Raw genomic sequence first — 72089 nt, 5'->3', positions numbered from 1 at the left:
CGAGGGTGACGCTGGGTGGAGAATGACATAGCGAGGGTGACGTTGGGTGGAGAATGACATAGGAGGGTGACGCTGGGTGGAGAATGACATAGCGAGGGTGACGTTGGGTGGAGAATGACATGACGAGGGTGACGTTGGGTGGAGAATGACATAGGAGGGTGACGTTGGGTGGAGAATGACATAGGAGGGTGACGTTGGGTGGAGAATGACATAGGAGGGTGACGTTGGGTGGAGAATGACATAGCGAGGGTGACGTTGGGTGGAGAATGACATAGCGAGGGTGGCGTTGGGTGGAGAATGACATGGGAGGGTGACGCTGGATGGAGAATGACATGGGAGGGTGACGCTGGATGGAGAATGACATGGCGAGGGTGACGCTGGGTGGAGAATGACATAGGAGGGTGACGCTGGGTGGAGAATGACATAGCGAGGGTGACGCTGGGTGGAGAATGACATAGGAGGGTGACGTTGGGTGGAGAATGACATAGCGAGGGTGACGTTGGGTGGAGAATGACATGACGAGGGTGACGTTGGGTGGAGAATGACATAGGAGGGTGACGTTGGGTGGAGAATGACATAGGAGGGTGACGTTGGGTGGAGAATGACATAGCGAGGGTGACGTTGGGTGGAGAATGACATAGGAGGGTGACGTTGGGTGGAGAATGACATAGCGAGGGTGGCGTTGGGTGGAGAATGACATAGGAGGGTGACGCTGGATGGAGAATGACATGGCGAGGGTGACGCTGGGTGGAGAATGACATAGGAGGGTGACGCTGGGTGGAGAATGACATAGCGAGGGTGACGCTGGGTGGAGAATGACATAGGAGGGTGACGCTGGGTGGAGAATGACATAGCGAGGGTGACGCTGGGTGGAGAATGACATAGCGAGGGTGATGCTGGGTGGAGAGTGACATGGCAAGGGTGACGCTGGGTGGAGAATGACATGGCGAGGGTGACGCTGGGTGGAGAATGACATAGCGAGGGTGACGTTGGGTGGAGAATGACATAGGAGGGTGACGCTGGGTGGAGAATGACATAGTGAGGGTGACGCTGGGTGGAGAATGACATGGCGAGGGTGACGTTGGGTGGACAGTGGCATAGGAGGGTGACGTTGGGTGGAGAATGACATAGGAGGGTGACGCTGGGTGGAGAATGACATAGCGAGGGTGACGCTGGGTGGAGAATGACATAACAAGGGTGACGTTGGGTGGAGAATGACATAGGAGGGTGACGCTGGGTGGAGAATGACATAGCGAGGGTGACGCTGGGTGGAGAATGACATAGGAGGGTGACGCTGGGTGGAGAATGACATAGCGAGGGTGACGCTGGGTGGAGAATGACATAGCGAGGGTGATGCTGGGTGGAGAGTGACATGGCGAGGGTGACGCTGGGTGGAGAATGACATGGCGAGGGTGACGCTGGGTGGAGAATGACATAGCGAGGGTGACGCTGGGTGGAGAATGACATAGGAGGGTGACACTGGGTGGAGAATGACATGGCGAGGGTGACGTTGGGTGGACAGTGGCATAGGAGGGTGACGTTGGGTGGAGAATGACATGATGATGGTGACGTTGGGTGGAGAATGACATAGGAGGGTGACGTTGGGTGGAGAATGACATGGCGAGGGTGACGTTGAGTGGAGAATGACATAGCGAGGGTGACGTTGGCTGGAGAATGACATAGCGAGGGTGACGTTGGGTGGAGAATGACATAGGAGGGTGACGCTGGGTGGAGAATGACATAGCGAGGGTGACGCTGGGTGGAGAATGACATAGTGAGGGTGACGTTGGGTGGAGAATGACATGACGAGGGTGACGTTGGGTGGAGAATGACATGACGAGGGTGACGTTGGGTGGAGAATGACATAGGAGGGTGACGTTGGGTGGAGAATGACATAGCGAGGGTGGCGTTGGGTGGAGAATGACATAGGAGGGTGACGCTGGGTGGAGAATGACATAGTGAGGGTGACGTTGGGTGGAGAATGACATGACGAGGGTGACGTTGGGTGGAGAATGACATAGGAGGGTGACGTTGGGTGGAGAATGACATAGCGAGGGTGGCGTTGGGTGGAGAATGACATAGGAGGGTGACGCTGGGTGGAGAATGACATGGCGAGGGTGACGCTGGGTGGAGAATGACATAGGAGGGTGACGCTGGGTGGAGAATGACATAGGAGGGTGACGCTGGGTGGAGAATGACATGGCGAGGGTGACGCTGGGTGGAGAGTGACATGGCGAGGGTGACGCTGGGTGGAGAATGACATGGCGAGGGTGACGCTGGGTGGAGAATGACATAGCGAGGGTGACGTTGGGTGGAGAATGACATAGGAGGGTGACGCTGGGTGGAGAATGACATAGTGAGGGTGACGCTGGGTGGAGAATGACATGGCGAGGGTGACGTTGGGTGGACAGTGGCATAGGAGGGTGACGTTGGGTGGAGAATGACATAGGAGGGTGACGTTGGGTGGAGAATGACATGGCAGGGTGACGTTGGGTGGAGAATGACATGGCGAGGGTGACGTTGAGTGGAGAATTACATAGCGAGGGTGACGTTGGGTGGAGAATGACATAGGAGGGTGACGCTGGGTGGAGAATGACATGGCGAGGGTGACGCTGGGTGGAGAATGACATAGGAGGGTGACGGTGGAGAATGACATGGCGAGGTTGCTGCTGGGTGGAGAATGACATAGTAGGGTGATGCTGGGTGGAGAGTGACATGGCGAGGGTGACATGGCGAGGGTGACGCTGGGTGGAGAGTGACATGGCGAGGGTGACGCTGGGTGGAGAATGACATGGCGAGGGTGACGCTGGGTGGAGAATGACATAGCGAGGGTGACGTTGAGTGGAGAATAACATAGGAGGGTGACGCTGGGTGGAGAGTGACATAGCGAGGGTGACGCTGGGTAGAGAATGACATGGCGAGGGTGATGCTGGGTGGAGAGTGACATGGCGAGGGTGACGCTGGGTGGAGAATGACATGGCGAGGGTGACGCTGGGTGGAGAATGACATAGCGAGGGTGACGTTGGGTGGAGAATGACATAGGAGGGTGACGCTGGGTGGAGAATGACATAGGAGGGTGACGTTGGGTGGAGAATGACATGGCGAGGGTGACGTTGGGTGGAGAATGACATAGCGAGGGTGACGTTGGGTGGAGAATGACATAGGAGGGTGACGCTGGGTGGAGAATGACATAGGAGGGTGACGCTGGGTGGAGAATGACATAGCGAGGGTGATGCTGGGTGGAGAATGACATAGCAAGAATGACATAGCGAGGGTGACGCTGGGTGGAGAATGACATGGCGAGGGTGACGCTGGGTGGAGAATGACATGGCGAGGGTGACGTTGGGTGGAGAATGACATAGGAGGGTGACGCTGGGTGGAGAATGACATAGGAGGGTGACGCTGGGTGGAGAATGACATAGGAGGGTGACGCTGGGTGGAGAATGACATAGGAGGGTGACGCTGGGTGGAGAATGACATAGGAGGGTGACGCTGGGTGGAGAATGACATAGGAGGGTGACGCTGGGTGGAGAATGACATGGCGAGGTTGCTGCTGGGCGGAGAATGACATAGGAGGGTGACGCTGGGTGGAGAATGACATAGGAGGGTGACGCTGGGTGGAGAATGACATAGGAGGGTGACGCTGGGTGGAGAATGACATAGGAGGGTGACGCTGGGTGGAGAATGACATAGGAGGGTGACGCTGGGTGGAGAATGACATGGCGATGGTGACGCTGGGTGGAGAATGACATGGCGAGGGTGACGCTGGGTGGAGAATGACATGACGAGGGTGACGTTGGGTGGAGAATGACATAGCGAGGGTGACGCTGGGTGGAGAATGACATAGGAGGGTGACGCTGGGTGGAGAGTGACATAGCGAGGGTGACGCTGGGTGGAGAATGACATAGGAGGGTGACGCTGGGTGGACAATGACATAGGAGGGTGACATAGCGAGGGTGATGCTGGGTGGAGAATGACATGGCGAGGGTGACGCTGGGTGGAGAATGACATAGCGAGGGTGACGCTGGGTGGAGAATGACATAGCGAGGGTGACGCTGGGTGGAGAATGACATAGCGAGGGTGACGCTGGGTGGAGAATGACATGGCGAGGGTGACGCTGGGTGGAGAATGACATGGCGAGGGTGACGCTGGGTGGAGAGTGACATGGCGAGGGTGACGCTGGGTGGAGAGTGACATGGCGAGGGTGACGTTGGGTGGAGAATGACATAGCGAGGGTGACGTTGGGTGGAGAATGACATAGGAGGGTGACGTTGGGTGAAGAAGGACATAGGGGGGTGACGTTGGGTGGAGAATGACATAGGAGGGTGACGTTGGGTGGAGAATGACATAGGAGGGTGACAGGTGGAGAATGACATAGCGAGGGTGACGTTGGGTGGAGATTGACATAGCGAGGGTGACGCTGGGTGGAGAATGACATAGCGAGGGTGACGTTAGGTGGGTGGAGAATGACATAGCGAGGGTGACGTTAGGTGGGTGGAGAATGACATAGAAGGGTGACGCTGGGTGGAGAATGACATAGGAGGGTGACGTTGGGTGGAGAATGACATAGCGAGGGTGACGTTGGGTGGATAGTGACATAGCGAGGGTGACGCTGGGTGGAGAATGACATAGGAGGGTGACGCTGGGTGGAGAATGACATAGGAGGGTGACGCTGGGTGGAGAATGACATAGCGAGGGTGACGCTGGGTGGAGAATGACATAGCGAGGGTGACGTTGGGTGGAGAATGACATAGCGAGGGTGACGCTGGGTGGAGAATGACATAGCGAGGGTGACGTTAGGTGGGTGGAGAATGTCATAGCGAGGGTGACCTTAGGTGGGTGGAGAATGACATAGGAGGGTGACGTTGGGTGGAGAATGACATAGCTAGGGTGACGTTGGGTGGAGAGTGACATAGCGAGGGTGACGCTGGGTGGAGAATGACATAGGAGGGTGACGTTGGGTATAGAGTGACATAGCGAGGGTGACCCTGGGTGGAGAATGACATAGGAGGGTGACGCTGGGTGGGGAATGACATAGTGAGGGTGACGTTGGGTGTAGAATGACATAGGAGGGTGACGCTGGGTGGAGAATGACATGGCGAGGGTGACGTTGGGTGGAGAATGACATAGCGAGGGTGACGTTGGGTGGAGAATGACATAGGAGGGTGACGTTGGGTGGAGAATGACATAGCGAGGGTGACGCTGGGTGGAGAATGACATAGGAGGGTGACGCTGGGTGGAGAATGACATAAGAGGGTGACGTTGGGTGGAGAATGACATGGCGAGGGTGACGTTGGGTGGAGAATGACATGGCGAGGGTGACGCTGGGTGGAGAGTGACATAGCAAGGGTGACGCTGGGTGGAGAATGACATGGCGAGGGTGACGCTGGGTGGAGAATGACATGGCGAGGGTGACGTTGGGTGGAGAATGACATAGGAGGGTGACGCTGGGTGGAGAATGACATGGCGAGGGTGACGCTGGGTGGAGAATGACATGGCGAGGGTGACGCTGGGTGGAGAATGACATGGCGAGGGTGACGTTGGGTGGAGAATGACATAGGAGGGTGATGTCTTGGAAATTCGCTTTAACGAATTTCTCCTTACCGTGAGTACTCGCAGTTGGATGTGCAGAAATCCCCCATAAAGCTGTGCGAATCTCGCTTACCACGACTGCAGCCAAACTACACGATTCCTGCCCATCCAAATACTTTGGTTCTGTTGAATTTGTGGGTGATGGAGCTCCGTTACCCTGGAATGATCACACGACACTCTAAGGCTGGTTGCAACTCACATAAGGGCTGATTTTAGGCTCAGCTCTCTGTTTTATTAAGAATACACACATGCCCCCCACATGAATAAAGTCAATCCCTCCCACCGAACAATACAATGGGGATTGCCTATACAGAGGATGTACATTCCAATTGGAGCATAGCCTTTGCTATTATCTATCACTGGTCCTCCCCCATGAGTCTTCTGAGGTCAGCAGACTTCCTCCCCTTCCCCCCTATGAGCCATCTGAGGTCATATTTCCTGTCCTACTAGCTTCTATTGGTATGTAAAATTCTCTGCACAAGCACTCCCTAAAAATATCAGTCTGTACCTGGATGGGCCCGATACGATCTTTATTAAAACACATCCATCCCAGATACAGTTTCAAGTTGGTAATGGGTTGTAAGATATGCATAAGCCTACACGTGGAGTTCACACCGCTTGCGCATTGCGTTATGAAGCCCACGTGGTACCATGCTGCTGATATGTGGATACAGGCCCACGGTCTACTGACAGCAGCATTCGCATGGAATGCCGTGGTGGTATACACGCCGGTCTATAAGCGCAGATCTGCCATCTCATCCATTACCAAGCCGAGTACTGTAATACATACATTGTACATGCGCATGGCCCAATTGCAGCCTTCAGAGCTTTAATTAAGCCACACGAGAGACATATGAATAACACAAATACATGACACATTTAAAGTTCGACCAACAATACAAAATTTCCATGACATTCCCTCCTGTTTTATCATATTCTCCTCGTGTCCCTTCTTGATCTTCTTCAGCTTGATGGGTGTAGTCTCAAACTTCAAAGAGTTCCTGTAGTTGTCCCTGAGAATAAAGCTCCACGGGGTACCTGAAACAACAAGACCCGACGCAGACTCGACGCAAACAGGCTTGATTGAAGCGATGATCCTCAAGAGCGTTGGAACCTTCACTACAGGAAGGCTCTTGCAAAAACCACAAACAGACTTGTGGTATGAATAAAGCTTGTGATCCCACGGTGGTCTGGGGAGATCCAGCAACAGATTCTCAAATTGCCCCTGCAGACGGGGCCACACAAGGCTGGTCTCGACCCAGACAGTTTTCCAAATCGCAGACACAAACCATGATGAGGCTTGAAGCTTGCTTGAAGGTCTTGGAGAATGTGGTCTTCAGAGAGATAAATTAGAGGGAAGCCAGGACGTAATCTGTAGAGAAGGTGGATGGTTGGTGAGGTCTTCCTCCGATCAGTGGTTGGAGTGGGATCCCAGGAGCGGGCATGGAGATGTGGTCGTCTGCCCGAGCTTGGTTTACACGGTCGATGAGGCAACAGGAACATCTCACCGCGGCATATAAAAGGCAGATGAAAAAGAGAAGCATCAGGATATACACTCCCACTTCCTTCAACCAAGATCCGATGGAGAACAGGAAATCTCCCAATCCTCCCAAACCCTTGAACGGATTCCAACCCTCACTAGCTATAGCTCTAGCTTTTCCCTGTAGTTCACTAACTTTGTCCATATGGGCCTGGACCTTGTCATCGGTGTCTTCTATCCAAGTACAACAATCCTCTCCGATGAACTCACAGAACCCCCCTTTGGCGGCTAAAAGATAATCGAGGGCCATCTTCTCCTGAAGCACTAAAATTCCCATCTGCCGTTGTTCTTGGGCAATTTCTCTGACAGCCTCTACGGTCTCGTTAAACATACTATCCACGATGACAGAAAAATTGTTCAGGCGCTTCATAAGTTCTATTCCCCATCCTGTCCATGAGGGGAACCAAGCCCATGCCTGGTCGCCCTCAGAGAACAGCTCCCTGCGAACTCTCCCTGCCATCCTTACCTTCTTGTGGACCATCAACTCTTCATGGTCCATCACTACATAGGATGCGGGGACTAGCTTTATGAGGGCACACGAACCTTTCGCGTTCTGGGGAAATGTTCTATAGGCTGCCGAACCACACAGAAAATAGTATGGACCTGTCAGAGCAGAGCAGGAGGAGTTCCTCGTTCGGCCTCTGGTACTGAGCAACAGTTGCACAGACTGGGGGATTGCTCCCTCAGTCTGCACATCACATCCGTCCTTCCAACACACGTGGTCTGGTCGGTCAGTGTGGTTACTCAGAAAGGAAGTCTGGTTAGTCAGATTGACAGTTATACCTCCCTCGCAGGTGGTAATCCCAACAAACTTGTTACCTGTGCCAAAGCTGATGTTAAAGCACACCTGAGGGCTGCCTAGCTGCCCAGTTACCCATAATGGACTGGTGAGGGCCCTACAGGAGCTAGAGCTAATATTGGTGCTGAAACTGATGTTACCTGCTAAAAATGTGTCATTAAGTTCTACCGACAAATGTCTACGTGGGGGCTGACCAGGGGTCCCTTGCTTTTTCATGCCGACGCGGATGTCATATAGGGCATGAACAGCGGCCATTGCGGACATGTGATGACTGGGTGGGGGCTTTGAGCATACCCAACAGTTGGTTTTGTTGGCGGTTCTGGCTAAACGCAGGTGCATTTTAAATAAAAGGTTGGGGTATCTGCCGTCTTTTCCTCCGTTCACACACATGTATGACATACAAACAAAAAGAAAAAGGAAAATGACACCCCTCATTCTCTGGTGTAGCTGAAAAGCTTCTTGCAGTGGCTTGCGTGCACCCAGTTGTCTCGTCCCTCGAGTTTGAGTGAGGTAGGTGTCGTCAGCTGGACTTGGTATGGTCCGGTGAACCGTGGCTCGAGTCCGGTTCTTTGATGTTTCTTTAGGACGACCCAATCACCTGGCTCAATAGAAAGAACACCTGTTATTGTATTTGGATCGGGGAGCGATTCGCGAACCCGATGGTGTATCTTCTGCAGCTCCCGTTGCAGAGATTGCACATAACCTGTAAGCTGTGAATGCAAAGACGACAACTGTTGAGGAAAGTACAACCCTGTTTTGGGAGGTCCCCCAAACAACACCTCATAGGGTGACAGCCCATGTGGTTGCCGAGGGGCATTCCGGATGGAATAGGGGGCAATGGGGAGACACTCAGGCCAAGGTTTTTGGGTATTGGAAGACGTTCAACCTTACCGCTACTCTCGGGGTGATATGGGGTGTGTCGCCGCTGACTCCAGTTCCACCAAAGAAATGCAGTCGTGTCCTTTGGAAGAGAGGTTAGTAGTGGACAAAGAAGACATGTTAGCAGAAGAGGTGTTAGTATTGTTAGTCGTGTTGCAAAATTCAGCACTGTCATTGCTGTCCTCCCCCCCCTTCTCATCTTCCAACACAGGAAGAAGAGAAGCTGGGTTAAGAATAGTGCATCGTTTGATAGTGAGGTTAGTAGGGGTTAGGAGGGCTTTCCCCTGAGAGGGGTACCTTGCCTTGGATGTCCTGTTTTCGCAGGACCGTTCTTGCTGCACCGGTGTCAGTGAGGCAAGGGAGGGGATATTTTAATTCCTCTAGAAAAAGATGGATCTGGGCCGACACCGATTTGTCAACTTCCTATGAGAATTCATAGGAGTTACTTACCATGGTGGTCACAGGGGCGGAGGACTCATCAGGAATGAACTGCCACCGACCTTTAGGTAATTGGGGACAGCTCCTCCTCATGTGCCCCGTTTGGTGGCACTGGAAGCACCTGGGTGGGGGCCTATCCTTCCTGTGACCCAGATCCCTTGGTTTTTCGTGTGGGGTCTGGGACATAAGAACTTTGGCCTTGTCTTGTTTTCTTCTATCCATTTCCCTCTCTATTGCCGCAAGAGTGGAAAGGATAGCAGGGATAGACATCTCATTATATTCGGGTCGGGCCAGAACCAGCCTTTCCCGAATTTTAGTATCGATGCCTTCCAAAAATTTGGCCCGCAACAGAATGTGCGTCGCGGTCACCTTTACCCCTTCAGTTGGAGCATCAGGTCCAACTTCCAGATCCGCATCCAGTGCCGTCTGCTTGAGACGGCGCCAGAAGCAGGCGCTTTCCTCATTAGGACCCTGGGTGAGCTTCATCATGTCCGTAGTAGAGGTAGCACCATACATTTCTGGAAGCTTTGCCTTTAGCTGTGTACAGAACTCTTTGCCCCCTGAAGTCATCTCCTCATGCGTGGTTATAGAGCACCCTGCAATCACTGTACTGGCCACTTCCATGCCCACCTTTGCCCGTAGGATCTGTGCACAATCTGACCCGCTCATACCATAGCTGAACTGGTTTTGTCCAAACATTCGAGCAAATCCTCTCGGATTGACTCGATAGTCCGGGAGCTCAGCCAGAATAGTGCGGATCTCTGCCGGGGTGAAGGGGACATGCCAAACTACCCGTTCCCCTAAAGTCCGTTCCCCCCGTGCATTGGGAGGACCTTCAAATTGCTGCACCCTGACTGGATAGGCCTCGGTCCGGGAAGAGTGCAAGGGCTGACCCAGCATCATCGGTGGGCTTAGATTAACCACCTCGCTTACTGCACCTTCAGGTTTGAGGTCCCTCAGATCAGGGTATAGCTGGGGGGCAGGGGTCTGATCAGTGGTTCGTAGCGCATTGATGCAATCCGCCCTGTTTTTTAACCGGGTGTCTATTCCCCTTGATTCACAGATAGTCTGCAAATCGGTTGTTGAGTAGGCTTCATAGTTGGAAACAGAAGGAGCTGGGGTGAAGCAGGGAGAAGGGAGAGGTAGAGGCAGAGGCTGAGGCATAGAGACAGAAGACACAGAAGGTATGTCAAGAGTGACGTCACTAACAGAAGAGACAGGTGCAGTTATACTTATCTCAGCCACTGTTGGTTGTTGGGGAACCCCAGCAGACCCTGATCCTGCCTGCCTTAGTAGAGTCAGCCCTGAAAGAGCTTCCTCCACCTCTGACACCGGATCCTCCTGTTTTATTCCCTCTGGAGGCCAGGTATACATCACCTGGTTCTTCCGGACAGACACCAGTTTATGTATGCCCTGCCTCCCTAATCGGATTGACCTGTGAAGCCATAGCTGTGCGATCTCTAGTTCTGACGCCTGCATCCGTGGTTCAAATTCAGAGATGAATTTTTCCCACCTCCATGCGTCAAATGTACCTTCCCGGGGAATTTCCCATCTGGTACCCTTCGACCATTTATTCCACCTTTTGAGGGGTTCTGTAGACTTCCCCCCCAAACTCACCTTCATCAGTTGTGCAGCTGTCCTTACCCTGAAGAGGGCTGGTTCCCCCTCTCTCTTCATGGACTGACTACTGCCCATCGTGACTAGTCACTGGTATATATCCCGCGTCCGGGTACCTGTTTACCCCCTGGAGCACTCGGTGGGATCCTACCGAGAGGCCTGATTCCACCACTTTCCCAGCACAGCGTAATTTATGTGATACTTATCGATCACCCGAAGCGCATCAAGTGGCGGTCAGACTGAGAGCACACCTCCCACTCCCACAGCGCAATTTGTGTGATCCTGACCACCCGAAGTGTTTGTGGTAACCAGGCTAAGTGTTACTTCCCTGGACCGCCCACTCGCACAGCGTAATTTATGTGGTTCTCATCACCCACTGTGTTTGGCAGGCCACACCGCACAATGATGAAAGTGGCTTTTCTCTCCCTGCACACAGTAGCTAACACAAGTCAAAACAAAAAGAGGGGTTCTTGGATGTTACTTAGGGGTCACTGGTTGGGCAGAAACCTGCTAACTGACCTTTAGGAAATTTGTGTAAAGAAAAAAAACTTTCCTAATACACACAGAAAAACCCTTTTTCAACCTGAAAAACTGTTAAAAAGGACAAAGTGGATCCTTATGAAAAACACGGGACGTTTCACAGTACAACAATTACACCGAGGTAAACCGAAAAACTGCGCCAAAAGTAACCTTGTTGCTGACGCAAAAATCACTCCTATCAGCACCGCTAAACGATCCACGTTATACACGCAATCTTTACTGCAACCACCTAGAACCGTTTACACAAAAAGTCTGCTGGACGTGAAACACGCGACACAGCAGCTTAAAACAAACCCGCTTTACAATAAGGAACTACTTTTAACAGGAAAAACACAAGAAAAACATAATCACTATACAAGAAATCTATGTGCAAAAACCCAGACTTCACCGCGCTCACTAAATGTGGAACACGTGAAGGGAAAACTCGCTTAACACACTTTAAATTGGCTGGCAATACGCAAATTTAAAGCTAAAAGCAAACAAATGAAACTGTAAAAAAATTTGGATTAAAAACACAATATGGGTCAAATGCATATAGGAAACTTCATGCACATTGCATAGAGATTACTGCACATTTGGTAGCCAACAAAATGGCCACCAAACAAAAGGAGTCCATGTGGTTTGTCAAGAAGATGACCCCCCACAGAGGAGCACATGGCAGATACTAGAATGACCCCCCACAGAGGAGCACATGGCAGATACTAGAATGACCCCCCACAGAGGAGCACACGGCAGACTCTAGCCTCAAAATTGCCTCTTACATAAAACAGACTTTTAGACAGAACATACACTGGACAATTACACAACAATATGAAGCACACATACAACACAATTTGGGCACAATCACAGAACGGACATAAAACACCAACATATCACACTAACATGCACATGTAAAAAAAAGGACCCCCTGCTGCATGCTTGCTGGGAGCAGTGGTACCACAAAACATTGTACAGACCACATAACACAGATCTTACAACAGTTAACAATTAACCTAAGCCTTTCAGCACTGTAATAATTACCTCACGTGGAGGGGGGTAAAGCAATCACCACAGTACCTACAACCCGCAAATACTTACCTAACACTATGCAACAACTTTTACCCACTAAAACATATACCCGTTTAATTTTTGGTTGGAAGATTTTTTAAACTTGACCAAATCCAGCCAACCAAAACCCACCCCTCCTGCTGCTCTCAGCAGAGACAAACCCTCGTCTTTTCACCCACAAATCAAGAGTTTAGGACAAAAAACGAGGTCCTTGTTAAGCGGTATTTCTTGTTAGCTAACAGAGAGCGAAATCAGCCACACGAACACGCAAAAAGCGATCCTCTTAATGGCAGAGAGACCTGAAATGTGCCGGCATACTTTTTGCTAGTTCATGATGGCCATTCCCCCCTCGTTCTAGGTTAGCTACGCAAGAATACGCGTTAGTATCCACCAGGCTCGCCAAACTGTCTTGGAAATTCGCTTTAACGAATTTCTCCTTACCGTGAGTACTCGCAGTTGGATGTGCAGAAATCCCCCATAAAGCTGTGCGAATCTCGCTTACCACGACTGCAGCCAAACTACACGATTCCTGCCCATCCAAATACTTTGGTTCTGTTGAATTTGTGGGTGATGGAGCTCCGTTACCCTGGAATGATCACACGACACTCTAAGGCTGGTTGCAACTCACATAAGGGCTGATTTTAGGCTCAGCTCTCTGTTTTATTAAGAATACACACATGCCCCCCACATGAATAAAGTCAATCCCTCCCACCGAACAATACAATGGGGATTGCCTATACAGAGGATGTACATTCCAATTGGAGCATAGCCTTTGCTATTATCTATCACTGGTCCTCCCCCATGAGTCTTCTGAGGTCAGCAGACTTCCTCCCCTTCCCCCCTATGAGCCATCTGAGGTCATATTTCCTGTCCTACTAGCTTCTATTGGTATGTAAAATTCTCTGCACAAGCACTCCCTAAAAATATCAGTCTGTACCTGGATGGGCCCGATACGATCTTTATTAAAACACATCCATCCCAGATACAGTTTCAAGTTGGTAATGGGTTGTAAGATATGCATAAGCCTACACGTGGAGTTCACACCGCTTGCGCATTGCGTTATGAAGCCCACGTGGTACCATGCTGCTGATATGTGGATACAGGCCCACGGTCTACTGACAGCAGCATTCGCATGGAATGCCGTGGTGGTATACACGCCGGTCTATAAGCGCAGATCTGCCATCTCATCCATTACCAAGCTGAGTACTGTAATACATACATTGTACATGCGCATGGCCCAATTGCAGCCTTCAGAGCTTTAATTAAGCCACACGAGAGACATATGAATAACACAAATACATGACACATTTAAAGTTCGACCAACAATACAAAATTTCCATGACAGTGACGCTGGGTGGAGAATGACATAGCGAGGGTGACGTTGGGTGGAGAATGACATAGGAGGGTGACGCTGGGTGGAGAATGACATAGGAGGGTGACACTGGGTGGAGAATGACATAGCGAGGGTGACGTTGGGTGGAGAATGACATAGGAGGGTGACGCTGGGTGGAGAATGACATAGGAGGGTGACACTGGGTGGAGAATGACATAGGAGCGTGATGCTGGGTGGAGAATGATATAGCAAGAATGACATAGCGAGGGTGACGCTGGGTGGAGAATGACATAGGAGGGTGAAGCTGGGTGGACAATGACATAGCGAGGGTGAAGCTGGGTGGAGAATGACATGGCGAGGGTGACGCTGGGTGGAGAATGACATGGCGAGGGTGACGCTGGGTGGAGAATGACATAGCGAGGGTGACGTTGGGTGGAAAATGACATAGCGAGGGTGACGTTGGGTGGAGAATGACATAGGAGGGTGAAGCTGGGTGGACAATGACATAGCGAGGGTGAAGCTGGGTGGAGAATGACATGGCGAGGGTGACGCTGGGTGGAGAATGACATAGGAGGGTGACGCTGGGTGGAGAATGACATGGCGAGGGTGACGCTGGGTGGAGAATGACATAGGAGGGTGACACTGGGTGGAGAATGACATAGGAGGGTGACGTTGGGTGGAGAATGACATGGCGAGGGTGACGCTGGGTGGAGAATGACATAGGAGGGTGACACTGGGTGGAGAATGACATGGCGAGGGTGACGCTGGGTGGAGAATGACATAGGAGGGTGACACTGGGTGGAGAATGACATGGCGAGGTTGCTGCTGGGTGGAGAATGACATAGGAGGGTGACGTTGGGTGGAGAATGACATAGCGAGGGTGACGCTGGGTGGAGAATGACATAGGAGGGTGACGCTGGGTGGAGAATGACATAGGAGGGTGACGCTGGGTGGAGAATGACATAGGAGGGTGACACTGGGTGGAGAATGACATGGCGAGGTTGCTGCTGGGTGGAGAATGACATAGGATGGTGACGCTGGGTGGAGAGTGACATGGCGAGGGTGACGCTGGGTGGAGAGTGACATAGCGAGGGTGGCGCTGGGTGGAAAATGACATGGCGAGGGTGACGTTGGGTGGAGAATGACATAGGAGGGTGACGCTGGGTGGAGAATGACATAGGAGGGTGACGCTGGGTGGAGAATGACATAGGAGGGTGACGTTGGGTGGAGAATGACATAGGAGGGTGACGTTGGGTGGAGAATGACATAGGAGGGTGACGTTGGGTGGAGAATGACATAGGAGGGTGACGTTGGGTGGAGAATGACATAGGAGGGTGATGACTAGAGATGAGCGAATCGAACCAGGCGAACCGGAATTCGAGTCGAATTTCAAGAAATATTCGATTTGCGTCGAATCCGAAATTTTGCCTACTTCTGGTGCGCGAATCGAATATTTCCCGATCAGCCGGCAAAAGTGTCCCTGCAGTGAGCTCCGCTATTTCTGACATTTCTCTGACAGAAGAACACATGTTTAGCGGTTGAAACATTGTATCTCTTAGTTTCCATTTAGGATACAGATGTTTCAACCACTGTACATGTGAAGAAACTGTCAGAGAACTGTCAGAAATAGAGGAACTCTGCACATACACTTTTTGCCGGCTTGGAATTATTCTTATTTTCATCCTACTTCTTCTTCTTCTTCTTCATCCTCATCCTCTTCTTCTTCTTATGAGGATGAGGATGAAGAAGAAGTAGGATGAAAATAAGAATAATTCCAAGCCGGCAAAAAGTGTATCTGCAGCGCTCCTCTAAGTGTATCTGCAGAATGTCATTTATGGAAACAAATAGATACAATGTTTCAACCGCTGTATGGAGTGAATGTCCCAGAACTGTCAGAAATAGACAGAAACTGTCACAGAACTGTCCTTCTTCTCATCCTTCTCCTTCTTCTCATCCTTCTTCTCATCCTTCTCCTTCTTCTCATCCTTCTCCATCTTCTCATCCTTCTCCTTCTTCTCATCCTTCTCCTTCTCCTTCTCTTTCTTCTCATCCTTCTCCTACTTCTCATCCTTCTCCTTCTTCTCATCCTTCTCCTTCTCCTTCTCCTTCTCCTTCTCATCCTTCTCCTTCTTCTCATCCTTCTCCTTCTTCTCATCCTTCTCCTTCTTCTCATCCTTCTCCTTCTCCTTCTTCTCATCCTTCTCCTTCTTCTCATCCTTCTCCTTCTTCTCATCCTTCTTCTCATCCTTTTCCTTCTTCTCATCCTTCTCCTTCTTCTCATCCTTCTCCTTCTTCTCATCCTTCTCCTTCTTCTCATCCTTCTCCTTCTTCTCATCCTTCTCCTTCTCCTTCTCTTTCTTCTCATCCTTCTCCTTCTTCTCATCCTTCTCCTTCTCCTTCTTCTCATCCTTCTCCTTCTTCTCATCCTTCTCCTTCTCCTTCTTCTCATCCTTCTCCTTCTTCTCATCCTTCTCCTTCTTCTCATCCTTCTCCTTCTTCTCATCCTTCTCCTTCTTCTCATCCTTCTCCATCTTCTCATCCTTCTCCTTCTTCTCATCCTTCTCCTTCTCCTTCTCCTTCTCTTTCTTCTCATCCTTCTCCTTCTTCTCATCCTTCTTCTCATCCTTCTCCTTCTTCTCATCCTTCTCCTTCTTCTCCTTCTTCTCATCCTTCTCCTTCTCCTTCTTCTCATCCTTCTCCTTCTCCTTCTTCTCATCCTTCTCCTTCTACTCATCCTTCTCCTTCTTCTCATCCTTCTCCTTCTTCTCATCCTTCTCCTTCTTCTCATCCTTCTCCTTCTTCTCATCCTTCTCCTTCTTCTCATCCTTCTTCTCATCCTTCTCCTTCTTCTCATCCTTCTTCTCATCCTTCTCCTTCTTCTCATCCTTCTCCTTCTTCTCATCCTTCTCCTTCTTCTCATCCTTCTCCTTCTTCTCATCCTTCTCCTTCTTTTCATCCTTCTCCTTCTCTTTCTTCTCATCCTTCTCCTTCTTCTCATCCTTCTCCTTCTTCTCATCCTTCTCCTTCTCCTTCTTCTCATCCTTCTCCTTCTCCTTCTCCTTCTTCTCATCCTTCTCCTTCTTCTCATCCTTCTCCTTCTTCTCATCCTTCTCCTTCTTCTCATCCTTCTTCTCATCCTTCTCCTTCTTCTCATCCTTCTTCTCATGCTTCTCCTTCTTCTCATCCTTCTCCTTCTCCTTCTTCTCATCCTTCTCCTTCTTCTCATCCTTCTCCTTCTCATCCTTCTCCTTCTTCTCATCCTTCTCCATCTTCTCATCCTTCTCCTTCTTCTCATCCTTCTCCTTCTCCTTCTTCTCATCCTTCTCCTTCTCCTTCTTCTCATCCTTCTCCTTCTTCTCATCCTTCTCCTTCTTCTCATCCTTCTCCTTCTTCTCATCCTTCTCCTTCTTCTCATCCTTCTCCTTCTTCTCATCCTTCTTCTCATCCTTCTCCTTCTTCTCATCCTTCTCCTTCTTCTCATCCTTCTCCTTCTTCTCATCCTTCTCCTTCTTCTCATCCTTCTCCTTCTCCTTCTCTTTCTTCTCATCCTTCTCCTTCTTCTCATCCTTCTCCTTCTTCTCATCCTTCTCCTTCTCCTTCTTCTCATCCTTCTCCTTCTCCTTCTTCTCATCCTTCTCCTTCTTCTCATCCTTCTTCTCATCCTTCTCCTTCTTCTCATCCTTCTTCTCATCCTTCTCCTTCTTCTCATCCTTCTTCTCATCCTTCTCCTTCTTCTCATCCTTCTTCTCAACCTTCTCCTTCTTCTCATCCTTCTCCTTCTTCTCATCCTTCTCCTTCTCCTTCTCCTCATCCTTCTCCTTCTTCTCATCCTTCTCCTTCTTCTCATCCTTCTCCTTCTTCTCATCCTTCTCCTTCTTCTCATCCTTCTCCTTCTCCATCTTCTCATCCTTCTCCTTCTCCTTCTTCTCATCCTTCTCCTTCTCCTTCTTCTCATCCTTCTCCTTCTCCTTCTTCTCATCCTTCTCCTTCTTCTCATCCTTCTCCTTCTTCTCATCCTTCTCCTTCTCCTTCTTCTCATCCTTCTCCTTCTTCTCATCCTTCTCCTTCTTCTCATCCTTCTCCTTCTCCTTCTCCTTCCTCATCTCCAAGGGCATTTCAATTAAAGGTACAGTGTTCTGCACTAATTTAAAGGCTCTCTGAAGCCTAGATACCCTTTTAATAAGTTAACTTCGTAGCGAATTAATTCGCATCGAATCGAATTTCATACTGGAATTCGCCGAATCGAATTTTTGAGAAATTCGCTCATCTCTAGTGATGACGTTGGGTGGAGAATGACATAGGAGGGTGACGTTGGGTGGAGAATGACATAGGAGGGTGACGTTGGGTGGAGAATGACATAGGAGGGTGACGTTGGGTGGAGAATGACATAGGAGGGTGACGTTGGGTGGACAATGACATAGGAGGGTGACGCTGGGTGGAGAATGACATGGCGAGGGTGACGTTGGGTGGAGAATGACATGGCGAGGGTGACGTTGGGTGGAGAATGACATAGGAGGGTGACGTTGGGTGGAGAATGACATAGGAGGGTGACGTTGGGTGGAGAATGACATAGGAGGGTGCGTTGGGTGGAGAATGACATAGCAAGGGTGACGCTGGGTGGAGAATGACATAGGAGGGTGACGCTGGGTGGGGAATGACATAGTGAGGGTGACGTTGGGTGTAGAATGACATAGGAGGGTGACGCTGGGTGGAGAAAGACATGGCGAGGGTGACGTTGGGTGGAGAATGACATGGCGAGGGTGACGTTGGGTGGAGAATGACATAGGATGGTGACGCTGGGTGGAGAATGACATAGGAGGGTGATGCTGGGTGGAGAATGACATAAGAGGGTGACGTTGGGTGGAGAATGACATAGGAGGGTGACGTTGGGTGGAGAATGACATAGGAGGGTGACGTTGGGTGGAGAATGACATAGGAGGGTGACGCTGGGTGGAGAATGACATGGCGAGGGTGACGTTGGGTGGAGAATGACATGGCGAGGGTGACGTTGGGTGGAGAATGACATAGGAGGGTGACGTTGGGTGGAGAATGACATAGGAGGGTGACGTTGGGTGGAGAATGACATAGGAGGGTGACGTTGGGTGGAGAATGACATAGCAAGGGTGACGCTGGGTGGAGAATGACATAGGAGGGTGACGCTGGGTGGGGAATGACATAGTGAGGGTGACGTTGGGTGTAGAATGACATAGGAGGGTGACGCTGGGTGGAGAATGACATGGCGAGGGTGACGTTGGGTGGAGAATGACATAGGATGGTGACGCTGGGTGGAGAATGACATAGGAGGGTGATGCTGGGTGGAGAATGACATAAGAGGGTGACGTTGGGTGGAGAATGACATAGGAGGGTGACGTTGGGTGGAGAATGACATGGCGAGGGTGATGCTGGGTGGAGAGTGACATGGCGAGGGTGATGCTGGGTGGAGAATGACATGGCGAGGGTGACGCTGGGTGGAGAATGACATAGCGAGGGTGACGTTGGGTGGAGAATGACATAGGAGGGTGACGCTGGGTGGAGAATGACATAGTGAGGGTGACGCTGGGTGGAGAATGACATGGCGAGGGTGACGTTGGGTGGACAGTGGCATAGGAGGGTGACGTTGGGTGGAGAATGACATGGCGAGGGTGACGCTGGGTGGAGAATGACATGGCGAGGGTGACATTGGGTGGAGAATGACATAGGAGGGTGACGCTGGGTGGAGAATGACATAGGGTGACGCTGGGTGGAGAATGACATAGCGAGCGTGACACTGGGTGGAGAATGACATAGGAGGGTGACGCTGGGTGGAGAATGACATAGCGAGGGTGAAGCTGGGTGGAGAATGACATAGCGAGGGTGACGTTGGGTAGAGAATGACATAGCGAGGTTGACGCTGGGTGGAGAATGACATAGGAGGGTGACGCTGGGTGGAGAATGACATGGCGAGGGTGACGCTGGGTGGAGAATGACATAGGAGGGTGACGCTGGGTGGAGAATGACATAGGAGGGTGACACTGGGTGGAGAATGACATGGCGAGGTTGCTGCTGGGTGGAGAATGACATAGGAGGGTGACACTGGGTGGAGAATGACATGGCAAGGTTGCTGCTGGGTGGAGAATGACATAGGAGGGTGACGCTGGGTGGAGAATGACATGGCGAGGGTGACGCTGGGTGGAGAATGACATAGGAGGGTGACACTGGGTGGAGAATGACATGGCGAGGTTGCTGCTGGGTGGAGAATGACATAGGAGGGTGACGCTGGGTGGAGAATGACATGGCGAGGGTGACGTTGGGTGGAGAATGACATGGCGAGGGTGACGTTGGGTGGAGAATGACATAGGAGGGTGACGTTGGGTGGAGAATGACATAGGAGGGTGACGTTGGGTGGAGAATGACATAGGAGGGTGACGTTGGGTGGAGAATGACATAGCAAGGGTGACGCTGGGTGGGGAATGACATAGCAAGGGTGACGCTGGGTGGAGAATGACATAGGAGGGTGACGTTGGGTGGAGAATGACATGGCGAGGGTGACGTTGGGTGGAGAATGACATGGCGAGGGTGACGTTGGGTGGAGAATGACATAGGATGGTGACGCTGGGTGGAGAATGACATAGGAGGGTGATGCTGGGTGGAGAATGACATTATAGGGTGACGTTGGCTGGAGAATGACATAGGAGGGTGACGTTGGGTGGAGAATGACATGGGGAGGGTGATGCTGGGTGGAGAGTGACATGGCGAGGGTGACGCTGGGTGGAGAATGACATGGCGAGGGTGACTTTGGGTGGAGAATGACATAGGAGGGTGACGCTGGGTGGAGAATGACATAGTGAGGGTGACGCTGGGTGGAGAATGACATGGCGAGGGTGACGTTGGGTGGACAGTGGCATAGGAGGGTGACGTTGGGTGGAGAATGACATGGCGAGGGTGACGCTGGGTGGAGAATGACATGGCGAGGGTGAAATTGGGTGGAGAATGACATAGGAGGGTGACGCTGTGTGGAGAATGACATAGGGTGACGCTGGGTGGAGAATGACATAGGAGGGTGACGCTGGGTGGAGAATGACATAGCGAGGGTGACGCTGGGTGGAGAATGACATAGGAGGGTGACGCTGGGTGGAGAATGACATAGGAGGGTGACGTTGGGTGGAGAATGACATAGCGAGGGTGATGCTGGGTGGAGAATGACATAGCGAGGGTGACGCTGGGTGGAGAATGACATGGCGAGGGTGACGCTGGGTGGAGAATGACATAGCGAGGGTGACGTTGGGTGGAAAATGACATAGGAGGGTGACACTGGGTGGAGAATGACATAGGAGCGTGAAGCTGGGTGGAGAATGACATAGCGAGGGTGACGTTGGGTAGAGAATGACATAGGAGGGTGACGCTGGGTGGAGAATGATATAGGAGGGTGGTGTTGGGTGGAGAATGACATAGCGAGGGTGACGTTGGGTGGAGAATGACATAGCGAGGTTGACGTTGGGTGGAGAATGACATGGCGAGGGTGACGTTGGGTGGAGAATGACATAGCGAGGGTGACGGGTGGAGAATGACATAGCGAGGGTGACGTTGGGTGGAGAATGACATAGGAGGGTGACGTTGGGTGGAGAATGACATAGGAGGGTGACGCTGGGTGGAGAATGACATAGGAGGGTGACGTTGGGTGGAGAATGACATAGGAGGGTGACGTTGGGTGGAGAATGACATAGGAGGGTGACGTTGGGTGGAGAATGACATAGGAGGGTGACGTTGGGTGGAGAATGACATAGGAGGGTGACGCTGGGTGGAGAATGACATAGGAGGGTGACGCTGGGTGGAGAATGACATAGCGAGGGTGGTGTTGGGTGGAGAATGACATAGCGAGGGTGGTGTTGGGTGGAGAATGACATAGCGAGGGTGACGTTGGGTGGAGAATGACATAGGAGGGTGACGGTGGGTGGAGAATGACATAGGAGGGTGACGTTGGGTGGAGAATGACATAGGAGGTTGACGTTGGGTGGAGAATGACATAGGAGGGTGACGTTGGGTGGAGAATGACATAGCGAGGGTGACGCTGGGTGGAGAATGACATAGGAGGGTGACGTTGTGTGGAGAATGACATAGCGAGGGTGACGTTGATTGGAGAATGACATAGGAGGGTGACGTTGGGTGGAGAATGACATAGGAGGGCGACGTTGGGTGGAGAATGACATAGGAGGGTGACGTTGGGTGGAGAATGACATAGGAGGGTGACGTTGGGTGGAGAATGACATAGGAGGGTGACGATGGGTGGAGAATGACATAGCGAGGGTGACGCTGGGTGGAGAATGACATAGGAGGGTGACGTTGGGTGGAGAATGACATAGGAGGGTGACGTTGGGTGGAGAATGACATAGGAGGTTGACGTTGGGTGGAGAATGACATAGGAGGGTGACGTTGGGTGGAGATTGACATAGGAGGGTGACGGGTGGAGAATGACATAGGAGGGTGACGTTGGGTGGGTAGAGTGTTTTGACAATAGTATTTTTTCAACATGAAAATCTCAGCCTTTCTGCTCCCTATGAATATTCTCCACCTTGGGGTGACAGGCAGGTAGTACAATGTACACTGGAAGATATTTGGGACTCAAATAAGTTCTCTAGAAATATAAGAATTCTTCCGCTTGCAGAACTGGTTGTCCATCTGGAGACACAACACGGGTTTGCTGTATGACATAGATAGGGGCTGTTCATGGGGCAGAATGTAAAAATAAAATCAGTGTCCCTGTGGCCTGTTGTTTGGTTGGTCACCTAAATGTGACCCATTCTGAGGGTCAGACCTGGCCTAATCTCCTTGCTCTGATCCCTGTGCTCTGATACCGATGATCTAATCTTGGTGATCCTGTTGATCTGATTTTGGTGGTCTGTTCACGGTAGTCTGATCTCGGGACTCTGATCCTGCTGGTCTGATCTCGATGGTCTGATCCCTGTGGTCTGATTTCAGTGGTCTGATCCCGGTAGTCTGAGCCCGGTGCACTGATCCAAAGCTCTGATTTCAGTGTTGTGATCCCGGTGGTCTGATCCTTTTGGCCTGATCCTGGTGGCCTGATCCTGGTGGTCTGATCCTGGTGGTCTACTCTGGGTGATCTAATTTTGGTGCTGTGATCCTGGTGGTCCAATCTCAGTGTTCCCGTTGGTCTGATCCCAGTGGTCTATTCACAGTCGTCTGATCCCGATCTTCTGTTCATGGTGGTCTGATCCTGGTGCTCTGATCTCTGTGCTCTGACCCTGGTGGTCTGTTCCTGGTGGTGTGTTCCCAGTGGTCTTTTCTCTGTGGTCTGATCCTTTTGGTCTGATGCCGGTGGTCTGATCCTTTTGGTCTGATGCCGGTAGACTGATCCAGGTGCTCTGATCCCCAGCTCTGATCCTAGTGGTCTGATCTCAGTGGTCTGATCCTGATGCTCTGATCTCAGTGGTCCAATCTTTTTGATCTGATCTCGGTGGCCTGATCTCAATGACCTCATCCTGGTGGTTTGCTCCAAGTGGTCTTATCCCGGTAGTCTGTTCACGGTGGTCTGATCATGGGGCCTGATCTCGGTACTCTGATCCTGGTGGTCTGATCTTGGTGATCCTGGTGGTCTGATGCTTTTGGTCTGATCTTGGTGGTCTGATCCCAGTGGTAGGATTTCAGTGCTCTGACCTCAGTGGTCTGCTCTCAGTGGTCTGTTCAAGGTGGTCTGATTTCAGTCGTTTGATCCCAGTGGTCTGATTTTGGCAGTATGTTCACAGTAGTGTGATTTTGGTGGTCTGATCCTGCTGCTCTGATCTCAGGACTCTGATTCTGGTGGTCTGCTATTGGTGGTCTGATCCCTGTGGTAGGATTTCAGTGCTCTGACCTCAGTGGTCGGATCCTGGTAGTTTGAGCCCAGTGCACTGATACCCAGCTCTGATCCCTGTGGTCTGATCTCAGTGGTCTGATCCCAGTTCTCTGATCACAGTGATCCCGGTGGTCTGATCCTTTTGAACTGATCTCGGTGGTCTGATTCTGGTGGCCTGATCCTGGTGGTCTGATCTTGGGGTCGGTTCTCAGTGGTCTGATTTTGGTGCTGTGATCCTGGTGGTCCAATCTCGGTGTTCCCAGTGGTCAGATCTCAGTGCTCTGTTCCCAGTGGTCTGTTCACGGTGGTCTGATCCCCGTGCTCTGTTCACGGTGGTCTGATCCTGGTGGTCTGATCTCTGCGCTGTGATCCTTGTGGTCTGTTCCCAGTGGTCTTTTCTCTGTGGTCTGATCCTGGTGGCCTGATTCAGGTGGTAGGATTTCATTGTTCTGATCTCGGTTGTCTGATCTCAGTGGTCTGATCCTGGTGCTCTGATCTTGGTGATCTCGGTGGTCTGATCCTTTTGGACTGATCCCGGTGGCCTCATCCTGGTGGTTTGCTCCGAGAGGTCTGATCCCGGTGGTCTGTTCACGGTGGTCTGATCCTGGGGCCTGATCTCGGTACTCTGATCCTGGGGCCTGATCTCGGTACTCTTATCCTGGGGCCTGATCTCGGTACTCTGATCCTGGTGGTCCTATCTCAGTGATCCTGGTGGTCTGTTCCTGGTGGTCTGATCTCGGTGGTCTGATCCCAGTGGTAAGATTTTGGTGCTCTGACCTCAGAGGTCTGACCGCAGTGGTCTGATATCGGCAGTCTGATCCTGGTACTCTGATCCTGGTTCTCTGATCTCGATGCACTGTGCTCTGCGGTCTGATCCCAGCGGTCTGTTCTCGGCACGCTGATCCCGGCGCTCTGATCCTGGCGTGCTGATCCTGGCGCTCTGATCCCGGCGCGCTGTTCTTGGCTCTCTGTTCTCGGCGGTCTGATCCCGGCGCGCTGTTCTCGGCGGTCTGATCCCGGCGCGCTGTTCTCGGCGGTCTGATCCCGGCGCGCTGTTCTCGGCGGTCTGATCCCGGCGCGCTGTTCTCGGCGGTCTGATCCCGGCGCGCTGTTCTCGGCGGTCTGATCCCGGCGCGCTGTTCTCGGCGGTCTGATCCCGGCGCGCTGTTCTCGGCGGTCTGATCCCGGCGCGCTGTTCTCGGCGGTCTGATCCCGGCGCGCTGTTCTCGGCGGTCTGATCCCGGCGCGCTGTTCTCGGCGGTCTGATCCCGGCGCGCTGTTCTCGGCGGTCTGATCCCGGCGCGCTGTTCTCGGCGGTCTGATCCCGGCGCGCTGTTCTCGGCGGTCTGATCCCGGCGCGCTGTTCTCGGCGGTCTGATCCCGGCGCGCTGTTCTCGGCGCGCTGTTCTCGGCACTCTGATCCCGGCGCTCTGTTCTCGGCGGTCTGATCCCGGCGCTCTGTTCTCGGTGGTCTGATCCCGGCGCTCTGTTCTCGGTGGTCTGATCCCGGCGCTCTGTTCTCGGTGGTCTGATCCCGTTGCGCTGTTCTCGGTGGTCTGATCCCGGTGCTCTGGCCTCGGTGCGCTGTTCTCGGTGGTCTGATCCCGGTGCTGTGGCCTGGATACTCTGATCCCAGCAGTCTGTTCCCGGCGCTCTGTTCTCGGAGGTCTGATCCCGGCGGTCTTATCTCGGCGGTCTGATCCTGGAGCTCTGTTCTCGGCGGTCTGATCCCGGAGCTCTGTTCTCGGAGGTCTGATCTAGGCGGTCTGATCCCGGTGCTCTGTTTTTGGAAGTCTGATCCCGGCGGTCTTATCTCGGCGGTCTGATCCCGGAGCTCTGTTCTCAGCGGTCTGATCCCGGAGCTCTGTTCTTGGAGGTCTGATCTCGGCGCTCTGTTCTTGGAGGTCTGATCTCGGCGGTCTGATTCCAGCGCTCTGTTCTCGGCGGTCTGATTCCAGCGCTCTGTTCTCGGCGCTCTGTTCTCGGCGGTCTGATCCCGGTGCGCTGTTCTCGGTGGTCTGATCCCGGTGCGCTGTTCTCGGTGGTCTGATCCCGGTGCTCTGTTCTCGGTGGTCTGATCCCGGTGCTCTGGCCTCGGTACTCTGATCCCGGCGCTCTGTTCTCGGTGCGCTCCTCTTGGCGGTCTGATCTCGGCGCTCTTCTTGGCGGTCTGATCTCGGCGCTCTTCTTGGCGGTCTGATCTCGGCGCTCTTCTTGGCGGACTGATCTCGGCGCTCTTCTTGGCGGACTGATCTCGGCTCTCTTCTTGGCGCTCTGATCTCGGCGGTCTGATCTCGGCGCTCTTCTTGGCGGTCTGTTCTCGGCGCTCTGATCTCAGCGCTCTTCTCGGCGGTCTGTTCTCGGCGCTCTGATCTCGGCGCTCTTCTCGGCGGTCTGATCTCGGCGCTCTTCTCGGCGGTCTGTTCTCGGCGGTCTGATCTCGGTGCTCTTCTCGGCGCTCTGATCTCGGCGCTCTTCTTGGCGGTCCGTTCTCGGCGCTCCGTTCTCGGCGCTCTGTTCTCGGCGCTCTGTTCTCGGCGCTCTGATCTCGGCGCTCTGATCTCGGTGCTCTTCTCGGCGGTCTGATCTCGGCGCTCTTCTTGGCGGTCTGTTCTCGGCGCTCTTCTTGGCGGTCTGTTCTCGGCGGTCTGATCTCGGCGCTCTTCTCGGCGGTCTGATCTCGGCGCTCTTCTCGGCGGTCTGATCTCGGCGGTCTACACTCTCTGCGGGTATAAAGGTTGGCTGTTTGTCTTTCATTTCTCTCACATTCATTAACGGAAAGATTTAGGAGACAACACACTGCCATGACAACGCTCCGAGGTTCCGGGTGAAGGACCGCCATGTGACTCCACTATACACACAGTCCCAATTGGCAGGGCTACAGGTGGAGGTATCAAGAGGTTAATAATGGGCGGGGCTGCAGGTGGAGGTATCAAGAGGTTAATAATGGGCGGGGCTGCAGGTGGAGGTATCAAGAGGTTAATAATGGGCGGGGCTGCAGGTGTCAGGTGTGTTAGGAATGTGAACGGTGAGATGGGGAAGTTCAAATTCACAAGGAAGTTCAGAGAGTTTTCTAATGATGGCTTCACAGGATCCCCCAGCAGAGTCGTCCTCCTCCGACACCCTGACCCCCGTCCAGGGGAACCTGTCCTTCCAGGGCTACCTCCGCAAGAGGAAGGACACCATGGTAAGACCCCATCCTACAGGATGGAGCGATAGTCTGCAGATCTCTAGAGGGGTCAGTGATGGGATAATCTGCAGAATATATCCATATGGATCTGTCAGGAGGGGGATGGGAGGGAGCGATGTTCTGCAGATAACTAGACAGGTCAGTGATGGAATATTCTGCAGAATGCACTATACTGCCCCAAGTAATGTCCCCGCCCTCCCAATCATGTGATTCGGGTGCTCCAATCCCCTCCATATCATGTGATTCGGGTGCTCCAATCCCCTCCATATCATGTGATTCGGGTGCTCCAATCCCCTCCATATCATGTGATTCGGGTGCTCCAATCCCCTCCATATCATGTGATTCGGGTGCTCCAATCCCCTCCATATCATGTGATTCGGGTGCTCCAATCCCCTCCATATCATGTGATTCGGGTGCTCCAATCCCCTCCCGATCATGTGATTCGGGTGCTCCAATCCCCTCCCGATCATGTGATTCGGGTGCTCCAATCCCCTCTCGATCACGTGATTCGGGTGTTCCAATCCCCTCCCGATCACGTGATTCGGGTGTTCCAATCCCCTCCCGATCACGTGATTCGGCTGTTCCAATCCCCTCCCGATCACGTGATTCGGCTGTTCCAATCCCCTCCCGATCACATGATTCGGCTGTTCCAATCCCCTCCCAGTCATGTGATTCGGGTGTTCCAATCCCCTCCAACCATGTGATTCGGGTGTTCCAATCCCCTCCATATCATGTGATTCAGGTGTTCCAATCCCCTCCATATCATGTGATTCAGGTGTTCCAATCCCCTCCATATCATGTGATTCAGGTGCTCCAATCCCCTCCATATCATGTGATTCAGGTGTTCCAATCCCCTCCATGGACACAAGTGTATACAATCACGCCCCTAGGCATGCAGACTGCTTCTACAAACATTGGTGAAAGAATGGGTCGCTCTCAGGAGCTCAGTGACTCCAAGCGTGGTCCCGTGATAGGTGGCCACCTGGGCAATAAGTCCATCCGGGACATTTCCTGGCTACTAAATATTCCACCAACTGTTAGTGGGATTATAACAAAGTGGAAGCAACTGGGAACAGCCACTCAGCCACCAAGTGGTAGGCCACGTCACATGACAGGGCGGGGTCAGCGCATGCTGAAGCGCACAGTGCGCAGAAGTCGCCAACTGTCTGCAGAGTCAATAGCTAAAGACCTCCAAACTTGGTGTGGCCTTCAGATGAGCCCAACAACAGTGCGTAGAGAGCTTCATGGAATGGGTTTCCATGGCCGAGAAGCTGCATCCAAGCCTTCCATCCCCAAGTGCAATGCAAAGCGTCGGATGCCGTGGTGTAAAGCACGCCGCCACTGGACTCTAGAGCACGGGAGGCATGTTCTCTGGAGTGACCAATCACGCTTCTCTGTCTGGCAATCCGATGGACGTGTCTGGGTTTGGTGGTGGCCAGGAGAAAGGGACTTGCCTGACTACATTGTGCCAAGTGTAAAGTTTGGTGGAGGGGGATTCTGGTGTGGGGGTGTTTCTCAGAGGGTGGGCTTGGCCCCCTAGTTCCAGTGAAGGGAACTCTTAAGGTGACATTTTGGACAATTTCATGCTCCCAACTTTGTGGGAGGAGTTTGGGGATGGCCCCTTCCTGTCCCAACATGACTGCCCACCAGTGCACAAAGCAAGGTCCATAAAGACATGGAGGAGCCAGTTTGGGGTGGAGGAACTTGACTGTCCTGCACAGAGTCCTGACCTCAACCCCATAGAACACCTTTGGGATGAATTAGAGCGGAGACTGCGAGCCAGGCCTCCTCCCCCGACATCAGTGCCCCTCCCCCGACATCAGTGCCTGACCTGACAAATGTGCTTCTGGAAGAATGGTCCAACCTTCCCATAGACACCCTCCTAAACCTTGTGGACGGCCTTCCCAGAAGAGGCAAAGGGCGGGGCCAACTCAATATTGAACCCTACGGACTAAGACTGGGGGGCCATTAAAGGTCGTGTGTGAGAAGGGCGGGGCCAACTCAATATTGAACCCTACGGACTAAGACTGGGGGGCCATTAAAGGTCGTGTGTGAGAAGGGCGGGGCCAACTCAATATTGAACCCTACGGACTAAGACTGAAGGCCAATAAAGATCATGTGTGTGGAAAGGGCGGGGCCAACTCAATATTGAACCAAACGGGCTAAGACTGGGGGGCCATTAAAGGTCATGTGTGTGGAAAGGGCGGGGCCAACTCAATATTGAACCCTACGGACTAAGACTGGGGGCCATTAAAGGTCATGTGTGTGAGAAGGGCGGGGCCAATTCAATATTGAACCCTACGGACTAAGACTGTGGGCCATTAAAGGTCATGTGTGTGGAAAGGGCGGGGCCAACTCAATATTGGACCCTATGGACTAAGACTGGGGAGGCCATTAAAGTTCATGTGTGTGGAAAGGGCGGGGCCAACTCAATATTGGACCCTACGGACTAAGACTGGGGGGCCATTAAAGGTCATGTGCGTGGAAAGGGCGGGGCCAACCCAATATTGAACCCTACGAACTAAGACTGGGGGGGCATTAAAGGTCATGTGAGTGGAAAGGGCGGGGCCAACTCAATATTGAACCCTACGAACTAAGACTGGGGGGGCATTAAAGGTCATGTGAGTGGAAAGGGCGGGGCCAACTCAATATTGAACCCTACGGACTAAGACTGGGGGGCCATTAAAGTTCATGTGTGTAGAAAGGGCGGGGCCAACTCAACATTGAACCCTACGGACTAAGACTGGGAGGGGCCATTAAGAGTCATGTGTGTGGGAAGGGCGGGGCCAACTCAATATTGGACCCTACGGACTAAGACTGGGGGGGCATTAAAGGTCATGTGCGTGGAAAGGCTGGCCGACCAATACTGGGGCAATATAGAGTGTATCAGTATGGGTCTGTCAGGAGGGGGAGGAGATTGTTGGGGTGACCATACACTATACAATCTGATTGTAGAATGGATATAGCGCCCTCTATGCAGTGGGAGGGGCTGTGCAGTGACAGACACATGAAGACGTTTGGGTGTGTCCTCACATACAGAGATTGTATAGTGTATGGGTTGTATCATAGGTAGAGTCCTGTGTAGAGCTGTCCCATGTTGTATTTCCCATGTACTGCCACATGTTGTATGTTGCATGTCCTGTGCCATGTTGTATGTTACATGTGTTGTCCCATGTGTGTACTGTCCCATGTTTTATGTAGTGTGTGCTGTTCCATGTTGTGTGTACTGTCCCATGTTGTGTATACTGCCACATGTTGTCTGTTGTGTGTACTGTCCCATGTTGTACATTGCTTGTACTGTCCCATGGTATGTTGCATGTAATGTCCCATGTTGTATGTACTGCCCCATGTTGTGTGTACCCTCCCATGTTGTTTGTTGTGTGTACTGTCCCATGTTATAGGTTGTGTGTACTGTCCCATGTTATAGGTTGTGTGTACTGTCCCATGTTATAGGTTGTGTGTACTGTCCCATGTTATAGGTTGTGTGTACTGTCCCATGTTATAGGTTGTGTGTACTGTCCCATGCTATGTTGCATGTACTTTTCCATGTTATGTTGTGTGTACTGTCCCATGTTATGTTGTGTGTATTGTCCCATGTTATAGGTTGCATGTACCGTCCCATGTTATAGGTTGCATGTACCGTCCCATGTTATAGGTTGTGTGCACTGTCCCATGTTATGTTGTGTGTACTGCCCGTGTTGTATATTCCATGTACTGTCCCATGTTATGTTGCGTGTACTGCCCGTGTTGTATATTCCATGTACTGTCTCATGTTATGTTGCGTGTACTGCCCGTGTTGTATATTCCATGTACTGTCCCATGTTATGTTGCGTGTACTGCCCGTGTTGTATATTCCATGTACTGTCCCATGTTATGTTGCGTGTACTGCCCGTGTTGTATATTCCATGTACTGTCCCATGTTATGTTGCGTGTACTGCCCGTGTTGTATATTCCATGTACTGTCCCATGTTATGTTGCGTGTACTGCCCGTGTTGTATATTCCATGTACTGTCCCATGTTATGTTGCGTGTACTGCCCGTGTTGTATATTCCATGTACTGTACCATAGCACTAGGTGGCAGATCATATCTGTGAAATCCCCGATCTCTCACTGACACTCGCAGTCTCCTAGGTAACGGATGAAGCCGTAGTGGAGGAAATGTATAACCCCGCCCCTCCCCCGCTATTTTATCGGCCAATTTTCTCTTTTCAGAAATTTAATTGGTCGAAATATTGGTTCAGACTTCAGAACACAACGCTGTACTTCTACACCAACAGGGACCAGCAGGAGGTGAGAGGACAGCACTACGGCCACAACCTTCCTCCATGTTATCTGATAGCGCAGGGGCCAGGGGTAAGGGACAGAGTGCAGGGGCCAGGGGTAAGGGACAGAGTGCAGGGGCCAGGGGTAAGGGACAGAGTGCAGGGGCCAGGGGTAAGGGACAGAGTGCAGGGGTAAGGGACAGAGTGCAGGGGCCAGGGGTAAGGGACAGAGTGCAGGGGCCAGGGGTAAGGGACAGAGTGCAGGGGCCAGGGGTAAGGGACAGAGTGCAGGGGCCAGGGGTAAGGGACAGAGTGCAGGGGCCAGGGGTAAGGGACAGGGTGCAGGGGCCAGGGGTAAGGGACAGAGTGCAGGGGCCAGGGGTAAGGGACAGAGTGCAGGGGTAAGGGACAGAGTGCAGGGGTAAGGGACAGAGTGCAGGGGCCAGGAGTAAGGGACAGAGTGCAGGGGCCAGGAGTAAGGGACAGAGTGCAGGGGCCAGGGGTAAGGGACAGAGTGCAGGGGTAAGGGACAGAGTGCAGGGGTAAGGGACAGAGTGCAGGGGCCAGGGGTAAGGGACAGAGTGCAGGGGCCAGGGGTAAGGGACAGAGTGCAGGGGCCAGGAGTAAGGGACAGAGTGCAGGGGCCAGGAGAAAGGGACAGAGTGCAGGGGCCAGGAGTAAGGGACAGAGTGCAGGGGCCAGGAGTAAGGGACAGAGTGCAGGGGCCAGGAGTAAGGGACAGAGTGCAGGGGCCAGGAGTAAGGGACAGAGTGCAGGGATCGGGTGTAAGGGACAGAGTGCAGGGGCCAGGAGTAAGGGACAAAGTGCAGGGGTCAAGGGACAGAGTGCAGGGGTCGGGTGTAAGGGACAGAGTGCGGGGGTCGGGGGTAAGGGACAGAGTGCGAGGGTCGGGGGTAAGGGACAGAGTGCGGGGGTCGGGGGTAAGGGACAGAGTGCGGGGGGCGGGGGTAAGGGACAGAGTTCGGGGGTAAGGGACAGAGTGCGGGGGTAAGGGACAGAGTGCGGGGGTCGGGGGTAAGGGACAGAGTGCGGAGGTCGGGGGTAAGGGACAGAGTGCGAGGGTCGGGGGTAAGGGACAGAGTGCGGGGGTCGGGGGTAAGGGACAGAGTGCGGGGGTAAGGGACAGAGTGCGGGGGTCGGGGGTAAGGGACAGAGTGCGGAGGTCGGGGGTAAGGGACAGAGTGCGGGGGTCGGGGGTAAGGGACAGAGTGCAGGGGTCAGGGGTAAGTAATGAAGAGAGTGCAGGAGCCAGGGTAAGTAATGAACAGAGCACATGGGCCGGGGTAAGCAATGAACAGAGTGCAGGGGTAAGTAGTGAACAGAGCGCAGGGGTCGGGAGTAAGTAATGAATAGAGCGCAGGGGTCGGGAGTAAATAATGAACAGAGCGCAGGGGTCGGGGGTTAGTAATGAACAGAGCGCAGGGGTCGGGAGTAAATAATGAACAGAGCGCAGGGGTCGGGAGTAAATAATGAACAGAGCGCAGGGGTCGGGGGTAAGTAATGAACAGAGCGCAGGGGTCGGCGGTAAGTAATGAACAGAGCGCAGGGGTCGGCGGTAAGTAATGAACAGAGCGCAGGGGTCGGGGGTTAGTAATGAACAGAGCGCAGGGGTCGGGGGTTAGTAATGAACAGAGCGCAGGGGTCGGCGGTAAGTAATGAACAGAGCGCAGGGGTCGGCGGTAAGTAATGAACAGAGCGCAGGGGTCGGGGGTTAGTAATGAACAGAGCGCAGGGGTCGGGGGTTAGTAATGAACAGAGCGCAGGGGTCGGGGGTTAGTAATGAACAGAGCGCAGGGGTCGGGGGTTAGTAATGAACAGAGCGCAGGGGTCGGCGGTAAGTAATGAACAGAGCGCAGGGGTCGGCGGTAAGTAATGAACAGAGCGCAGGGGTCGGGGGTTAGTAATGAACAGAGCGCAGGGGTCGGGGGTTAGTAATGAACAGAGCGCAGGGGTCGGGGGTTAGTAATGAACAGAGCGCAGGGGTCGGGGGTTAGTAATGAACAGAGCGCAGGGGTCGGGGGTTAGTAATGAACAGAGCGCAGGGGTCGGCGGTAAGTAATGAACAGAGCGCAGGGGTCGGCGGTAAGTAATGAACAGAGCGCAGGGGTCGGGGGTAAGTAATGAACAGAGCGCAGGGGTCGGGGGTTAGTAATGAACAGAGCGCAGGGGTCGGGGGTTAGTAATGAACAGAGCGCAGGGGTCGGGGGTAAGTAATGAACAGAGCGCAGGGGTCGGGGGTTAGTAATGAACAGAGCGCAGGGGTCGGGGGTTAGTAATGAACAGAGCGCAGGGGTCGGGGGTTAGTAATGAACAGAGCGCAGGGGTCGGGGGTTAGTAATGAACAGAGCGCAGGGGTCGGGGGTTAGTAATGAACAGAGCGCAGGGGTCGGGGGTAAGTAGAGTGCATTCATTATACCCAGTACGGTGATTTATGAAGTGGGTGTGTCTATAATGTATGGGGGGATGGCTGACCTGTCACTGGGGGTCTCATCAGAAATGCTTTTCCTGACCCCGTCTTTGTCTTTCTGTTCTAGACTTCTCTGCGTGGTCAGTACTACATGTTCTCTGTAAGTAAGCAGCATGTATGGTGAATAACTCACATGTTATTGAGGAGCCATCTCCTGCCCCCTGTATATCCTACTACGCCCCCTGCTGGTGAATGTCTCCTCTTACCCCCATAGGTGCAGTCGGTGAGACATCTGAGTGATGCAGATGGAGATTTCACCTTTGAGATTGTCATGAAGAACGGCAAACGGAAATTACTGGTGAGACTTCCGAGACATCCCCTCCGACCTGTGATCCAATCAGAGAGCAGACCTGGGGTCACACTATGATCATGTGATACACTGGATCATGTTCTGTGGGTGAGGGCTTCAGGAAGAGGGCGGGGCTTGGATTAAAAGAAAAAAAAAAACCACTATTGAGATAATTCCACCCCCGAGGGGCATTTCCCAGTGTGTAGAACATCAGGAGGTGTCCATCCAGTGTGTGAGCGGAGCCACATACCATCCCGTGTACAGGGACCGCAGAGGGTGTCTTGGAAATTCGCTTTAACGAATTTCTCCTTACCGTGAGTACTCGCAGTTGGATGCGCAGAAATCCCCCATAAAGCTGTGCGAATCTCGCTTACCACGACTGCAGCTAAACTACACGATTCCTGCCCATCCAAATACTTTGGTTCTGTTGAATTTGTGGGTGATGGAGCTCCGTTACCCTGGAATGATCACACGACACTCTAAGGCTGGTTGCAACTCACATAAGGGCTGATTTTAGGCTCAGCTCTCTGTTTTATTAAGAATACACACATGCCCCCCACATGAATAAAGTCAATCCCTCCCACCGAACAATACAATGGGGATTGCTTATACAGAGGATGTACATTCCAATTGGAGCATAGCCTTTGCTATTATCTATCACTGGTCCTCCCCCATGAACCTTCTGAGGTCAGCAGACTTCCTCCCCTTCCCCCCTATGAGCCATCTGAGGTCATATTTCCTGTCCTACTATCTTCTATTGGTATGTACATTCTCTGTACAAGCACTCTCTAAAAATATCAGTCTGTACCTGGATGGGCCCGATACGATCTTTATTAAAACACATCCATCCCAGATACAGTTTCAAGTTGGTAATGGGTTGTAAGATATGCATAAGCCTACACGTGGAGTTCACACCGCTTGCGCATTGCGTTATGAAGCCCACGTGGTACCATGCTGCTGATATGTGGATACAGGCCCACGGTCTACTGACAGCGGCATTCGCATGGAATGCCGTGGTGGTATACACGCCGGTCTATAAGCGCAGATCTGCCATCTCATCCATTACCAAGCCGAGTACTGTAATACATACATTGTACATGCGCATGGCCCAATTGCAGCCTTCAGAGCTTTAATTAAGCCACACGAGAGACATATGAATAACACGAATACATGACACATTTAAAGTTCGACCAACAATACAAAATTTCCATGACATTCCCTCCTGTTTTATCATATTCTCCTCGTGTCCCTTCTTGATCTTCTTCAGCTTGATGGGTGTAGTCTCAAACTTCAAAGAGTTCCTGTAGTTGTCCCTGAGAATAAAGCTCCACGGGGTACCTGAAACAACAAGACCCGACGCAGACTCGACGCAAACAGGCTTGATTGAAGCGATGATCCTCAAGAGCGTTGGAACCTTCACTACAGGAAGGCTCTTGCAAAAACCACAAACAGACTTGTGGTATGAATAAAGCTTGTGATCCCACGGTGGTCTGGGGAGATCCAGCAATAGATTCTCAAATTGCCCCTGCAGACGGGGCCACACAAGGCTGGTCTCGACCCAGACAGTTTTCCAAATCGCAGACACAAACAATGATGAGGCTTGAAGCTTGCTTGAAGGTCTTGGAGAATGTGGTCTTCAGAGAGATAAATTAGAGGGAAGCCAGGACGTAATCTGTAGAGAAGGTGGATGGTTGGTGAGGTCTTCCTCCGATCAGTGGTTGGAGTGGGATCCCAGGAGCGGGCATGGAGATGTGGTCGTCTGCCCGAGCTTGGTTTACACGGTCGATGAGGCAACAGGAACATCTCACCGCGGCATATAAAAGGCAGATGAAAAAGAGAAGCATCAGGATATACACTCCCACTTCCTTCAACCAAGATCCGATGGAGAACAGGAAATCTCCCAATCCTCCCAAACCCTTGAACGGATTCCAACCCTCACTAGCTATAGCTCTAGCTTTTCCCTGTAGTTCACTAACTTTGTCCATATGGGCCTGGACCTTGTCATCGGTGTCTTCTATCCAAGTACAACAATCCTCTCCGATGAACTCACAGAACCCCCCTTTGGCGGCTAAAAGATAATCAAGGGCCATCTTCTCCTGAAGCACTAAAATTCCCATCTGCCGTTGTTCTTGGGCAATTTCTCTGACAGCCTCTACGGTCTCGTTAAACATACTATCCACGATGACAGAAAAATTGTTCAGGCGCTTCATAAGTTCTATTCCCCATCCTGTCCATGAGGGGAACCAAGCCCATGCCTGGTCGCCCTCAGAGAACAGCTCCCTGCGAACTCTCCCTGCCATCCTTACCTTCTTGTGGACCATCAACTCTTCATGGTCCATCACTACATAGGATGCGGGGACTAGCTTTATGAGGGCACACGAACCTTTCGCGTTCTGGGGAAATGTTCTATAGGCTGCCGAACCACACAGAAAATAGTATGGACCTGTCAGAGCAGAACAGGAGGAGTTCCTCGTTCGGCCTCTGGTACTGAGCAACAGTTGCACAGACTGGGGGATTGCTCCCTCAGTCTGCACATCACATCCGTCCTTCCAATACACGTGGTCTGGTCGGTCAGTGTGGTTACTCAGAAAGGAAGTCTGGTTAGTCAGATTGACAGTTATACCTCCCTCGCAGGTGGTAGTCCCAACAAACTTGTTACCTGTGCCAAAGCTGATGTTAAAGCACACCTGAGGGCTGCCTAGCTGCCCAGTTACCCATAATGGACTGGTGAGGGCCCTACAGGAGCTAGAGCTAATATTGGTGCTGAAACTGATGTTACCTGCTAAAAATGTGTCATTAAGTTCTACCGACAAATGTCTACGTGGGGGCTGACCAGGGGTCCCTTGCTTTTTCATGCCGACGCGGATGTCATATAGGGCATGAACAGCGGCCATTGCGGACATGTGATGACTGGGTGGGGGCTTAGAGCATACCCAACAGTTGGTTTTGTTGGCGGTTCTGGCTAAACGCAGGTGCATTTTAAATAAAAGGTTGGGGTATCTGCCGTCTTTTCCTCCGTTCACACACATGTATGACATACAAACAAAAAGAAAAAGGAAAATGACACCCCTCATTCTCTGGTGTAGCTGAAAAGCTTCTTGCAGTGGCTTGCGTGCACCCAGTTGTCTCGTCCCTCGAGTTTGAGTGAGGTAGGTGTCGTCAGCTGGACTTGGTATGGTCCGGTGAACCGTGGCTCGAGTCCGGTTCTTTGATGTTTCTTTAGGACGACCCAATCACCTGGCTCAATAGAAAGAACACCTGTTATTGTATTTGGATCGGGGAGCGATTCGCGAACCCGATGGTGTATCTTCTGCAGCTCCCGTTGCAGAGATTGCACATAACCTGTAAGCTGTGAATGCAAAGACGACAACTGTTGAGGAAAGTACAACCCTGTTTTGGGAAGTCCCCCAAACAACACCTCGTAGGGTGACAGCCCATGTGGTTGCCGAGGGGCATTCCGGATGGAATAGGGGGCAATGGGGAGACACTCAGGCCAAGGTTTTTGGGTATCGGAAGACGTTCAACCTTACCGCTACTCTCGGGGTGATATGGGGTGTGTCGCCGCTGACTCCAGTTCCACCAAAGAAATGCAGTCGTGTCCTTTGGAAGAGAGATTAGTAGTGGACAAAGAAGACATGTTAGCAGAAGAGGTGTTAGTATTGTTAGTCGTGTTGCAAAATTCAGCACTGTCATTGTTGTCCTCCCCCCCTTCTCATCTTCCGACACAGGAAGAAGAGAAGCTGGGTTAAGAATAGTGCATCGTTTGATAGTGAGGTTAGTAGGGGTTAGGAGGGTTTTCCCCTGAGAGGGGTACCTTGCCTTGGATGTCCTGTTTTCGCAGGACCGTTCTGGCTGCACCGGTGTCGATGAGGCAAGGGAGGGGATATTTTAATTCCTCGAGAAAAAGATGGATCTGGGCCGACACCGATTTGCCAACTTCCTATGAGGATTCATAGGAGTTACTTACCATGGTGGTCATAGGGGCGGGGGACTCATCAGGAATGAACTGCCACCGACCTTTAGGTAATTGGGGACAGCTCCTCCTCATGTGCCCCGTTTGGTGGCACTGGAAGCACCTGGGTGGGGGCCTATCCTTCCTGTGACCCAGATCCCTTGGTTTTTCGTGTGGGGTCTGGGACATAAGAACTTTGGCCTTGTCTTGTTTTCTTCTATCCATTTCCCTCTCTATTGCCGCAAGAGTGGAAAGGATAGCAGGGATAGACATCTCATTATATTCGGGTCGGGCCAGAACCAGCCTTTCCCGAATTTTAATATTGATGCCTTCCAAAAATTTGGCCCGCAACAGAATGTGCGTCGCGGTCACCTTTACCCCTTCAGTTGGAGCATCAGGTCCAACTTCCAGATCCGCATCCAGTGCCGTCTGCTTGAGACGGCGCCAGAAGCAGGCGCTTTCCTCATTAGGACCCTGGGTGAGCTTCATCATGTCCGTAGTAGAGGTAGCACCATACATTTCTGGAAGCTTTGCCTTTAGCTGTGTACAGAACTCTTTGCCCCCTGAAGTCATCTCCTCATGCGTGGTTATAGAGCACCCTGCAATCACTGTACTGGCCACTTCCATGCCCACCTTTGCCCGTAGGATCTGTGCACAATCTGACCCGCTCATACCATAGCTGAACTGGTTTTGTCCAAACATTCGAGCAAATCCTCTCGGATTGACTCGATAGTCCGGGAGCTCAGCCAGAATAGTGCGGATCTCTGCCGGGGTGAAGGGGACATGCCAAACTACCCGTTCCCCTAAAGTCCGTTCCCCCCGTGCATTGGGAGGACCTTCAAATTGCTGCACCCTGACTGGATAGGCCTCGGTCCGGGAAGAGTGCAAGGGCTGACCCAGCATCATCGGTGGGCTTAGATTAACCACCTCGCTTACTGCACCTTCAGGTTTGAGGTCCCTCAGATCAGGGTATAGCTGGGGGGCAGGGGTCTGATCAGTGGTTCGTAGCGCTTTGATGCAATCCGCCCTGTTTTTTAACTGGGTGTCTATTCCCCTTGATTCACAGATAGTCTGCAAATCGGTTGTTGAGTAGGCTTCATAGTTGGAAACAGAAGGAGCTGGGGTGAAGCAGGGAGAAGGGAGAGGTAGAGGCAGAGGCTGAGGCCTAGAGACAGAAGACACAGAAGGTATGTCAAGAGTGACGTCACTAACAGAAGAGACAGGTGCAGTTATACTTATCTCAGCCACTGTTGGTTGTTGGGGGACCCCAGTAGACCCTGATCCTGCCTGCCTTAGTAGAGTCAGCCCTGAAAGAGCTTCCTCCACCTCTGACACTGGATCCTCCTGTTTTATTCCCTCTGGAGGCCAGGTATACATCACCTGGTTCTTCCGGACAGACACCAGTTTATGTATGCCTTGCTTCCCTAATCGGATTGACCTGTGAAGCCATAGCTGTGCGATCTCTAGTTCTGACGCCTGCATCCGTGGTTCAAATTCAGAGATGAATTTTTCCCACCTCCATGCGTCAAATGTACCTTCCCGGGGAATTTCCCATCTGGTACCCTTCGACCATTTATTCCACCTTTTGAGGGGTTCTGTAGACTTCCCCCCCAAACTCACCTTCATCAGTTGTGCAGCTGTCCTTACCCTGAAGAGGGCTGGTTCCCCCTCTCTCTTCATGGACTGACTACTGCCCATCGTGACTAGTCACTGGTATATATCCCGCGTCCGGGTACCTGTTTACCCCCTGGAGCACTCGGTGGGATCCTACCGAGAGGCCTGATTCCACCACTTTCCCAGCACAGCGTAATTTATGTGATACTTATCGATCACCCGAAGCGCATCAAGTGGCGGTCAGACTGAGAGCACACCTCCCACTCCCACAGCGCAATTTGTGTGATCCTGACCACCCGAAGTGTTTGTGGTGACCAGGATTTCCCTGGACCGCCCACTCACACAGCGTAATTTATGTGGTTCTCATCACCCACTGTGTTTGGCAGGCCACACCGCACAATGATGAAAGTGGCTTTTCTCTCCCTGCACACAGTAGCTAACACAAGTCAAAACAAAAAGAGGGGTTCTTGGATGTTACTTAGGGGTCACTGGTTGGGCAGAAACCTGCTAACTGACCTTTAGGAAATTTGTGTAAAAAGAAAAAAAACTTTCCTAATACACACAGAAAAACCCTTTTTCAACCTGAAAAACTGTTAAAAAGGACAAAGTGGATCCTTATGAAAAACACGGGACGTTTCACAGTAAAACAATTACACCGAGGTAAACCGAAAAACTGCGCCAAAAGTAACCTTGTTGCTGACTCAAAAATCACTCCTATCAGCACCGCTAAACGATCCACGTTATACACGCAATCTTTACTGCAACCACCTAGAACCGTTTACACAAAAAGTCTGCTGGACGTGAAACACGCGACACAGCAGCTTAAAACAAACCCGCTTTACAATAAGGAACTACTTTTAACAGGAAAAACACAAGAAAAACATAATCACTATACAAGAAATCTATGTGCAAAAACCCAGACTTCACCGCGCTCATTAAATGTGGAACACGTGAAGGGAAAACTCGCTTAATACACTTTAAATTGGCTGGCAATACGCAAATTTAAAGCTAAAAGCAAACAAATGAAACTGTAAAAAATTTGGATTAAAAACACAATATGGGTCAAATGCATATAGGAAACTTCATGCACATTGCATAGAGATTACTGCACATATGGTAGCCAACAAAATGGCCACCAAACAAAAGGAGTCCATGTGGTTTAGTCAAGAAAATGACCCCCCACAGAGGAGCACATGGCAGATACTAGAATGACCCCCCACAGGGAAGCACATGGTAACGCTAGAATGGCCCCCCACAGGGAAGCACACGGCAGCCTCTAGCCTCAAAATTGCCTCTTACATAAAACAGACGTTTGGACAGAACATACACTGGACAATTACACAACAATATGAAGCACACATACAACACAATTTGGGCACAATCACAGAACAGATATAAAACACCAACATATCACACTAACATGCACATGTAACAAAAAGGACCCCCTGCTGCATGCTTGCTGGGAGCAGTAGTACCACAAAACATTGTACAGACCACATACACACAGAGATCTTACAACAGTTAACAATTAACCTAAGCCTTTCAGCACTGTAATAATTACCTCACGTGGAGGGGGGTAAAGCAATCACCACAGTACCTACAGCCCACAAATACTTACCTAACACTATGCAACAACTTTTACCCACTAAAACATATACCCGTTTAATTTTTGGTTGGAAGATTTTTAAACTTGACCAAATCCAGCCAACCAAAACCCACCCCCCCTGCTGCTCTCAGCAGAGACAAACCCTCGTCTTTTCACCCACAAATCAAGAGTTTAGGACAAAAAACGAGGTCCTTGTTAAGCGGTATTTCTTGTTAGCTAACAGAGAGCGAAATCAGCCACACGAACACGCAAAAAGCGATCCTCTTAATGGCAGAGAGACCTGAAATGTGCCGGCATACTTTTTGCTAGTTCATGATGGCCATTCCCCCCTCGTTCTAGGTTAGCTACGCAAGAATACGCGTTAGTATCCACCAGGCTCGCCAAACTGTCTTGGAAATTCGCTTTAACGAATTTCTCCTTACCGTGAGTACTCGCAGTTGGATGCGCAGAAATCCCCCATAAAGCTGTGCGAATCTCGCTTACCACGACTGCAGCCAAACTACACGATTCCTGCCCATCCAAATACTTTGGTTCTGTTGAATTTGTGGGTGATGGAGCTCCGTTACCCTGGAATGATCACACGACACTCTAAGGCTGGTTGCAACTCACATAAGGGCTGATTTTAGGCTCAGCTCTCTGTTTTATTAAGAATACACACATGCCCCCCACATGAATAAAGTCAATCCCTCCCACCGAACAATACAATGGGGATTGCTTATACAGAGGATGTACATTCCAATTGGAGCATAGCCTTTGCTATTATCTATCACTGGTCCTCCCCCATGAACCTTCTGAGGTCAGCAGACTTCCTCCCCTTCCCCCCTATGAGCCATCTGAGGTCATATTTCCTGTCCTACTATCTTCTATTGGTATGTACATTCTCTGTACAAGCACTCTCTAAAAATATCAGTCTGTACCTGGATGGGCCCGATACGATCTTTATTAAAACACATCCATCCCAGATACAGTTTCAAGTTGGTAATGGGTTGTAAGATATGCATAAGCCTACACGTGGAGTTCACACCGCTTGCGCATTGCGTTATGAAGCCCACGTGGTACCATGCTGCTGATATGTGGATACAGGCCCACGGTCTACTGACAGCGGCATTCGCATGGAATGCCGTGGTGGTATACACGCCGGTCTATAAGCGCAGATCTGCCATCTCATCCATTACCAAGCCGAGTACTGTAATACATACATTGTACATGCGCATGGCCCAATTGCAGCCTTCAGAGCTTTAATTAAGCCACACGAGAGACATATGAATAACACGAATACATGACACATTTAAAGTTCGACCAACAATACAAAATTTCCATGACAAGGGGGGTACACTGTGTTCTCATATACAGGGACCACAGAGGGGGGTACACTGTGTTCTCATATACGGGGACCGCAGAGGGGGGTACACTGTGTTCTCATATACGGGGACCGCAGAGGGGGGTACACTGTGTTCTCATATACAGGGACCACAGAGGGGGGTACACTGTGTTCTCATATACAGGGACCGCAGAGGGGGGTACACTGTGTTCTCATATACGGGGACCGCAGAGGGGGGTACACTGTGTTCTCATATACGGGGACCGCAGAGGGGGGTACACTGTGTTCTCATATACGGGGACCGCAGAGGGGGGTACACTGTGTTCTCATATACGGGGACCGCAGAGGGGGGTACACTGTGTTCTCATATACAGGGACCACAGAGGGGGGTACACTGTGTTCTCATATACGGGGACCGCAGAGGGGGGTACACTGTGTTCTCATATACAGGGACCACAGAGGGGGGTACACTGTGTTCTCATATACAGGGACCGCAGAGGGGGGTACACTGTTCTCATATACAGGGACCACAGAGGGGGGTACACTGTGTTCTCATATACAGGGACCGCAGAGGGGGGTACACTGTGTTCTCATATACGGGGACCGCAGAGGGGGGTACACTGTGTTCTCATATACGGGGACCGCAGAGGGGGGTACACTGTGTTCTCATATACAGGGACCACAGAGGGGGGTACACTGTGTTCTCATATACGGGGACCGCAGAGGGGGGTACACTGTGTTCTCATATACAGGGACCACAGAGGGGGGTACACTGTGTTCTCATATACAGGGACCGCAGAGGGGGGTACACTGTTCTCATATACAGGGACCACAGAGGGGGGTACACTGTGTTCTCATATACAGGGACCACAGAGGGGGGTACACTGTGTTCTCATATACGGGGACCGCAGAGGGGGGTACACTGTGTTCTCATATACGGGGACCGCAGAGGGGGGTACTCTGTGTTCTCATATACGGGGACCGCAGAGGGGGGTACTCTGTGTTCTCATATACGGGGACCGCAGAGGGGGGTACACTGTGTTCTCATATACGGGGACCGCAGAGGGGGGTACTCTGTGTTCTCATATACGGGGACCGCAGAGGGGGGTACACTGTGTTCTCATATACGGGGACCGCAGAGGGGGGTACACTGTGTTCTCATATACGGGGACCGCAGAGGGGGGTACGCTGTGTTCTCATATACAGGGACCGCAGAGGGGGGTACACTGTGTTCTCATATACAGGGACCGCAGAGGGGGGTACACTGTGTTCTCATATACGGGGACCGCAGAGGGGGGTACACTGTGTTCTCATATACGGGGACCGCAGAGGGGGGTACTCTGTGTTCTCATATACAGGGACCGCAGAGGGGGGTACTCTGTGTTCTCATATACAGGGACCGCAGAGGGGGGTACAGCCCTGGACAGAAGTCTGGAGAATGAGACAAATATGAACGGTCACAAAGTCTGCTGCTTCCGTGTTTTCTGCCTGTGTGTCAGATGTTCCTCTGGTATACATGAAGGTATATATGAAGTAGAATGATGAACATTCCATACGTGTCCGAGGCTTTCACTGACAATGACATGAAGATTGTGCAGAGTCCATATTTGCAGTGTTGACCCGTCTTGTCCCCGACCTCAGCCATTCCTCCTGGCATGCTGGCCATCGACTTCTGGGCCACATCCTGACTGATGGCCGCCCATTCTTCCATCATCAAGGCTTGGAGTTGGTCAGAATTTGTTGGGGTTTTTGTTCTCCCACCTCTTGAGGATTGACCACAAGTTCTCAATGGGATGAAGATCTGGGGAGTTTCCTGGCCATGGACACAAAATCTCCATGTTTTGTTCCCTAAGACACTTAGTTATGACTTTTCCCTTCTGCAAAGGGGCTCAATCATGGTGGAGAAGGCGATGTTCCTCACCAAACGGTCCTTGGATGGTTGGGAGAAGTTGCTCTCGGATGACCATTCATTCATGGCGGTGTTCTCGGGGAGAATCGTGAGTGCGCTCACTGCCTTGGGTGAGAAGTGACCCCACATATGAATGGTCTCAGGAGGCTTCACTGTTGGCATGACACAGGACTGATGGTGACACAGGACTGATGGTGACACAGGACTGATGGTGTCGCTCACCTTTTCCTCTCTGTTTTTTTCTGGATGTCCCAAACAATTGGAAAGGGGATTCATCACAGAAAATTACCCAACCCCCCACCACCCCCCCATCCACATCAGTCCAATCCCTGGACCTTTTGCAGAATATCAGTCTGTCCCGGATGTTTTCCCTGCACAGAAGTGGCTTCTTTGCTGCCCTTCTTGATACCAGACCATCCTCCAAACGTCTTCTTCTCCCGGTGTGTGCTGATGCATCACACCTGCCTGCTGCCATTCCTGAGCAAGCTCTGCACTGGTGGTGCCCCGATCCCGCAGCTGGATCCACTTTAGGAGACGGTCCTGGCACTTGCTGGACTTCTTGATGATCCAACAAATGGTGGATTTAGGTGCAATCTTAGTAGCAGCAATAACCTGGTCTGGGAATCTCTTTTTGTGCAAAGCAATGATGACTCTGTGTGTTTCCTTGGAGGTAGCCATGGTTAACAGAGGAAGAACAATGATTTCAAGCACCACCCTCCTTATAAAGCTCTCAGTCTGTTCTTCTATCTCAATCAGCATGACAGAGCGATCTCCAGCCTTGTCCTCATCAACACTGACACCCGTGTTACCGAGATAATCACCGACATGGTGTCAGCTGGTCCTTTTGTGGCTGAAATGCAGCGCAAATGTTTTTTCCAGGAATGAGTTGATTTTCACAGCAAAGAGCGACTTTCCGTATACTGCAGAATGTATGAAGAGGGATCAGATGAACTGCAAATTGGCAGTGAGGCAGCAGACTTTGTGTGAGTATTTGTGTCCTTCTACCCCATATACAGTATATACAGCCTGCCCTCTGACGTGTACACCACCATGAAGGAGATGAGTGGAGCTGTGTACACAGTGGAGGTTCAGCAGCTCATCACCATTATGTTTGGCCCCCAGATACCATCCGAGGAGCCCCTGGGAGCCGGGGACACACCATGTTGTCTGTCATGGATGGACTCCAGCAGCAGATTAATATACAGGTCTCTATATCTTTACAGAGCGCTGAGTCTGCGGATCTGCGGGACGTGTGGATAAAACTCCTGTGGAAGTCCATGCAGCTGCCAGGACCCGGCCGGTACAAGTCCTCCTGTACCTGGTACCCCATTCTTTGTCAGTTATAGATTACCATCAGTCTGTATAGCTCTGACATAGTCCTGTGTGCGGTACAGAGAACACTGGGCACAGGTGACACAGATAACACACAGGATGTACATGGGACACAGGTAGGACACAGGTGATACACAGGTGATACACAGGACACAGGTGATACACAGGTGATACACAGGACACAGGTGATACACAGGACACAGGTGATACACAGGTGGCACACAGGACACAGGTGATACACAGGACACAGGTGATACACAGGTGGCACACAGGACACAGGTGGCACACAGGTGATACACAGGTGGCACACAGGACACAGGTTGCACACAGGACACAGGTGATACACAGGTGATACACAGGACACAGGTGATACACAGGTGGCACACAGGACACAGGTGGCACACAGGTGATACACAGGTGGCACACAGGACACAGGTTGCACACAGGACACAGGTGATACACAGGTGGCACACAGGACACAGGTGATACACAGGTGGCACACAGGACACAGGTGATACACAGGTGGCACACAGGACACAGGTGATACACAGGTGGTACTCAGGTGGCACACAGGACACAGGTGATACACAGGTGGCACACATGACATAGGTGGGACACAGGTGATACACAGGTGGGACACAGGTGATACACAGGTGGCACACAGGACACAGGTGGCACACAGGACACAGGTGGCACACAGGTGGCACACAGGACACAGGTGGCACACAGGACACAGGTGATACACAGGACACAGGTGGCACACAGGACACAGGTGGCACACAGGACACAGGTGGCACACAGGACACAGGTGATACACAGGACACATGTGATACACAGGTGGCACACAGGACACAGGTGATACACAGGTGGTACACAGGACACAGGTGGCACACAGGACACAGGTGATACACAGAACACAGGTGATACACAGGTGGCACACAGGTGATACACAGGTGGCACACAGGTGACACACAGGTGGCACACAGGACACAGGTGGCACACAGGACACAGGTGGCACACAGGTGATACACAGGTGGCACACAGGACACAGGAGACACACAGGTGGCACACAGGACACAGGTGGCACACAGGTGGCACACAGGACACAGGTGGCACACAGGACACAGGTGATACACAGGTGGCACACAGGACACAGGTGGTACACAAGACACAGGTGACACACAGAACACAGGTGGCACACAGGTGGCACACAGGACACAGGTGACACACAGGTGGCACACAGGACACAGGTGGCACACAGGACACAGGTGATACACAGGTGACACACAGAACACAGGTGATACACAGGTGGCACACAGGACACAGGTGACACACAGGTGGCACACAGGACACAGGTGGCACACAGGTGGCACACAGAACACAGGTGATACACAGGTGGCACACAGGACACAGGTGACACACAGGTGGCACACAGGACACAGGTGATACACAGGTGGCACACAGAACACAGGTGATACACAGGTGGCACACAGGACACAGGTTGCACACAGGACACAGGTGATACACAGGTGGCACACAGGACACAGGTGATACACAGGTGGCACACAGGACACAGGTGATACACAGGTGGCACACAGGACACAGGTGATACACAGGTGGTACTCAGGTGGCACACAGGACACAGGTGATACACAGGTGGCACACATGACATAGGTGGGACACAGGTGATACACAGGTGGGACACAGGTGATACACAGGTGGCACACAGGACACAGGTGGCACACAGGACACAGGTGGCACACAGGTGGCACACAGGACACAGGTGGCACACAGGACACAGGTGATACACAGGACACAGGTGGCACACAGGACACAGGTGGCACACAGGACACAGGTGGCACACAGGACACAGGTGATACACAGGACACATGTGATACACAGGTGGCACACAGGACACAGGTGATACACAGGTGGTACACAGGACACAGGTGGCACACAGGACACAGGTGATACACAGAACACAGGTGATACACAGGTGGCACACAGGTGATACACAGGTGGCACACAGGTGACACACAGGTGGCACACAGGACACAGGTGGCACACAGGACACAGGTGGCACACAGGTGATACACAGGTGGCACACAGGACACAGGAGACACACAGGTGGCACACAGGACACAGGTGGCACACAGGTGGCACACAGGACACAGGTGGCACACAGGACACAGGTGATACACAGGTGGCACACAGGACACAGGTGGTACACAAGACACAGGTGACACACAGAACACAGGTGGCACACAGGTGGCACACAGGACACAGGTGACACACAGGTGGCACACAGGACACAGGTGGCACACAGGACACAGGTGATACACAGGTGACACACAGAACACAGGTGATACACAGGTGGCACACAGGACACAGGTGACACACAGGTGGCACACAGGACACAGGTGGCACACAGGTGGCACACAGAACACAGGTGATACACAGGTGGCACACAGGACACAGGTGACACACAGGTGGCACACAGGACACAGGTGATACACAGGTGGCACACAGAACACAGGTGATACACAGGTGGCACACAGGACACAGGTGATACACAGGACACAGGTGGCACACAGGACACAGGTGATACACAGGTGGCACACAGGACACACATGACACCTGTCTCTTTATATACAGTTGTGAGCAGATGATGTCTAGCTGATAAAATCTGCCAAATCCCAGAAATCATTTCTGCACAATTGCATCCATGACCTCTTCATCTGTCAAACCATGAAGCTGAACATCGGGATCTTCCCCGAATACACGGATCATTGGGCTCCTGTACATTTCCCTGCTTCCTGCTGGTTTGCACTGTGGACGGGTAAAAGTCATTCTAAAGGTTGTCATATAGAAGAGGGGATAAGGAACGTCACACTCACCTGCTCTGGGTAATGGTTTTGCACACAGCAACCTCAATCTTCTTTTTTTTTTTTGGTGGGGGGGTCTCCGCCCACCAGTGTTCCTGGCTCCTCCCGTCTTGCCATGGGGTCAGGCTTACTTCTGAGCCGGTGGTGTGACTGGACATTGTCCATTTACACACATAGCACAGCTCGTCCCCGCCTCCCACTCTCTCCTTATTGGTTCACTGGCCACCAGCCACTGAGACTATTGCTGGCACTGATACCGGTGCTGAAGGTTATCATTGCTGCCACTGACACCACCACCAGCTATGAGGATTGTTTTACTCCACCAATCTCTTGTGTGCCCCAGGCACTTTATTGTACCATAGCAATGCATAGGGAAAAGGTTGGTGAGACAACCCCCTTTTTATTGACCACACCCATGTTTTGGCCACACCCACAAGTACATGGTGGACAACATGTTATGAAAATTGGGATTCAGGTGTGGGGGCACAAGATCACTTTAGTGTGCATCATCCGGGCACAGGATCACTTTAGTGTGCATCATCCGGGATCAGAATCACTTTAGTGTGCATCATCCGGGCACAGGATCACTTTAGTGTGCATCATCCGGGATCAGAATCACTTTAGTGTGCATCATCCGGGATCAGAATCACTTTAGTGTGCATCATCCGGGATCAGAATCACTTTAGTGTGCATCATCCGAGATCAGAATCACTTTAGTGTGCATCATCCGGGATCAGAATCACTTTAGTGTGCATCATCCGGGCACAGGATCACTTTAGTGTGCATCATCCGGGCACAGGATCACTTTAGTGTGCATCATCCGGGCACAGGATCACTTTAGTGTGCATCATCCGGGCACAGGATCACTTTAGTGTGCATCATCCGGGATCAGAATCACTTGAATGTGCATCATCCGTGATTAGAATCACTTTAGTGTGCATCATCCGAGATCAGAATCACTTTAGTGTGCATCATCCGGGATCAGAATCACTTTAGTGTGCATCATCCGGGCACAGGATTACTTTAGTGTGCATCACCCGGGATCAGAATCACTTTAGTGTGCATCACCTGGGATCAGGATCACTTTAGTGTGCATCACCCGGGCACAGGATCACTTTAGTGTGCATCATCCGGGCACAGGATAACTTTAGTGTGCATCATCCGGGATCAGGATCACTTTAGTGTGCATCATCCGGGCACAGGATCACTTTAGTGTGCATCACCCGGGATCAGGATCACTTTAGTGTGCATCATCCGGGCACAGGATCACTTTAGTGTGCATCATCCGGGATCAGAATCACTTTTAGTGTGCATCATCCGGGCACAGGATCACTTTAGTGTGCATCACCCGGGCACAGGATCACTTTAGTGTGCATCATCCGGGCACAGGATCACTTTAGTGTGCATCACCCGGGCACAGGATAACTTTAGTGTGTATCACCCGGGCACAGGATAACTTTAGTGTGCATCATCCAGGCACAGGATCACTTTAGTGTGCATCACCCGGGCACAGGATCACTTTAGTGTGCATCATCCGGGCACAGGATCACTTTAGTGTGCATCATCCGGGCACAGGATCACTTTAGTGTGCATCATCCGGGCACAGGATCACTTTAGTGTGCATCATCCGGGCACAGGATCACTTTAGTGTGCATCATCCGGGCACAGGATCACTTTAGTGTGCATCACCCGGGATCAGAATCACTTTAGTGTGCATCACCTGGGCACAGGATCACTTTAGTGTGCATCATCCGGGCACAGGATCACTTTAGTGTGCATCACCCGGGCACAGGATCACTTTAGTGTGCATCACCCGGGCACAGGATCACTTTAGTGTGCATCACCCGGGATCAGAATCACTTTAGTGTGCATCACCCGGGCACAGGATCACTTTAGTGTGCATCATCCGGGCACAGGATCACTTTAGTGTGCATCACCCTGGATCAGGATCACTTTAGTGTGCATCATCCGGGCACAGGATCACTTTAGTGTGCATCATCCGGGCACAGGATCACTCTAGTGTGCATCTCCCGGGATCAGGATCACATTAACTAGGTAAATGATGTTTGCATATTGATCCTGACCCCTCCATAGCCCATGTCTGAGAACAAGAAGTGCCATATTTATGTAAAGTGGAGGACAATTTAGATCACAGACACAAAATTTATAATGATATCAATTCTGATTCTGACAGTCTGTGCTGGACCCAGCATTGACCAGGGAGGCCTCATTGTAGGTATGACATCCCTGAGCTGATCCAGAAGGTCAGCTGCTCCTCCGCAGATGGGCAGCCAGTGGTGGCCATTGAAGACAACAGTCTGAAGGAGGAAGGTCAGCCAGAGGTGGTCATTGAAGACAACAGTCTGAAGGAGGAAGGTCAGCCAGAGGTGGTCATTGAAGACAACAGTCTGAAGGAGGACTTCTCTGAACAGCCTCCAGGAGCAGTACAGCCGGCTGGTAAGCAGACCCCCCTCATGACACCTAGCACTGCTGTCTACACACTCGCCGATCACGACTGCCGCCATCTTCTTGGTTTGTGAGCTCTATCCCAAGGTACTGTAACATTTACATTTTGCACGTTGCCTGCTTTCTGTTTCATGGACAGATTTGTAGATTCTGGCCACCACTCACTACTCCAATACTATTAGACCTTTCTGTAGCTCTGATGCAGTTGGCCATCTACTTCTCTTCCAAGAAAACTCCATTCTCTTGTCCTCCTAGACTCTCCTCTGCCCTGTTCTCTTCCCACCTATCTCTGAGCTCCATCAGTGTTGTTACCCACAAGTAGACCTCTTCCTCTCTTCCTCTGTCCATGGGGGCCACCAAGGCTCTTTCCTTGGACACCTTTTATTCTCCCTCTACACCTCCTCCTGGGCCAGTAGATAACCTCCCATCTCTATGCTGATGACACCCAGATCTGTCTCTCCTCACCTCACCTCCTCATATTCTTTACACTTCAGACATTCACTAACTAATATATTAGTATGGATGTCACACCCCCCCAACCATGCCAGGCCACATGCCCCCAACATTGGGGGGAGGGGTGTGGAGATAAGGGCCTCTTACCACAACCCTGGGGGGTGGTTGTCAGGGTTTGCAGCAGGGGCTTCTTGGAATCTAGAATCCCCCTTTAACAGAAGGGCCCCCAGATCCCAGCCCCCCTCCACCAAAAAAAAAAGTATGAAAATAAATAACAACAGTAGTCTGTTTTTGACAAGTCCTTTATTAAAGAAAAAACAAAAACAATGTTCTCCGAAGTTCCAGTGTCAATCACAATGAACAACAGCTGATGACTTGGAAAAAAAAAATAAAGGCCTACACGCGACTGACGGCCATATTGGGGGCGGGGGGAGGGGAATAACGCTCGTTTGTCCTGCCCCCTTACCTAGCCTGGGCTGCATGCTTGGCTAAGAGTCTGGTATGGATCTTGGGGGACCGCATGCCACTTTTCTTTTTCTTTTTTATTTTTCCATGGTGTTACCCTTCCAGAACTAGAGGGTCTGTTTTTTGTTTTGTGGGGTTTTTTTTTGTTTGTTTTTTTAAGCCAGCATTGCTTGTTTACATTCTGCTGTCAGCAGGGAATTCCCTGACACCAGATGAGTTGTGGTTGTTAAGGACGCGGCGGCCACCCCCTCCATAACAACCAGCTATTCTTCACAGTGAATTCGGATCAGATTCAGAATATTGAATCCTTCTGATACAAATGAGTATATAAAACACATGCCAAAAATGAATCTGTTCATCATAGCGAATATGGCAAAATGAAATTCTTCAATTATCAAATGAAACAAAAGTGAAATGTAAATGTGGGAAGCCCCACATTGGTCGTTCCTTGGGAAGCCTTGCATTGGTCGTTCCTTGGGAAGCCTCACATTGGTCCTTCCTTGGGAAGCCCCACATTGGTCGTTCCTTGGGAAGCCCCACATTGGTCGTTCCTTGGGAAGCCCCACATTGGTCCTTCCTTGGGAAGCCCCACATTGGTCCTTCCTTGGGAAGCCCCACATTGGTCCTTCCTTGGGAAGCCTCACATTGGTCCTTCCTTGGGAAGCCTCGCATTGGTCCTTCCTTGGGAAGCCTTGCATTGGTCCTTCCTTGGGAAGCCCCGCATTGGTCCTTCCTTGGGAAGCCTCACATTGGTCCTTCCTTGGGAAGCCCCACATTGGTCCTTCCTTGGGAAGCCCCACATTGGTCCTTCCTTGGGAAGCCTCACATTGGTCCTTCCTTGGGAAGCCTCACATTGGTCCTTCCTTGGGAAGCCCCACATTGGTCCTTCCTTGGGAAGCCTCACATTGGTCCTTCCTTGGGAAGCCTCACATTGGTCCTTCCTTGGGAAGCCTCACATTGGTCCCTCCTTGGGAAGCCCCACATTGGTCCTTCCTTGGGAAGCCCCACATTGGTCCTGTGCAGTGTGTGATCTGTAGACAGACCTGCTCTCCTCTCTCTGCAGGGAGTGATGATGATGGTGGTCCTGATGCTGCAAATGTCCTTCCACAATTCTGCTCTGCGCAGCCGCCCCACACTGGTAAGAGGAAGGTTATGGATGTGTTTTACCAGACATCTGTATGTGTGTGGGCTGGGGGAGGGGCACGGTAAAGACCCCTCTGGATCATCTGTTTCTGTGTGTTTCAGGTGAGGGCAGCAGTCACAGTTCTGATTCTGACATCTATGACGTTCCACGCCCGCAGGCCAACAACTCACCTGTTCACACCGGTAATACAGAAGATTCCCCTCCTGTACCTGGTGCACAGATCTCCTCCGGGGCTGTGTACACAGATATCCAGACCAGGGCTGGGCCGAGGGGGAGGCAGAAGAGGCAGCTGCCTTGGGCACACCTAGTCTTGGTAGAGGGAGGCACTCCGACCCTTTTGTCTTGGACCTCGTCCCGTCACTTATCCAGGGACAAAAACCCACAATTCATTAGAAACATAGAAAAGTGACAGCAGAAAAGACCCAGTGCTCCAAGTCTGCCCAGTTTATTTTTTTTTTTTGGGGTGGTGGGGGGATTTTTTTTTTTTTGGGGGGGGGGGATTTTTTTGTTTTGTGTTTTTTTTCTGATAACGTTTGTGTCTGAGTATATTTACTGATTATAATTGCAGCTATTTATTGTTGAGTGGCTGACAATGAAGGTGTATATAGTGCAGCCAGTCTGTGTCTGGTGAGATATCCTGCCTCTACTATCTCCACATATGAAGGAAGCCCTCATTGCGTGTCTGCTTCCCCTTCAGCCCTGCTCTGGGGTATCAGAATTGGGGAAATGAGGAGAATACACGGAATGTATATTGGGAACGATGGAGGATATCAGTCACCTTACTTATGTCCTTCTGCAGAGCACATGGCGGGGGAGGAGGAGCAGCAAAGCACCGCCCTGTGTCACCTCCGATTGTACGACCCCCCAACGTTGGACACTGCGGACACAGAAGTCTCAGGTCAGTTTGTTACAGAACATAGAGAACCTTTTATGTGCAGATTGTCTCAGCCTGGTGACATCACTGAACCGGACGGCAGGGAGGTCGGCTGGGACAGCACTACATGGGAGCTTTCATTGTCACTGCACACATCAAACTGGTTTCATGCTTCTGTCAAGTTCAGAGACTTCTAAATTGTACGTGACAGGTTCTCTTCACTGTGTACTATAGACAGTGCACCTCCCTCTTGTGTCACATGATCACTCAGAGCCATTGCTGGTACTGTTATGTCATGTGATCCCTCTCAGCCAGTGTAGTGGAAGCTGTCACTTTACAATGTCACGTGATCTCTCTCAGCCAGTGTAGGGGAAGCTGTCACTTTACAATGTCACGTGATCCCTCTCAGCCAGTGTAGGGGAAGCTGTCACTGTACAATGTCACGTGATCCCTCTCAGCCAGTGTAGTGGAAGCTGTCACTTTACAATGTCACGTGATCCCTCTCAGCCAGTGTAGGGGAAGCTGTCACTGTACAATGTCACGTGATCCCTCTCAGCCAGCGTAGGGGAAGCTGTCACTGTACAATGTCACGTGATCCCTCTCAGCCAGCGTAGGGGAAGCTGTCACTTTACAATGTCACGTGATCCCTCTCAGCCAGTGTAGTGGAAGCTGTCACTTTACAATGTCACGTGATCCCTCTCAGCCAGTGTAGGGGAAGCTGTCACTGTACAATGTCACGTGATCCCTCTCAGCCAGCGTAGGGGAAGCTGTCACTGTACAATGTCACGTGATCCCTCTCAGCCAGCGTAGGGGAAGCTGTCACTTTACAATGTCACGTGATCCCTCTCAGCCAGTGTAGTGGAAGCTGTCACTTTACAATGTCACGTGATCCCTCTCAGCCAGTGTAGGGGAAGCTGTCACTTTACAATGTCACGTTGTTTTAGTCATGGACTTAATCATCCAGTGCTTATCTGTTCCTGTCCAAAATTTATGACGCTGGCCAGCTTGTGGAATGTGCGCACATAAAGAAACTCACACTGACACCTTTGGTCTGTGAAAACTTCTCTCTAATTTATTGAAATGAAACCGTGAGCTTATATATAAAAAATGATGGGAACATCACGTGATAACAGCATCAGCATTATATTAGTCTTTGATTGGTCACTTTACAGGAAAACAATCTCCGTCATGGTATAGGTGTGATCTTCTTCAGTCTTATCTTAAAAAGAGAAAAACATTCTTTTGTCTTCCAAATCACACGATGGGAGGGGGTCTGTTCCTGTGAGCAAATATTTCTTAAGCAAGGATTTCTTAAAGTACCACAAAGCCCAGCAGGCAGAAAATATTCACACAACATATGTATTAAAGTATAAAAGTAAATATTTATATAACTTATAGAAATAGCGTATATATATATTCAATAGGAAACGAAATAGGCATTTTACCAAATCCATCACAACGTGATCCCTCTCAGCCAGTGTAGTGGAAGCTGTCACTTTACAATGTCACGTGATCCCTCTCAGCCAGTGTAGTGGAAGCTGTCACTGTACAACGTCACGTGATCCCTCTCAGCCAGTGTAGGGGAAGCTGTCACTTTACAATGTCACGTGATCCCTCTCAGCCAGTGTAGTGGAAGCTGTCACTGTACAACGTCACGTGATCCCTCTCAGCCAGTGTAGGGGAAGCTGTCACTTTACAATGTCACGTGATCCCTCTCAGCCAGTGTAGGGGAAGCTGTCACTGTACAATGTCACGTGATCCCTCTCAGCCAGTGTAGTGGAAGCTGTCACTGTACAATGTCACGTGATCCCTCTCAGCCAGTGTAGTGGAAGCTGTCACTGTACAATGTCACGTGATCCCTCTCAGCCAGTGTAGTGGAAGCTGTCACTTTACAATGTCACGTGATCCCTCTCAGCCAGTGTAGTGGAAGCTGTCACTTTACAATGTCACGTGATCCCTCTCAGCCAGTGTAGTGGAAGCTGTCACTGTACAATGTCACGTGATCCCTCTCAGCCAGTGTAGGGGAAGCTGTCACTTTACAATGTCACGTGATCCCTCTCAGCCAGTGTAGGGGAAGCTGTCACTTTACAATGTCACGTGATCCCTCTCAGCCAGTGTAGGGGAAGCTGTCACTTTACAATGTCACGTGATCTCTCTCAGCCAGTAGTGGGTGTTGTAGTTATGATGTCACAGAAATGTGGTGGTGGAGGGTGTGATGGGATGCGGTGTGGTGGTGGAGGGTGTGATGGGATGCGGTGTGGTGGTGGAGGGTGTGATGGGATGCGGTGTGGTGGTGGAGGGTGTGATGGGATGCGGTGTGGTGGTGGAGGGCGTGATGGGATGCGGTGTGGTGGTGGAGGGTGTGATGGGATGCTGTGTGGTGGTGACCGGTGCTCTTGAACTTTCAGAACTGGTGTTGAAGGCATTTATGGAAGTTCCAGACATTTCCTCTCCTGTCTGTGTTCCGGAGAGTTCTGCGGAGGAGAGCTCCCCTGACAAGTAGTCCTGATCATGGGTCAGTACTGAACACGCCCACTGGGACTGAGATTGGATTCTGGAGTCACACAACCCGATGACAGATAAATGGACAGGAATGAGGGTGACAGTGACCCCACAACGGTGCCGGACCACCTCCGAGTCTTCCCATCACTCAGATGAAGTTCTGTCCCTGCCTGCCACTGACGGACAATCCGGTGTGTCAATGGAGAACAGAAGACCATGGTTCTAAAGAAGGTCCAGAGAGGTCCTAGAACCTTCTCCGCTGCACCCCAAACCCTGCAAGACCCGTCCTCTCCCCTGTGACTGCACCTTCCCCTCAATAGAATCGGTCCAAGCTCAGCTGTCCTCATCTCTCCATCTCCTCATCAACCAGAGGGGGTCATAAAACAGGAGGGAGGGGGTCATAAAACAGGAGGGAGGGGGTCACAAAACAGGAGGGAGGGGGTCACAAAACAGGAGGGAGGGGGTCACAACACAGGAGGGAGGGGGTCACAAAACAGGAGGGCTGACAAGGCAGTGTAAAGGAGAAGAGTGTACAGTACATTATAGAGGAAAAGGGACGAGGTTACAGAATGGAGGAGAGGAGGACGAGGTTACGGAATGGAGGAGAGGAGGACGAGGTTATGGAATGGAGGAGAGGAGGACGAGGTTACGGAATGGAGGAGAGGAGGACGAGGTTACGGAATGGAGGAGAGGAGGACGAGGTTACAGAATGGAGGAGAGGAGGACGAGGTTACAGAAGGAAGGAGAGGAGGACGAGGTTACGGAATGGAGGAGAGGAGGACGAGGTTACGGAATGGAGGAGAGGAGGACGAGGTTACGGAATGGAGGAGAGGAGGACGAGGTTACGGAATGGAGGAGAGGAGGACGAGGTTACGGAATGGAGGAGAGGAGGACGAGGTTACGGAATGGAGGAGAGGAGGACGAGGTTACGGAATGGAGGAGAGGAGGACGAGGTTACGGAAGGGAGGAGAGGAGGACGAGGTTACGGAATGGAGGAGAGGAGGACGAGGTTACGGAATGGAGGAGAGGAGGACGAGGTTACGGAATGGAGGAGAGGACGACGAGGTTACGGAATGGAGGAGAGGAGGACGAGGTTACGGAAGGGAGGAGAGGAGGACGAGGTTACGGAAGGGAGGAGAGGAGGACGAGGTTACGGAATGGAGGAGAGGAGGACGAGGTTACGGAATGGAGGAGAGGAGGACGAGGTTACGGAATGGAGGAGAGGAGGACGAGGTTACGGAATGGAGGAGAGGAGGACGAGGTTACGGAATGGAGGAGAGGAGGACGAGGTTACGGAATGGAGGAGAGGAGGACGAGGTTACGGAATGGAGGAGAGGAGGACGAGGTTACGGAATGGAGGAGAGGAGGACGAGGTTACGGAAGGGAGGAGAGGAGGACGAGGTTACGGAATGGAGGAGAGGAGGACGAGGTTACAGAATGGAGGAGAGGAGGACGAGGTTACAGAAGGGAGGAGAGGAGGACGAGGTTACAGAATGGAGGAGAGGAGGACGAGGTTACAGAATGGAGGAGAGGAGGACGAGGTTACAGAATGGAGGAGAGGAGGATGAGGTTACAGAAGGGAGGATGAGGTTACAGAAGGGAGGATGAGGTTACAGAAGGGAGGAGAGGAGGACGAGGTTACAGAAGGGAGGAGAGGAGAAGGACGAGGTTACAGAATGGAGGAGAGGAGGACGAGGTAACAGAAGGGAGGAGAGGAGAAGGACGAGGTTACAGAAGGGAGGAGAGGAGAAGGACGAGGTTACAGAATGGAGGAGAGGAGAAGGACGAGGTTACAGAAGGGAGGAGAGGAGGACGAGGTTACAGAAGGGAGGAGAGGAGAAGGACGAGGTTACAGAATGGAGGAGAGGAGAAGGACGAGGTTACAGAATGGAGGAGAGGAGGACGAGGTTACAGAAGGGAGGAGAGGAGAAGGACGAGGTTACAGAAGGGAGGAGAGGAGGACGAGGTTACAGAAGGGAGGAGAGGAGGACGAGGTTACAGAAGGGAGGAGAGGAGAAGGACGAGGTTACAGAAGGGAGGAGAGGAGAAGGACGAGGTTACGGAAGGGAGGAGAGGAGAAGGACGAGGTTACGGAAGGGAGGAGAGGAGAAGGACGAGGTTACGGAAGGGAGGAGAGGAGAAGGACGAGGTTACAGAAGGGAGGAGAGGAGAAGGACGAGGTTACAGAAGGGAGGAGAGGAGAGGAGAAGGACGAGGTTACAGAATGGAGGAGAGGAGAAGGACGAGGTTACAGAATGGAGGAGAGGAGAAGGACGAGGTTACAGAATGGAGGAGAGGAGGACGAGGTTACAGAATGGAGGAGAGGAGGACGAGGTTACAGAAGGAAGGAGAGGAGGACGAGGTTACAGAAGGGAGGAGAGGAGGACGAGGTTACAGAATGGAGGAGAGGAGGACGAGGTTACAGAATGGAGGAGAGGAGGACGAGGTAACAGAAGGGAGGAGAGGAGAAGGACGAGGTTACAGAAGGGAGGACGAGGTTACAGAAGGGAGGAGAGGAGGACGAGGTTACAGAAGGGAGGAGAGGAGGACGAGGTTACAGAAGGGAGGAGAGGAGGACGAGGTTACAGAAGGGAGGAGAGGAGAAGGACGAGGTTACAGAAGGGAGGAGAGGAGAAGGACGAGGTTACAGAATGGAGGAGAGGAGGACGAGGTTACAGAATGGAGGAGAGGAGGACGAGGTTACAGAATGGAGGAGAGGAGGACGAGGTTACAGAATGGAGGAGAGGAGGACGAGGTTACAGAAGGGAGGAGAGGAGGACGAGGTTACAGAAGGGAGGAGAGGAGGACGAGGTTACAGAAGGGAGGAGAGGAGGACGAGGTTACAGAATGGAGGAGAGGAGGACGAGGTTACAGAATGGAGGAGAGGAGGACGAGGTAACAGAAGGGAGGAGAGGAGAAGGACGAGGTTACAGAAGGGAGGATGAGGTTACGGAAGGGAGGAGAGGAGGACGAGGTTACGGAAGGGAGGAGAAGGACGAGGTTACGGAAGGGAGGAGAGGAGAAGGACGAGGTTACGGAAGGGAGGAGAGGAGGACGAGGTTACAGAATGGAGGAGAGGAGGACGAGGTTACAGAATGGAGGAGAGGAGGATGAGGTTACAGAAGGGAGGATGAGGTTACAGAAGGGAGGATGAGGTTACAGAAGGGAGGATGAGGTTACAGAAGGGAGGAGAGGAGGACGATGTTACAGAAGGGAGGAGAGGAGAAGGACGAGGTTACAGAATGGAGGAGAGGAGGACGAGGTAACAGAAGGGAGGAGAGGAGAAGGACGAGGTTACAGAAGGGAGGAGAGGAGAAGGACGAGGTTACAGAAGGGAGGAGAGGAGGACGAGGTTACAGAAGGGAGGAGAGGAGAAGGACGAGGTTACAGAATGGAGGAGAGGAGAAGGACGAGGTTACAGAAGGGAGGAGAGGAGGACGAGGTTACAGAAGGGAGGAGAGGAGAAGGACGAGGTTACAGAATGGAGGAGAGGAGAAGGACGAGGTTACAGAATGGAGGAGAGGAGGACGAGGTTACAGAAGGGAGGAGAGGAGAAGGACGAGGTTACAGAAGGGAGGAGAGGAGGACGAGGTTACAGAAGGGAGGAGAGGAGGACGAGGTTACAGAAGGGAGGAGAGGAGGACGAGGTTACAGAAGGGAGGAGAGGAGAAGGACGAGGTTACAGAAGGGAGGAGAGGAGAAGGACGAGGTTACAGAAGGGAGGAGAGGAGAAGGACGAGGTTACAGAAGGGAGGAGAGGAGAAGGACGAGGTTACAGAATGGAGGAGAGGAGAAGGACGAGGTTACAGAATGGAGGAGAGGAGAAGGACGAGGTTACAGAATGGAGGAGAGGAGGACGAGGTTACAGAATGGAGGAGAGGAGGACGAGGTTACAGAAGGGAGGAGAGGAGGACGAGGTTACAGAAGGGAGGAGAGGAGGACGAGGTAACAGAAGGGAGGAGAGGAGAAGGACGAGGTTACAGAAGGGAGGACGAGGTTACAGAAGGGAGGACGAGGTTACAGAAGGGAGGAGAGGAGGACGAGGTTACAGAAGGGAGGAGAGAAGGACGAGGTTACAGAATGGAGGAGAGGAGAAGGACGAGGTTACAGAATGGAGGAGAGGAGGACGAGGTTACAGAATGGAGGAGAGGAGGACGAGGTTACAGAATGGAGGAGAGGAGGACGAGGTTACAGAAGGGAGGAGAGGAGGACGAGGTTACAGAAGGGAGGAGAGGAGGACGAGGTTACAGAATGGAGGAGAGGAGGACGAGGTTACAGAATGGAGGAGAGGAGGACGAGGTAACAGAAGGGAGGAGAGGAGAAGGACGAGGTTACAGAAGGGAGGATGAGGTTACGGAAGGGAGGAGAGGAGGACGAGGTTACGGAAGGGAGGAGAGGAGGACGAGGTTACGGAAGGGAGGAGAGGAGGACGAGGTTACGGAAGGGAGGAGAAGGACGAGGTTACGGAAGGGAGGAGAGGAGAAGGACGAGGTTACGGAAGGGAGGAGAGGAGAAGGACGAGGTTACGGAAGGGAGGAGAGGAGAAGGACGAGGTTACGGAAGGGAGGAGAGGAGAAGGACGAGGTTACGGAAGGGAGGAGAGGAGAAGGACGAGGTTACGGAAGGGAGGAGAAGGACGAGGTTACGGAAGGGAGGAGAGGAGGACGAGGTTACGGAAGGGAGGAGAGGAGGACGAGTGTTAGGAATGGACTGGCCAGCAATGGTGGGACTCACCTGCCTTTTGATCTGCAGTACCAGGGCTGGCCAGCGGGTGCTCCCAGCAATCAGAGACTCAACCTTTCAGCCAGCTAACACCTGGAACTGATGATACTGGTGTATTTAAGGGATGGCCAGACCCACAGACTCTGCCTTGGTGTTGTGTTTGTCCTGGGCCCTGTATCTGTCCTGCATCCTGTTTCTGTCCCTCTGCCTGACCCTCTGTACTACGCTGCTTGTTACCTGTTTTGATCTCTGGCTTGTGACCCTGACCATCCCTCTGTCTGACCCTCTGTACTACGCTGCTTGCTACCTGCTGAACCTGGCCTGTGACCCCGACCATTCTCTGCTTGCTCCCCCTGTACCTACCTGCCCAATTGATATTGACCCGGCCTGCCTGACGACCCTTGCTTGTATGTACTGTTATCTGTGGGTGGTTGGTTTGGTTTGTTTGCACCGTATTATGTTTAGTATTGCACTGCGTTTATGTTTGTACTGTTAGTGTTAATAAATTGTATTGTTTATCACATATCTGAAGTCTGCGTTTCCCTGCGTCAGTCACACACCTCTGGTCATACCTGGGAGCCCTGACAACGAGGTTACGGAAGGGAGGAGAGGAGAAGGACGAGGTTACGGAAGGGAGGAGAGGAGAAGGACGAGGTTACGGAAGGGAGGAGAGGAGAAGGACGATGTTACGGAAGGGAGGAGAGGAGAAGGATGATGTTACAGCAGGGAGGAGAGGAGGATGAGGAATAGCAATGGATACAGAGGGGAGCCAGAAAAAATTGGATTTGATTATTTTCTAATTTGTGTTATTGTTTCATATCATTTATATAATTCTCTCCAGACACTGAATAAACGTCCACATTGTATCTCCGTACCTTCCACATGTCCTTCACTGGGATATACATCCCCTCCTCTACTTCTATTCTACAACAAGGACCCCCCAACTGCCCCACCCATCCCTCTATTATACCCCGATCCCCCCTCCGTCCCTCTATTATACCCCGATCCCCCCTCCGTCCCTCTATTATACCCCGATCCTCCCTCCGTCCCTCTATTATACCCCGATCCCCCCTCCGTCCCTCTATTACACCCCGATCCCCCCCTCCGTCCCTCTATTATACCCCGATCCCCCCTCCGTCCCTCTATTATACCCCGATCCCCCCTCCGTCCCTCTATTATACCCCGATCCCCCCTCCGTCCCTCTATTACACCCCGATCCCCCCCTCCGTCCCTCTATTATACCCCGATCCCCCCTCCGTCCCTCTATTATACCCCGATCCCCCCTCCGTCCCTCTATTATACCCCCATCCCCCCCTCCGTCCCTCTATTATACCCCGATCCTCCCTCCGTCCCTCTATTATACCCCGATCCCCCCTCCGTCCCTCTATTATACCCCGATCCTCCCTCCGTCCCTCTATTATACCCCGATCCCCCCTCCGTCCCTCTATTATACCCCGATCCCCCCTCCGTCCCTCTATTATACCCCGATCCCCCCTCCGTCCCTCTATTATACCCCGATCCTCCCTCCGTCCCTCTATTATACCCCCATCCCCCCCTCCGTCCCTCTATTATACCCCGATCCTCCCTCCGTCCCTCTATTATACCCCGATCCCCCCCTCCGTCCCTCTATTACACCCCGATCCCCCCTCCGTCCCTCTATTATACCCCGATCCCCCCTCCGTCCCTCTATTATACCCCCATTCCCCCTCCGTCCCTCTATTATACCCTGATCCCCCCTCCGTCCCTCTATTATACCCCGATCCCCCCTCCGTCCCTCTATTATACCCCGATCCTCCCTCCGTCCCTCTATTATACCCCCCGATCCCCCCTCCGTCCCTCTATTATACCCCGATCCCCCCTCCGTCCCTCTATTATACCCCGATCCCCCCTCCGTCCCTCTATTATACCCCGATCCCCCCTCCGTCCCTCTATTACACCCCGATCCCTCCTGTGTCCCTCTATTATACCCCGATCCCCCCTCCGTCCCTCTATTATACCCCGATCCCCCCTCCGTCCCTCTATTATACCCCGATCCCCCCTCCGTCCCTCTATTATACCCCGATCCCCCCTCCGTCCCTGTATTATACCCCGATCCCCCCTCCGTCCCTCTATTATACCCCGATCCCCCCTCCGTCCCTCTATTATACCCCGATCCCCCCTCCGTCCCTCTATTACACCCCGATCCCCCCCTCCGTCCCTCTATTATACCCCGATCCCCCCTCCGTCCCTCTATTATACCCCGATCCCCCCTCCGTCCCTCTATTATACCCCCATCCCCCCTCCGTCCCTCTATTATACCCCCATCCCCCCCTCCGTCCCTCTATTATACCCCGATCCTCCCTCCGTCCCTCTATTATAACCCGATCCCCCCTCCGTCCCTCTATTATACCCCCATCCCCCCCTCCGTCCCTCTATTATACCCCGATCCTCCCTCCGTCCCTCTATTATACCCCCATCCCCCCCTCCGTCCCTCTATTATACCCCGATCCTCCCTCCGTCCCTCTATTATACCCCGATCCCCCCCTCCGTCCCTCTATTACACCCCGATCCCCCCTCCGTCCCTCTATTATACCCCCATTCCCCCTCCGTCCCTCTATTATACCCTGATCCCCCCTCCGTCCCTCTATTATACCCCGATCCCCCCTCCGTCCCTCTATTATACCCCGATCCTCCCTCCGTCCCTCTATTATACCCCGATCCCCCCTCCGTCCCTCTATTACACCCCAATCCCTCCTGTGTCCCTCTATTGTACCCCGATCCCCCCTCCGTCCCTCTATTATACCCCGATCCCTCCTCCGTCCCTCTATTATACCCCGATCCCCCCTCCGTCCCTCTATTATACCCCCATCCCCCCTCCGTCCCTCTATTATACCCCGATCCCCCCTCCGTCCCTCTATTACACCCCGATCCCTCCTGTGTCCCTCTATTATACCCCGATCCCCCCTCCGTCCCTCTATTATACCCCGATCCCCCCTCCGTCCCTCTATTATACCCCGATCCCCCCTCCGTCCCTCTATTATACCCCCATCCCCCCTCCGTCCCTCTATTATACCCCGATCCCCCCTCCGTCCCTCTATTATACCCCCATCCCCCCCTCCGTCCCTCTATTATACCCCGATCCTCCCTCCGTCCCTCTATTATACCCCGATCCCCCCTCCGTCCCTCTATTATACCCCCATCCCCCCCTCCGTCCCTCTATTATACCCCGATCCTCCCTCCGTCCCTCTATTATACCCCCATCCCCCCCTCCGTCCCTCTATTATACCCCGATCCTCCCTCCGTCCCTCTATTATACCCCGATCCCCCCCTCCGTCCCTCTATTACACCCCGATCCCCCCTCCGTCCCTCTATTATACCCCGATCCCCCCTCCGTCCCTCTATTATACCCCGATCCCCCCTCCGTCCCTCTATTATACCCCGATCCCCCCTCCGTCCCTCTATTATACCCCGATCCCCCCTCCGTCCCTCTATTATACCCCGATCCCCCCTCCGTCCCTCTATTATACCCCGATCCCCCCTCCGTCCCTCTATTATACCCCGATCCCCCCTCCGTCCCTCTATTATACCCCGATCCCCCCTCCGTCCCTCTATTATACCCCGATCCCCCCTCCGTCCCTCTATTATACCCCGATCCCCCCTCCGTCCCTCTATTATACCCCGATCCCCCCTCCGTCCCTCTATTATACCCCGATCCCCCCTCCGTCCCTCTATTATACCCCCATTCCCCCTCCGTCCCTCTATTATACCCCGATCCCCCCTCCGTCCCTCTATTATACCCCGATCCCCCTCCGTCCCTCTATTACACCCCGATCCCCCCTCCGTCCCTCTATTACACCCCGATCCCCCCTCCGTCCCTCTATTATACCCCGATCCCCCCCTCCGTCCCTCTATTATACCCCGATCCCCCCTCCGTCCCTCTATTATACCCCGATCCCCCCTCCGTCCCTCTATTATACCCCGATCCCCCCTCCGTCCCTCTATTATACCCCCATTCCCCCTCCGTCCCTCTATTATACCCCGATCCCCCCTCCGTCCCTCTATTATACCCCGATCCCCCTCCGTCCCTCTATTACACCCCGATCCCCCCTCCGTCCCTCTATTACACCCCGATCCCCCCTCCGTCCCTCTATTATACCCCGATCCCCCCCTCCGTCCCTCTATTATACCCCGATCCCCCCTCCGTCCCTCTATTATACCCCGATCCCCCCTCCGTCCCTCTATTATACCCCGATCCCCCCTCCGTCCCTCTATTATACCCCCATTCCCCCTCCGTCCCTCTATTATACCCCGATCCCCCCTCCGTCCCTCTATTATACCCCGATCCCTCCTCCGTCCCTCTATTATACCCCGATCCCCCCTCCGTCCCTCTATTATACCCCCATCCCCCCTCCGTCCCTCTATTATACCCCGATCCCCCCTCCGTCCCTCTATTACACCCCGATCCCTCCTGTGTCCCTCTATTATACCCCGATCCCCCCTCCGTCCCTCTATTACACCCCGATCCCCCCTCCGTCCCTCTATTATACCCCGATCCCCCCTCCGTCCCTCTATTATACCCCCATCCCCCCTCCGTCCCTCTATTATACCCCGATCCCCCCTCCGTCCCTCTATTATACCCCCATCCCCCCCTCCGTCCCTCTATTATACCCCGATCCTCCCTCCGTCCCTCTATTATACCCCGATCCCCCCTCCGTCCCTCTATTATACCCCCATCCCCCCCTCCGTCCCTCTATTATACCCCGATCCTCCCTCCGTCCCTCTATTATACCCCCATCCCCCCCTCCGTCCCTCTATTATACCCCGATCCTCCCTCCGTCCCTCTATTATACCCCGATCCCCCCCTCCGTCCCTCTATTACACCCCGATCCCCCCTCCGTCCCTCTATTATACCCCGATCCCCCCTCCGTCCCTCTATTATACCCCGATCCCCCCTCCGTCCCTCTATTATACCCCCATTCCCCCTCCGTCCCTCTATTATACCCCGATCCCCCCTCCGTCCCTCTATTATACCCCGATCCCCCCTCCGTCCCTCTATTATACCCCGATCCCCCCTCCGTCCCTCTATTATACCCCGATCCCCCCTCCGTCCCTCTATTATACCCCGATCCCCCCTCCGTCCCTCTATTATACCCCGATCCCCCCTCCGTCCCTCTATTATACCCCGATCCCCCCTCCGTCCCTCTATTATACCCCCATTCCCCCTCCGTCCCTCTATTATACCCCGATCCCCCCTCCGTCCCTCTATTATACCCCGATCCCCCTCCGTCCCTCTATTACACCCCGATCCCCCCTCCGTCCCTCTATTACACCCCGATCCCCCCTCCGTCCCTCTATTATACCCCGATCCCCCCCTCCGTCCCTCTATTATACCCCGATCCCCCCTCCGTCCCTCTATTATACCCCGATCCCCCCTCCGTCCCTCTATTATACCCCAATCCCCCCTCCGTCCCTCTATTATACCCCGATCCCCCCTCCGTCCCTCTATTATACCCCGATCCCCCCTCCGTCCCTCTATTATACCCCCATTCCCCCTCCGTCCCTCTATTATACCCCGATCCCCCCTCCGTCCCTCTATTATACCCCGATCCCCCTCCGTCCCTCTATTACACCCCGATCCCCCCTCCGTCCCTCTATTACACCCCGATCCCCCCTCCGTCCCTCTATTATACCCCGATCCCCCCTCCGTCCCTCTATTATACCCCGATCCCTCCTGTGTCCCTCTATTATACCCCGATCCCCCCTCCGTCCCTCTATTATACCCCGATCCCTCCTGTGTCCCTCTATTATACCCCGATCCCCCCTCCGTCCCTCTATTACACCCCGATCCCTCCTGTGTCCCTCTATTACACCCTGATCCCTCCTGTGTCCCTCTATTATACCCCGATCCCCCTCCGTCCCTCTATTACACCCCGATCCCCCCTCCGTCCCTCTATTATACCCCGATCCCCCCTCCGTCCCTCTATTATACCCCGATCCCTCCTGTGTCCCTCTATTATACCCCGATCCCCCCTCCGTCCCTCTATTACACCCCGATCCCTCCTGTGTCCCTCTATTACACCCCGATCCCCCCCTCCGTCCCTCTATTATACCCCGATCCCCCCTCCGTCCCTCTATTATACCCCGATCCCCCCTCCGTCCCTCTATTATACCCCGATCCCCCCTCCGTCCCTCTATTACACCCCGATCCTCCCTCCATCCCTCTATTATACCCCCATTCCCCCTCCGTCCCTCTATTATACCCCGATCCCCCCTCCGTCCCTCTATTATACCCCGATCCCCCCTCCGTCCCTCTATTATACCCCGATCCCCCCTCCGTCCCTCTATTATACCCCGATCCCCCCTCCGTCCCTCTATTACACCCCGATCCCCCTCCGTCCCTCTATTATACCCCCATCCCCCCTCCGTCCCTGAGTGGGGACCAGGTGCTGAGTGAGCTCCCATTGATAGCTTACCTATTTCTTGGTCCAGTATAGCCCACCATGGTGTGATTAATGAAATGTCCTTTAGATGGCAGCAGATACTGGCACTGTGTGCTGCAGCAGATGAGCCCGGGTCAGGAAGGCAGGCAGTGCTCCCCCAATAATGGGCAGGATAGTGGCTGGACAATACAATATTTCAGTCCCTGGGGTCCTGGAGTCAATGTCCAGCAGAGCCTAAGTCACCCCTGCAAAGTCCTTATAAGTTTGACTGAGAAGAAGGGGGATGGTAATGAACTGTGTAGTCTGATAATACTGGAGGCGGAGCTATTGATATTTACTAAACTGATTATTATTGATCTGTATCTAGTGTAATGATACGGACGGTGGGGGGCATAGCTCTGTTACAATGCTATGGGAGGGGGGATGGTAATGATCTGAGCAGTATAATGATACAGGTGGTAGGAGGGGGATTGCTGTGTCATTACAATATGGGAGGGGGGATGGTAATGATCTGAGCAGTATAATGATACAGGTGGTAGGAGGGGGGAGGGGCATTGCTCTTTGCTTTATAATGATATCATGGGAGGGGATATGGTAATGCATTCCGTATTCTCACTCCAGTGGGGGTGGTGCAGGGGAGGAGGGGCTATGTTGTCTGAGGATAGAGGACACATGATGTCAGTGTGTGATGAGGAATCCTCTGAAGGGATTACTTTGGAGGGGTCCCCAGGAGATTGGGAGGCCACACTGGGCTGTGAGCCTCCGAGGAAATCCCAGGGATGGGGGAGCAACAGGTGGACAGGGGTTCCCAGGTGGAGCAACAGGTGGACAGGGGTTCCCAGGTGGAGCAACAGGTGGACGGGGGTTTCCAGGTGGAGCAACAGGTGGACGGGGGTTCCCAGGTGGAGCAACAGGTGGACGGGGGTTCCCAGGTGGAGCAACGGGTGGACGGGGGTTCCCAGGTGGAGCAACGGGTGGACGGGGGTTCCCAGGTGGAGCAGCGGGTGGACGGGGGTTCCCAGGTGGAGCAACGGGTGGACTGGGGATCCCAGGTGGAGCAGCGGGTGGACGGGGGTTCACAGGTAGACGGGGGTTCCCTGGTGGGAAAGCAGGTATACCGGGGATCCCAGGTGGAGCAGCGGGTGGACGGGGGATCCCAGGTGGAGCAGCGGGTGGACGGGGGATCCCAGGTGGAGCAGCGGGTGGACCGGGGATCCCAGGTGGAGCAGCGGGTAGACGGGGGTTCCCTGGTGGGAAAGCAGGTATACTGGGGTTCCCAGGTGGAGCAGCATGTGGATGGAGATTCCCAGGTGGAAAGGGGTACCCAGGTAGATGAGGGTTCCCAGGTGAAGCATCAAGTGGACATGGGTTTCCAGGTGGATGGGGGTTCCCAGACGGAGCAGATTGAAGTTCTGGAGTCACTGGAGCTGCCGGCCAATGAAGAGGTAAAAATGTGTTTGTATGACCTGTCTGTGACGGAACGTGATGGGAGGGCTTACTCTACAGGGTAGGAAATGGTTAAGTCCTCATATTCCATGATGGGGTATGTTTACCTCTTTGGGGTGCACAGAACCAAACTGCTTCTGTATACTGGACAGTAGTGAGGGGGCAGTGTAGGGATCAGTGCAGGGGGACAGTGTAGGGATCAGTGCAGGGGGACAGTGTAGGGATCAGTGCAGGGGGACAGTGTAGGGATCAGTGCAGGGGGACAGTGCAGAAGACCAGTGTAGTGGGACAGTGCAAAGATTGTTTTCTAGGAGCCCTGCCGTCAGTGTGGTTTCCTTGCAGCACTGGGGTTTGGGTAGTGATGGTATACTGATAATATTTCTGCTGTTGAATTGTTGGGCTGATAAATATCTGTGTCTCTCCTCTCATCCTCCACTTCTTCACTCAGCACTGGAAAGGTCTCTTCCAGCAGGTAAGTTCCACCCTTTGTCTGTGTTCTCATTTGTTCCTTCATGTGGAATGATGTTACTGTGTGACAGGAGCCCAGATACATGGAGGAAGCATAGACACTGGTACAGCACTGTGTAGTGGATACATAGAGGGAGTAGATGCACTGTGTAGTGGATACATAGAGGGAGTAGAGGCACTGGTACAGCACTGTGTAGTGGATACATGGAGGGAGTAGAGACACTGGTACAACATTGTGTAGTGGATACATTGAGGGAGTAGAGGCACTGGTACAAAACTAGTGGATACATGGAGGGAGTAGAGGCACTGGTACAAACTGTGTAGTGGATACATGGATGGAGTAAAGGCACTGGTACAACACTAGTGGATACGTGGATGGAGTAAAGGCACTGGTACAACACTAGTGGATACATGGATGGAGTAGAGGCACTGGTACAACACTGTGTAGTGGATACATGGAGGGAGTAGAGGCACTGGTACAACACTGTGTAGTGGATACATGGAGGGAGTAGAGGCACTGGTACAAAACTAGTGGATACATGGAGGGAGTAGAGGCACTGGTACAAACTGTGTAGTGGATACATGGATGGAGTAAAGGCACTGGTACAACACTAGTGGATACATGGATGGAGTAGAGGCACTGGCAAAACACTGTAGTGGATACATGGAAGGAGTAGAGGCACTGGTACAACACTGTAGTGGATACATGGATGGAGTAGAGGCACTGGTACAACACTGTGCAGTGGATACATGGAGGGAGTAGAGGCACTGGTAAAACACTGTGCAGTGGATACATGGAAGGAGTAGAGGCACTGGTACAACACTGTGCAGTGGATACATGGAGGGGGTAGAGGCACTGGTACAACACTGTGCAGTGGATACATGGAGGGAGTAGAGGCACTGGTACAACACTAGTGGATACATGGATGGAGTAGAGGCACTGGTACAACACTGTGCAGTGGATACATGGAAGGAGTAGAGGCACTGGTACAACACTAGTGGATACATGGAGGGGGTAGAGGCACTGGTACAACACTGTGCAGTGGATACATGGAGGGAGTAGAGGCACTGGTACAACACTACATGGAGGTGGGGCGTGCTCTGCATATTTCCTCTCTCATGGGTCAGGTGATGTAGTTGGTGATGTCATAGTCAGGAATACACATAGTCCCACCCATGGCATGTCTCAGTAGGTGTCAGTAGTGGGGTGTCAGACCCCTCCCCCCTCACCCGGCATCGCCCCAGTGTCCAGGATTGTTCAGATCCCGCCCCTTGTTGGGTGACGTCTCTTGAGAGCCGACATTCCAGACACCCAGGATGACCAAATCTACCCATGGCTGAGTCCCCGGCCTGTGCCTGCATGGAGTGTGTGTGTATATATCTCCTCCGGACTGTAGGGGGCATTTATAGGGGACACTGTGGGGGGGGGGGGGCATCTATAAGGGGCACTGTGGGTGGTATCTATAGGGGACACTGTAGGGGGGGCATCTATAAGGGGCACTGTGGGTGGTATCTATAGGGGGCACTGTAGGGGGGGCATCTATAAGGGGCACGATGGGTGGTATCTATAGGGGGCACTGTAGAGTGCATCTATAGGGGACACTGTGGGGGGGGGGGCATCTATAAGGGGCACTGTGGGTGGTATATATAGGGGACACTGTATGCAGCATCTATAAGGGGCACTGTGGGTGGTATCCATAGGGGACACTGTGGGGGGGATCTATAAGGGGCACGGTGGGTGGTATCTATAGGGGACACTGTGGGGGGGATCTATAAGGAGCACGGTGGGGGGCATCTATAGGGGACACTGTGGGGGGCATCTATAGGGGACACTGTGGGGGGCATCTATAGGGGACACTGTGGGGGGGATCTATAAGGGGCACTGTGGGTGGCATTTATAGGGGACACGGGGGGGGGGGGACCATAAGGGGCACTGTGGTCGGTATCTATAGGGGACACTGTGGAGGGGGGGATCTATAAGGGGCACTGTGAGTGTTATCTATAGGGGACACTGTGGGGGGGATCTATAAGGGGCACTGTGGGTGGTGTCTATAGGGGACACTGTGTGGTGGTGGTGAGGGTCATCTATAAGGGGCACTGTGGGTGGTATCTATAGGGGACACTGTGGGGGATCTTTAAGGGGCACTGTGGGTGGTATCTATAAGGGGCACTGTGGGTGGTATCTATAGGGGACATTGTGGGGGGCATCTATAGGGGACACTGTGGGTGGTATCTATAGGGGACACTTTAGGGGGCATCTATAGGGGACACTGTGGGGGACATCTATAGGGGACACTGTGGGGGACATCTATAGGGGCACTTTAGGGGGCATCTATAGGGGACACTGTGGGGGGGATCTATAAGGGGCACTGTGGGTGGCATATATAGGGGACACTTTAGGGGGCATATATAGGGGACACTGTGGGGGGGGATCTATAAGGGGCACTGTAGGGGGCATCTATATTATTATTATACAGTATTTATATGGTGGCAGAAGGTTGCTCAGCGCTGAACATTATAGGGGGATAGAACATGAGACAATACAATACACGAGGGGGGCGAGGGCCCTGATCCTGGGAACTTACAATCTAGGAGATATGGGGATCATCCACAGGGTGCACTGTAGGAGGCATCTATAGGGGGTATCTGTAGTCGGCACTGTAGGGGA

General features: G+C 52.4%; 1 protein-coding gene across 1 annotated transcript; it reads left to right on the top strand.

Annotated features, from left to right (window-relative positions):
• The first annotated feature begins 26693 nt into the window (after window positions 1-26693).
• LOC149427494 (uncharacterized) lies at window positions 26694-56777 on the top strand. The gene is made up of 10 exons (XM_089667969.1): window positions 26694-26801; window positions 31017-31094; window positions 33622-33654; window positions 33769-33852; window positions 45469-45566; window positions 50699-50919; window positions 52667-52984; window positions 53092-53172; window positions 53790-53888; window positions 56273-56777. The coding sequence occupies exons 1-10, from the start codon at window positions 26694-26696 to the stop codon at window positions 56365-56367; spliced, it is 1215 nt and encodes a 404-aa protein (XP_089524095.1). The 3' UTR covers window positions 56368-56777.
• The last annotated feature ends 15312 nt before the right edge of the window (window positions 56778-72089 follow it).

The sequence above is a fragment of the Staurois parvus genome, unplaced genomic scaffold (genome assembly GCF_062004578.1).
Source record: "Staurois parvus isolate SC_StPar_1 unplaced genomic scaffold, SC_StPar_1.0 ptg003715l, whole genome shotgun sequence".
Classification (NCBI taxonomy): Eukaryota; Metazoa; Chordata; class Amphibia; order Anura; family Ranidae; genus Staurois; species Staurois parvus.
The sequence above is the reverse complement of the archived record's forward strand: the minus strand, read 5'-3'. Positions and strand labels throughout refer to the sequence as shown.

Bases quoted from the DNA above. Each gene is read 5' to 3' on its own strand.
- LOC149427494 (XM_089667969.1), top strand. From the start codon at position 26,694: ATGGCTTCACAGGATCCCCCAGCAGAGTCGTCCTCCTCCGACACCCTG. The intron at 52,985-53,091 runs GTAAGAGGAAGG...TGTGTGTTTCAG, and splicing joins TGCGCAGCCGCCCCACACTG to GTGAGGGCAGCAGTCACAGT. The intron at 53,889-56,272 runs GTCAGTTTGTTA...TTGAACTTTCAG, and splicing joins TGCGGACACAGAAGTCTCAG to AACTGGTGTTGAAGGCATTT.